Source organism: Mugil cephalus, chromosome 13 (assembly GCF_022458985.1).
Source record: "Mugil cephalus isolate CIBA_MC_2020 chromosome 13, CIBA_Mcephalus_1.1, whole genome shotgun sequence".
NCBI lineage: Eukaryota > Metazoa > Chordata > Actinopteri > Mugiliformes > Mugilidae > Mugil > Mugil cephalus.
In genome coordinates this window covers 1,211,917-1,276,309 of record NC_061782.1, presented here as the reverse complement: position 1 = coordinate 1,276,309, position 64,393 = coordinate 1,211,917, and the positions used below count along the sequence as shown (strand labels likewise).

Sequence of the window (64,393 nt, the reverse complement as noted above, 5' to 3'; positions counted from 1 at the left end):
TTCTAATTTGTAGAGCTACATGTTTCTGATATATATAGCTGCATGTTTCTAATTCATAGAGCTGCATGTTTCTAATTCATAGAGCTGCATGTTTCTTGAATTTGTAGAGCTACATGTTTCTGATCTGTAGAGCTGCATGTTTCTAATTTATAGAGCTGCATGTTTCTAATCATCAGTGCTGCATGTTTCTAATATATAGAGCTGCATGTTTCTTGAATTTGTAGAGCTACATGTTTCTGATCTGATGAACCTCAGGTTCCTAATCTGCAGAGCTACATGCTCTCTTCTCTTCTCTTCTCTTCTCTTCTCTTCTCTTCTCTTCTCTTCTCTTCTCTTCTCTTCTCTTCTCTTCTCTTCTCTTCTCTTCTCTTCTCTTCTCTTCTCTTCTCTCTTTCTGTTTCTAGTTTTTCTTGCCATCTTTGCTACTTTCTATGCTCTGGGTTCAGTGAAGCTGTTATTGATGCTACATAAATATACTTGAACACCACGGTTATATTTTTCGGGAATTCATCTTAATACCAAAGAAAAGCAAACATCTCCTCTGTTTCTTTTCAGAAAGTGTCTTTGTGTTGCGTTAACGTGCCTCTCGCTCAGGTCTCCTCATGTGTCTTTCAGTGACATCTTGTTATTTGTGATGAGCCGTCCTTCCTCATTCAGGTCCACAGTTCTAGAAGCTTTCAGCCGATTTCTGTACTTTAAAACAAACGGAGCTAATTTGGGGTTTGCGTGCCGCGGTTCCTCAGACACTTCAACTTGAATGGATCCAAATGTGTTTTGTGACAGAGGCTTTGGTCCACAGGGTATAGACAGGAAACTGGATCTGGAGGCCAAAGAGTCCCTCGAGGAACCTTCACATTCAGCCCCTGACATCACTCACAACCCCGGGATTTTACCCTGGAAGCCAACGATAACGTAGCATTTAGAAAATCGATTTTGGAAGCGGGAGGCTCAATAATTTACGTTCCTTGTGTCAGATTTGTTGCTTCCTTCTGTGCTTTTGGGTAAAAATAAGTCTCCTCTCAGTCTGTGCAACAACAGCTCGTCAGTGTGTCAGATTTCCGTGTCTGTGCTCGCAGAAATCTGTTATCTGCAGCCCACGTGGCCTCAGATGGTGGCCGGCCTGCAGGGTTGCAATCTGTAGATGCTTGCACCGATACGGCTGCGTGACTGATTCAGAAAGCTTTTTTTTTTTTTTCTCAGAAGAGAAGGTCCGACGTCAAAGCGATGATTTCATGGCCGAGCGTGTGGACCGATGGTGTTGTTGTCCACGGTGACGTCAAAGCGTCGTGTTATCGTGTTTACTCTCTCCATGAAAGATCAACAGCAGCCAGCAGTATTTATTGACACGATGTAATGCAGTCAGGAACCATAACATAACAAGCCATTAAACATTCTGCCGTGGCCTCAACTCCATCCCCAAGATGTTTTCCCTCAAACCCCAGATGGTTCTGAATCAGGTCGGGAAGAAATAGACGGAAATAAAAAATATTAAGTTTTTAACCCTCTATCGTTCCTCTGGGTGGTTTATGGGAAAGCAGCATCTTTAGAGAGAGCTCTGTGCACGAGTTGTGTTTGAGTGTGTGTTATTTTTTAACTGTGTTCCAGCTTTGATTCCTCCAGAACTAAACCACTTAGAGAGATTCTGACTGTGGTGACAGAAACTTCAGAGTCTCGTCTTTAAAAAGAGACGAGACCATGAATGAGCTCCAACATGTTCATTAACAACATTCAGTTACTTTGGTTTTGTCCTAAATAGGAGGTGTTGTGTTTTTTTTTTTACAAAAAGGCCAGAATGATAAGAGGTTTAATTTTAAAATGGAGCCGTCTGTGGACATCATGTTTTCACTGCACTCCTTTAAAGAGCTAAACTTGCAGAAAGAATAGAATTATTCTAAAAATACCCCCATTACAAGTCAGGGTCCAGTTTACATCATGCTCCCGGACGTCGTTCCACAGATGTTTTCACACATGTTTATGCAGAAATGTAGAAAATTGTGAAGTGTGCAGAAACGATTGAGCAGCACTGAACGTATCTGTATCGTCATTATCGTCACACACACACACATATATATAGACACAGTCTCGTGAACATGTAGGCGACAAAGTAAACAGAAGAACAAGCAATAAAAGTTTCATACATTTTTAAAACTTATGCGAGCAGCCTGTTTTCTTTGCATCCTTCCCATGTTTGACTATTTAATTCTTAGAAAAACAATTCCTCCTAGTCCACACTGACTGCTGATTTGAATATATTGCACTTAATGATCATTTATTCACTTTTCATCAATTCAAAACATCGCTGCCCTTGATTCTGCATAACTTTGAGTCTTGCTACAGGTGAGTTGAATTAAACAAACAACCTTCTTATAAGTTGTCAGTAATGGAGAAATTATCTAGCAAGATCAAAACTGGTTTTTCGTACGAAGCTGTAAACGTGTTTATTTTTGCTGTGAACGTTATTTATGGAGATTGGTTTGTTTCTGGAGCCTCTAGTGGACATTTAGAGGAACTGCAGTCGTGTTGCTTTTAAACCCTGGAAGATGCTGTTTGGTGCAAATATGAACCAGAATAGAAATAGAACAGATGGAAAAAATACACTTTTCAAGACATAAATATGTTTCATAAATAATTTCAGTGACACGTTTATTTTTATTATTTTTTTTTTTTTAACATTTATTTTCTAAGAGCAGTTTCTGGTGAAGGGGCCTCCGAGCATGGTTTGCTTTTAGAGAGTTTGGTCTTGAGAAACAGTCGCCAGGAAGGGAAGGAAAAATGGTAATTACTTCCTTATGTTCTCTCACACAATCCAGGCCAGATTAACCCACCAGGGGCCCCCGGGGGCAAAGAGAAACCGCTGCTAACCCCTGGTTTCTTCCACCCTGACCCTGAACACTGTTATTTGTACCCGGCCGCTTCAAGTTCCCATCATGCAAAGCTCTGCTGCAGACGTTTGTGAAGGCAAAGCTGCAACAGTCAACAATTAGGAGATTAAAGTTAACGTTTTGTTATTTGGCCGCAAGTAAAAATAGTTTGATTGTTTCAACCTAAAAACAAATGATGTGGAAGAAGCACAAATAAAGCACATTTTATTTGTTACCTTCAATACATTTAGCCTGTTTTGTGATTTATTTTTGTTAATTGATGCAATTTAATTATCTTTATAATTATATTACTGTCACATTGCTGCCAAGACAGAAGTTAGGTGACATAGAATGAGTTTTCTTGTTTATTCCGTCGACTAAAGTCAGAACATTGATATTTATTTATTTTATTTGTCTGCAGATTCTTTGCTTTAACCCAAATTGAAAATAATTATTGTTTCAACCAAAAAATAGTAAAAAAAAAAAAATAAAACACAAATAAAGCACATTCTTCATTATCTTCATTACATTCATTTATTTTTGTTAATTAATTCAACTTAAAGATATTTTTAATCATATTAAATTAAGTTGAGTGACATAAAGTGAGTTTCCAGTCAGTTTTCTGGTTTATTCAGTCGCCTAAAAGTCAGCATGTTGTTATTTTTCAGTCTGCAGATTCTTTGTACTATCACAGGTTGAAAAAAGGAAAAGCACAAATGAGCAGTTTCTTCATTACCTTAATTAAATACCACCTGTTTTGTGATTTATATCTATTAATTTAATCTCATATTGTTGGACAAAACAGAACTTTGAAGACTTTTTGTGGCCTTCCTGATTAATATTTATCAAACTGTTGCAGCAGTTCGGACCTATTTTATATTTGAACAACATTTCCTTGTGAAAATGTCTGTTATTTGATGAAATCATCTTCGCTTTTACAGAAAATGATCGACCTGTTAATAGAAAGAGATTTATAGTAGTTTAGGGAAATGTTAGAAACTCGCTACCGAGAGTCAACCCTGATTTCTTTGAAAACACCGACACCTAGTGGCGATATGTAAACACTGCAACAAGACTGAGGCTAAAAAATAGGTTTTAATCCTCAAATACTAAGAAACACACACTGTTACAACAACTGAAATATAAAAAGATTTTTTCTGGTTCTTTAGGAAAAACAAATGGTTCAAATTTTCCAGTTTTAGATGCACCAGAAATGCAATTTCTTCTTCTGCATCCAGAGAGAAATAAACCACAATCATTATTTAACTGAAACCTGCAGAAAGAAAATGATTCAGACGATCTGAAAGTAAATGTTGAAATGAAAGAAGGTTCTGCAGGTTCTCAAAGTTAAATGATCATCATAGTGTTAAAAGTATTTCCTATAATTAAATCACATTAACGTTAATTATATCATTAATGAATCTTTAAATATTTCCACAAACTGGGAGGATCAACAATCTTTACATCTTAGATATATTTAAGATATTTGTTCCTAAAGACGTTATAATTTTTATTTATTTATTTTTTTAAAGTACGGGATATGGATTCATTAAAATAAAAACACTTGAAGAAACGAATCTAAAGTTGTTGTCATGTTTGTTCTTTAATCTTGAACGTTTATCACACACAGCGACAACACAAAAAGTGTTCCAGTTCTTCACAGTATTGCATTATGCACAGTGTTTTTATTTTCATTTATTTCTTTATTTTTATTTTAATTATTATTTTTTTTTTTTTTTACAGACTATTCTTGAGTGAAGGCACAAAACTAGAGATTACTTCTGCAAACGAAATCCCTACGGACGGGACGGGGAAAACTCGTCTCTACCGCGGACGCACGGCAAGAAACAGGTAGTCAAAATCTTTTCTCTGCTTTTATTGTGTGACACTTTCAGAGCTCTCTGCACGTCTCCACACCTGTGCAATGATTGTCCGACGTCGTACAACCCTCCCGTCACGTCAACGCGCTCCACCCAAGCGCTCTCGGTCGGTTTTAGTGCAACTCTCGTCCCTTCGTCAAAAACATAAAAACAACAGAAACAAAACAGACCTCGCTCTGCTACAACGTACACATAGTAGAACAAGAACAGGATTTTATAAGTACTTTGCTACATATGAAGCATGCTTTCACAGTAACACGATAGCTACATATGTAGTAGTAGTAGTAACAGTAGTAGTTGGAGGAGGAGGAGGAGGAGGAGCAGGAGGAGGAGGAGGAGCAGGAGGAGGAGCAGGAGGAGGAGGAGGAGGAGCAGGAGGAGGAGCAGGAGGAGGAGCAGGAGGAGGAGCAGGAGGAGGAGGAGGAGGAGGAGGAGCACTGCTTCATGCATCTTCTACCACCTTCCAAACAACGAGCAGTTTCTCCAGAGATCAGCAGCAAAGCTCTGCATCGCTGCTGTCAACTTAAAAACCTCCTTTTCACATTTAAATGTTGGAAAAGGTTTGGACCTTTTCGATTATTTATTGAACCACAAGCAAAAAAAATTAAAAAAAATAAAACATATAAATATATATAAACGTAGATAAACTGATTCTTTCAAATGCGGGAAATGAGTTTTTTAATTGACAACAGCAGAATCATTAAGGCCCTTTAATTCAGACCGTACATTAATAACTCATCCGTTAATAACTCATCCATTAATAACTCATCCATTCATCCACTGGCAGAAATTAATCTGAATCAGAGACGTCTGTTCATTAGTGACGAGACTCTAAAAGATTCTGGACCTGGAGCTGAGAACCAAACTAAACCAGAACCAAACTGAACTAATCTTTCCTTCTTTTTTGGATCTTTTTTCCCTTCCTTCCTTCCTTCCTTCCTTCCTTCCTTCCTTCCTTGTGGTTCTGGTTCTGGTCCAGTGGTAGGTAGAGGTCCATCAGAGGCAGCAGCTGATACAATATTCTACTGACCACATGGTGGCGCTGCTGCTGATTCACACCCAGACTGAGATCAGATCTCCGGTTCTGACTGAGGACGAGTTAATGGAGACACATTATAATTAATTAATTAATTAATTAATTAATTAATTAATTGAGTCCATGGGTTTTAATGTAAAGTCTGAACGGGGCCTTTGTCCATCGCTGCTCTGGGACAAACTAAGGAGACAACTTGTCCAGATTTATATGGATCACGCTCTCACTCAGCGTTTGAGGCTCTGAGCACATTTTAAGACCATAAAACATTAAAGTTTAAGATATATTCCATCTAGGTTTTAACATTTTAATCTGATTTATTCAACGTTTATACAATTTTGGCTTAAAAATACTCCAATAAATCAGAATTCTGACCCGATGGCTGGTCTGGTCTTAGTGTGGGGGGCGGGGAGGAGAGGGGGTGTCTGCAAGCTCAGACTTTAGTTTTTTGTACATTAATAATTTCACTTATAAATATAATCAAGATCAACTGAAAGGAAATAGCAAATGAAAGATCTTCATGGCGACCCATCAGAAGCATGCCACGACTTCCCGCTGCAGGAATACTGCACCGTGACGCACGTTTAGGGTTTTTAAAAGTCAAACACATACTGTACATTTCTACATTTACATGTTTACTCATCATCGCAAGAGCTTATAAGAGTCCGACCTCACCAGAACCTGCAGACACCCTGTTAAACCATGAACGTAATAAGAACCAGATAAGTTGAAAGCAATGCGACGATAAACTTCCACTTAACGACATTTAATAGCTTCGTATATAAAATATCTATTAACACCGTCGACAAAACCTAAACCAACGACAGCAAAGATACGTTTTTACACCGAATACCGTCTTCTACATTTACATTCGTTTTTGATTGGATGAGTGCAAAAATGTAAAAGAGATCGCACGGAACGACGCAGGCCGAGAGGAATGATTCGGTTCGACGGGCCTTCACGAGTCCTTCAGTTTACTGCAAATGTAGTGTACGCAACCGCGGCCCTGTAAGTCACTTTGGAAGTCATTCGTTTGTGATCGGAGAATCTCCACCCGTTTATGTTTATGTGTGAACGAGAGCGAGTTTAAGCCCGACGGTCGGGTCTCCGAGCTCGACATCTCTAACGCGGAGTACATTCGTTATGTGTGCGGCGTCCTCCAGACTCGGGCCAAGATGCTGCTGCATGTAAGCGGCTGGTTTTCATCTGGGTGAATAAATCAACTCCTTCCTGCACTTGATTCGTCAGCGCAAAAGAAAGGGACTATTTTTAGTGGCGGATCAATCTCCACTTGGTGCAACAAGACGGTCATAGTAAATACTGTGCAGATTAAATGGCGGCTAACTCATGCTAGCACAAGGAACCTGGTGCTGGTCCGGTGTTCAACTGGTTCCAGCCTGGTGGCTCCAAATGTTTGCTTCTCCATAGACCAAGAGCCAAGTCAGAGGCACATCACTACGTCATCATAATGAAGTTACGTTAAAATGTTGACAGAAGACAAGGAAAAGCAAGGAGCTGCTGCAGTGTGCAAAAAAAAGGTGGGGAGTCCAATCTTTAACTCTTCATCGCTGTGACTCCATGAGCCCCATCGGTCCAACAAGTGTTTCATCCGTCCTCTGGAAGTTTTGGAGCAAAGCTGCTGTGAGGTTCTGGTCCATCCAACCCGTCCTGGACATCAGATGAAGTCCACAGACGCAGAAAGCACCAGGCTCTTTCCACTTTTATTTTTACGCTTATGTAAGTTCTGTGTTTTTGTTTTTTACAGTAGAGCAAAAGTGACCGGAGCCAAATTCCTTGTATGTGCACACGTAGTTGGCCAGTAGAGCTGATTCTGATTCTGGTTCTGGTTCTGAAATGGTTCTTTGCTCTGGCCCCTGTTTAGTCCAGCTACAGGCTGGTGCTTGTCTGGAACCAGTTTGGAACTGGTGAAAAAACAAAGAACTGGTGCCAAGTCAGGCACTGACTCTGAACCAGGCCTGAAACCTACTCGGAACCAGTTTGGAACTAGTTTGGAACCAGTTTGGAACCGATTTGGCCGTTGCTCACGCTGTGGAAAAACAAAGAACCGATGCTACGTCAGCCACTGGGTCCGAACCAGTCTTGAACCCTTGGAACCAGTTTGGAACCAATTTGGAACCAGCCTGGAAACCTATTTGGAACCGGTTTGGCTTTGGAACCAGTTTGGAATCGATTTGGAACCGATTTGGAACCGATTTGGCTTTGGAACCAGTTTTGAACCAATTTGGAACCGATTTGGAAAAGATTTGGAACCTATTTGGCTTTGAAACCAGTTTGGAACCAATTTGGAACCGATTTGGAACCGATTTGGAACCGATTTGGTAACCGGTGCTCAGGCTGTGGGAAAACAAAGACACTGGGTCCGAACCAGTCTTGAACCCTTGGAACCAGTTTGGAACTAGTTTGGAACCAGCCTTGAAACCTATTTGGAACCGGTTTGGCTTTGGAACCAATTTGGAACCAATTTGGAACCGATTTGGAATCGATTTGGAACCGATTTGGCCGGTGCTCAGGCTTTGGGAAAACAAAGGCACTGGGTCCGAACCAGTCTTGAAACCTGTTTGGAACCAGTTTAGAAACGGTTTGGTGGAAAACGAGTACAAGCTCCACTAACGAGTCCCACTTCTCATCGGTTTTCAGCAAATAAAAATGTTGTGAGTAACTGTTTGATTTTGATATGTTTTTTTTAGGAAGGCAGACACATGACAGCTGCACAGAAGTGAAGCCAAAACATCTTGGAAACGGACGCTGCCATCTTGATCCTCTGACGGCGTTTGTTTGTGACATCGTGGTATCTAGACTGACTCTCAGTAACAAACTATGAATCATGTCACACGTGGCAGCAGCAAATTATATTTCTGGAAATATTTTGACTTTAAGTGCAGGAAGTTTAAAGGAACGCCCAAAAATAACATGCGTGGTGCATTTGGCCCAGGTCTAGTGTCACTGGACTTCTGTCTGTGCTTTTAAAACCAAATGAGAAGCTCACGATGCTTCAATTACACAAAATGTTCATTAATAAATTAGATTATCTAAAATACGACAGCCCTGGCTGTTTCCTTTCACCACATCTGCATCAAATCGTATTAAGAGATCACAGCCAGAACGCTAATTAAGCTAATGTTTGTTCCAGAAGTTAGCTACATATGTGAGCTAAAGGACGGATGCTAAAGAGGTGGAACATAAACATTAAATAAAACATTATGAACTCCACAAGTGCAGTGGTAGGTAGAGATCCATCAGAGGCAGCAGCTGATACAATATTCTACTGACCACATGGTGGCGCTGCTGCTCATTTACACATTACACATTTTAAATGTCAGGTGTGGACAAATTAAATCCATCCTCAATGATTTCCTGTGACTGACTCTAATAATAGCACATCCCAGCCCCGGACCGTGAATGATCTAAATAACCACGCTAACATTTAGCTTTGAAAGCACAGACAGAGAAACGATATCTGGACTGGTCGAGAGTTTTCTGGGGGGGGGGAACCAGACGGAGAACGACGGAGGAGAGAACGTGTCATCAGGCTAAACCTTAAACCGGCCTCACCTTACCAAACATTAGCATGTTCAGAAGAGAAGTGGCGGAGTTTTATATCTGAATGTTGAAGCATTGAGTCTAATTCCATATAATAACATATGGAAAGCACCAAAATGTGCAACAGCTTCATTACAACGAGCAGTGATATTAGTTATTGCTTCGAGTTCTTTAACCTTGGAGTTTGAAAGGAAACAAATGTCAAATTATTTTCTATTCCTGTCTCTAAACACAAATAAAAGTTTTTTTTCGTGTGGTGAAGTTTGGCCCGCTGACACCGCTCCCCCTGATCCCCCTGGTCTGGTGCTGATCTACGCCGCTAGGCCTCGTACCCTGTGGACCGGCGCCGCTGGTGGTTCCAGATGTCGTCCCTGTGTTCGGGCCGGCAGAAAAGCCTGGACGACTGGGCCAGACGCTCCCGGTGCTCCCGGTCCCGGTCCACGCTCGGCTTGGCGTAAAGAGGGCGGCCGGCGAACTGGGAGGAGGAGGAGGACTGGGTTCTGATGTCCGGGTGACCGGAAGAGGACAGCTGACCTCCCGCCGACCTGGAAATATGGTTCACGCCAGAAAGAAAGAAAGAAAGAAAGAAAGAAAGAAAGGTCCTTAAAAGCTCACGAGTTGTGATGTGTTGAATTTGATGGAATTGAATTTAATTTGAAGAAGCCCTGATACAGAAACCTCTGATCTTATTGTATGTGCCATATACTATATAAGCAGCATTCAATCGTAATTTTACTAAGACGTAGAATCACAGAGGTTTGTGGGAAACATTGCATCAGATCCCAGAAAGGTCAATTACTTTGCCTCCCGAGTTATTTCATCTTTGATAAATGTTATCAGTCATTTCCGAGATCAAGTGAATTAAATCTGGACGTACTCACCTGCTTTTGGTGATTCTGTGAGGGCCGTTGTCAGTTTGCTGCTGGTGCTGCTGAGGACACAAACAAGGTTTAGGGTTTCGCTCCAGATACGAGAGGAGGAGCCATGTTTGTGTGTGTTTCCGTACCCTGTAGTGGTTGCACTGTGGCGGGCTGCCGTTCACCTGGTAATACTCCACAAGCCTCTCGGCCAGAGCGATGCGTCTCAGCAGGTTCTCGATGAACCGCTGGATTCGGACTTTGCCGCACGTCTCCTGTCGCACCGCCGCCTCCAGGAACTTCTGGATGGTTAACACCTCCCTGAGGAGTAAAACACAGGATCTGTTTGCACATGTGGAGGCACCGTTCATACACTCAAGGTTTCCTGAGAGTAAATTAAGTGTTAATGCCAAGGTGCATTTTGCTACCTATCATGTACACAATGGTGCAGGCTACAAATAAAATGGTCAAAGGCTGAATTGTGTGTATGTTGCTGATGCATGCGACCAATGAAAAGATTTCAAAATAAAAGCCTATTAATGTGATTAATAATCTGAACCCAGTGAAGCATCTGCAGCAGAACGACTGTGAACGTGTCTCAGTTTGTCCAAGTAGCGTTAGCATTAGCACCAGCTGATCCGCTAGTGACAGGCAGCAGAACCAACCCATAAAGATGAAAGACGCTAAACAGCACGTCGGTCCTCTCCATGGGACATTTGAGGACAAAAGAAAACAAACAAAAAAAAACTAGAGGGACCAGTGGAGCCACATAAAGTATCATCACACTCTGCAGGAAGGAGTTTTCTTTCCAGCTTCAAACAGCACATGAACCAAGCCAAGCATACGTTAGCCGGGGATTCTGCTAGCACTTGGGCTAACGCGGCTAACAGCTGGAGACAAACCAAGACAAACCAAGACAAAGACAAGCTGCCAATGCTGCTGCTAATATGTGTCCACTCCTGCAGCCACTGTTCACTGGGAGACACTGTTCTCAATAAGAAGCGTCAGCTCTCCTCTGGTTGGACAATGTCCACAAGCTAGTTTGTCTCCGTAGCAACAGGGACACATTCATGTGGACACATGGTGGACAAAGAAAGACACAAAAAGAAACTGTTTAAGGTGTTTAACGAACACGTTCCGAGCTGATTCCCTTCTTCCTGGAGTCTGATCATCAACAATAAAAACACATCCACAGAGTCTGAACCCTGAGGTTAATCTGATTAAAGTCTGAGTCGTCTGACAGCACCACCCACCTCTCTCGCCGCTCCAGCTCGTTCTCCGAGGCGTTGAGCTGCTCCCTCAGAGCGGCGATCACCATCACCGCCACGTCCACCTGCCGGCTCAGCGACCGCTCTCTGTCCGCCACCTCCTGCCTCTCCTGGGCCAGGTGCTGCGAGTGAGCGCGCTCACACAGGAGCTCCGTGTCGGTCTGGGCCAGCTCCGTGCTCACTTTAGCCAGTCGCCGCTGCATGGTGTTGTCGGCCGCCCGCAGGATGCTGGCCAGCCGCCGACGCACGGCAGCCGAGGCCGCCGCCATCTCCAGACCGGAGAACGAGTTCTGCTGCTCCGCTGCATTCGGTCAACACGTTATAAAGACTATGAGTCTACAGCACAGGTGTCAAACATACGGTTCAACAGAGGCTCAAATCTGACCTGCAGCATGAATCTGCAAACTTTAGTAGAACACAAAGGCTTGAGACACGGCTAGCTTTGTTGGCTACCCGGACATTGGTTGACCAACTGTCCTGTTAGCTAACCTGGATGGAGGCGACTTGTAGGCGGTTTAGAAGTTGGCACCAGGAACGATGTCACAGTTATCGGCGTTCCAGCTACAGAAATCACCAAAGCTCTTTATCTGAATATAACTCAGAGGAAACTTGGTGTGTTCACTATTTATATTTTTTGAGTGCAGAGTGAAATTTTTTATTTTTTTAAATCTTGATATTATTGATATGATGTCAAACTAAATTGTTTAATTGTAAATGGAACCGATAACTTGAACCAACTCATGGGATTTTTACTAGAATTATTTGCAGTGATGAAATCTACAAGACCACACGAGGCAGAAATTTATAAAACATATTCTAAAGTTTTAATTGTTTAGGGGAAACAAACACTTTTAATCCCAGTTTGCCAGAGTTTTGGTTTTACCAGGCTGTTGTTTTTAGCCGTTGTTATTTGCTTGCAGTTCCCATATAACACATGAAAAGCTTAAATAACACTGTGGTTTAATGCAGTTAGCAGCTAATACACGGAGTATTACAGGAGGTTTTAATCACTGTTTACACACGGGGCGGCCATCTTGGGAACTCAACTCGGGGGTAGTGAGGATCCTATGACTTTCTGAGTAGAAAATTCCGACTTCGGGGGCGTTCCAGTTGAAAATGCAAACTCTGAACTCAGAAACTCAGACTTTTGAACACACCATTTTTTCTACGTTAAGTTGACGCAAAAGGCTACGACGTAAACGCAGACGCCTACGTAGAGCCTAGCATCACAGCCTAACGCTCACCTCCCCAGAAATGTAGCTACGCTTCAAAGTGACGCAAGGAACCAGAGCTGTGATTGGTCCTCGTTAGTGTTTAAATAGAACCAGAGCTGTGATTGGTCCTCGTTAGTGTTTAAATGGAACCAGAGCTGTGATTGGTCCTCGTAACTGTTTAAATGGAACCAGAGCTGTGATTGGTCCTCGTTAGTGTTTAAATGGAACCAGAGATGTGATTGGTCCTCGTTAGTATTTAAATGGAACCAGAGCTGTGATTGGTCCTCGTTAGTATTTAAATGGAACCAGAGCTGTGATTGGTCCTCGTTAGTGTTTAAATGGAACCAGAGCTGTGATTGGTCCTCGTTAGTGTTTAATGGAACCAGAGCTGTGATTGGTCCTCGTTAGTGTTTAAATGGAACCAGAGCTGTGATTGGTCCTCGTTAGTGTTTAAATGGAACCAGAGATGTGATTGGTCCTCGTTAGTATTTAAATGGAACCAGAGCTGTGATTGGTCCTCGTTAGTGTTTAAATGGAACCAGAGCTGTGATTGGTCCTCGTTAGTGTTTAAATGGAACCAGAGCTGTGATTGGTCCTCGTTAGTATTTAAATGGAACCAGAGCTGTGATTGGTCCTCGTTAGTGTTTAAATGGAACCAGAGCTGTGATTGGTCCTCGTTAGTGTTTAAATGGAACCAGAGCTGTGATTGGTCCTCGTTAGTGTTTAAAGGAACCAGAGCTGTGATTGGTCCTCGTTAGTGTTTAATGGAACCAGAGCTGTGATTGGTCCTCGTTAGTACTTAAATGTAACCAGAGCTGTGATTGGTCCTCGTTAGTGTTTAAATGGAACCAGAACTGTGATTGGTCCTCGTTAGTGTTTAAATGGAACCAGAGCTGTGATTTGTCCTCTTTGTAGCCATGTGTTTAAGGCTGTTTCTCTATCTCTGCAATTTTCTGATTGATTGTTTTGGATCAATAAAGACTCGTTAACCGAGGAGGTTTGGAGACACAGACATGTGTACGACTTGTGTTCAGTCTCTGTCTTTGAAAGTGAAGCAGGAAGTAGAAACAAAACTAACTCGTCTGGTAAATAAAAGACACAGCGCCGCCTAGTGTTTGGTATAAATGACTCACATTGCCGTAGGTCTATAGCTTCAGCTAAAGGAACTAAAGAAAATAAACGCACCGACCAGGTCCAGGTCTGGGTCTGGGTCCAGGTCCGGGTCAGGTGGTGGACCGAGAGGCGCCGGAGGAGGAAGGAACGGGAGGTGATGGTGGTTCACATGATGCTGACCCACTTCTGACTTTTTGGTGGACGACTCCTCATTTCTAGCTCCACCTCTCTCTACACAGTCCTCCTCCTCCTCCTCTTCCTCCTCCTCCTCCTCCTCCTCCTCCTCCTCACCATCAGACCCCTCTTCCTCTTCATCATCCCCCTCCTGCGTCCCCACACCGACACTCTGTGTGCGCCTCCTCGCAGAGTTATAGGAGTGCAGGTATCCTCCGTCTCTGCTGTCGCTGAGGGAGCGGACGTGAGGCGGCCTCCACCCGGCGCTGTGCTGCCCCCTACGGGTCGGGAGGCTCATGTCGTGCCAGGGGATCGACGCCGTCAGGGGGTCGGGGAGTTTACCGGTGATGCTGAATCCGCCACTGCTCACGTCCGGTGAGTGGTACGAATGGCGGTACTCCAGGTGGGCGCGGAGCGAGGCCAAGCTCCGGAAACGCTCCTGTTCGCCACAGCGGGGGCAGCGGAAGGGGAGGTCACAGGAGGAGGAGGAGGAGGCGGCGGCGGTGGCGGCGGCGGTGGAGGGGTCGGAGACGGCGCCGCAGGCCTGGCCGTTCCTCTCCAAGAGGAAAGAACCAGAACCTCTGGAGCACAACTTCTGTTGCATCACTCTTCACCTGAAACTCAAACAGCAAGAAACAAATCAGCAAAAAACACGATCAGACAGATCCAACAAAAAGAAGGTCAAACAAATATCTCCTTTTATTCCTTCTCTAACTGCCCTTTTCTTTCCTATTTATTCCCTTCTTTATACTTTTTCATTTCATTATTACTGTTGACATATCTGCCACTTTTTATTTGCATTTTTTCATTTCTCTTCATTTTATTATTTACATCTATACTTAGATTTACTTAGTTTCTTTTTATTATAGTTACTATGGGGAATAAGTGCATGATTTCGTTCCATCTCATGCTTCTGTACGATTGTGAATGTCAAATAAAAATCCTTGAATCCTTGAATGTGCTGTATGTTTTTGACACAAAAATAAATAACTAAAAATACGTTTAAAAGACAGTTTGTTCCACCAATTACTACTCTGTATATCATTTGAATGAATTCATTTTATTTTGAATATTTCCAACATGTAAAAAATATGTAACCATTTGTTTAAAGAAATAATGACAATAAATAATAAACCACAAAATAAAACTTAAAAATATCAACAGAAACACCTGAAGAAATAAACGCCTTTTTAACTGTTCCTCAGTTTGTATCATTATTTATTCTATATAAACATCCATAAAAATATATAACATATATTCATTGCATAAATATATAAAAAATAAATTACAATATAACAGTCAACACTATTTCATTTACATCCTTCATCACCCTCCCAGTTCTTCCTCTGGCGTGTACTTGTTTAGAAACAGCTTTTTGTCCTTTTTTAAAACAGATTTATCTTTGTGCTTTGTTTTATCTCCATCTCCAAACTATCCCAAAGACTTGCACAAGCTTTTCATCTCTGTTCGAAACCTTTGTTTTTCTAAATTTAGGCCTTTAAACACATAAAACAGGAGCCTTGAGAAACTGGGACTTTAATGAACAGCTCATTTATTTATTTGCTTTCTTCTTTACTTCCACCTCAAGTATACGTTTGACGTTAACTTTTTTCCTTCTGTAACAGCCTTTTCTTTTCCATTTCGTCAATGTTGACATATCTGCTGTGTGTTTGTGTGTCTTTAACAAAATACAATAAAAATATGTTTAAACAAAACAGTTTATTCTAAACGTTTTACTAGATTTTTACATGTATTTTATTTCATTTTATCTTTTCTTTTTACTTGAGTGTTTTTATGTGCTACAACTTTTTGTTTATTTATCTTACTACTTTTCTTCATCTCATTCTTCTTCTAGTGTCTTTACTTCTTCTGCTTTTCTATTTATTGTTATATACGAATACAAACAAACATTAATCTCTAGAAAAAATGTGTCTTTACATTATTTAAATTCAATTAAATTTTAATGTGAGTTTCAAAGCTTGATAAAAAGGACAGGAGGCATCATCTTAGGCAGCTCAGTCATTCTATCACATTCTAGCTTCAACCTCACGCATAATGAAAGAAAACACTATTTATAGCGTTGATTTGCTCTGATTTAATTTCTCAGTTACAATAATAATACTAATAATAAACAGCAGGTAGATTTATTCTGACATTTATTCTCTCTTATTCCCCCTCAGGCTCCGTTTAGTTCATCATTTCAGTCCCAGCGTTAACAGGTCAAACCTCCTCACTCCCCACGTCTTTAGCATCATTAGCCTCCTAGCTCCTAGTTAGCAGCTAGGAGGCTAATGATGCTAATCTCTAAACACGGCAGCCTCAGAGAAAACGGATTTAACGTGTTGATTTTTATGTTTCTTACCGGCTGGAGGTTAACGGTGGGATTTAAACGGAGCTGATGGACGGAGCAGGTTTCACGTCGCATCCCCCATGACGTCATTCATCCACCGGAAAGGTAGTAGCTACACACATCCGGTCTGCCCCTTCAAAATTAAACATACTTCTTCTTTTCTCCATATTTATTATTTTTATTTTACGGGATTTTTAATTATATTTTATTTTATTCGTGTTTTTTTATATTCATCTATTTTTCTTTTTGCTAGTGGTCCTGAAGAGTGTTTTTTTTTATGTGCAGCTGAGCACATTTTCCTATGTTATTTTATTTCACTAGATTTTTACATATATTTTATTTTTATTTTATTATTATATATTTTTACTTATATTGTATATTATTTTATCTTTTCTTTTTACTTCACTGTAGAACTAAGTTACTGCTTTTATTTTATCATTATTGTTTTTTTTTTACTAGATTTTCTTTATTTAATTTTATTTTATATAACTAGATTTTTACTCATATTTTATTTTACTAGATTTTTTATTATATTTTAATTTTATTTTACTAGATTTTTATTTTATTTATAACTTTTTTGTCTGCTTGTTCTCAAGATCAGAGTCAAACAATTTGAAATCTCGGTGACCTGCAGAAAGACTTTTATTTTTCATCCAGGCATTTGCAACAACATTGACATTGTACATATTTATGTATGTATGTTTTTTTCACAGAAGTGCACCAGCGTGGTGTCAGGTAGCTGCCTGCATGAAGACATTTTCTCTCTATGAATAAAACCATCTGGAACCAGAAAAAGAAACAAGTAAAGTAAACCATAATCTGCTTTTCCCTTCTTTGTTTTCCATGGGACTTTTGGCCCTGAACTGAGCCTGCCAGGCTTTGCACCACCTCCATAAACAACTTCTCCAGTTTCAGACAGCATGTCCTACATATCTCCCTTTCTTTTGTCGTCTTTCCTCCTGATCCTCTACTGACAATGCTGCTGGTAGTTGAGTTTGGCTCCCAGTCTGGTTCCTCCCAGATGTTTTTTAAAGGCCTCGTCCATCTCTTTGCTCTGCTCTGCTGTGAAATGGTTCTTCCAGTCTCCGACCTCACCTGCACACGGACAGAAATGTGACAAGGCTTTACGTCTGTGTTGAGATTTTTTAGGCCGAAAAGCCAATTTGCGTGGAATACATCGAAGTGTTGCAATGTTTTAGGGGAAAAAAAACACAAAACAAATATCAAACATGAGGAGATTAAGTTGCACGCTCAATAATTTTCTCTTGAAATACTTCTTTCTCTTCCAAATTCGAATTTTCTATATCCAGTATCATGGTTTATCTTGCTGTTTGGAAGTACTAAGTTTAAGCTTATGTATGTATTTTGAAGAGTTGTGTACAATTCAATCTGAAGCAGGACATCTGGAGTCTTCAGTTCTAGGGTCTGAAGAAGTTACTTGGATAGTTATATTGTTGTGGTAACGCATTAAAACGTCCTGGCTCACCTTTCCGGAAGATGACGTTTCCCATGTTGCCGTGGGAGTTGGCCGAGCTCTCCTTCATGGCACTGAAGGTGCTCTTACCAGTGATATTCTGCACCTGATCCTCCGTCAAGTTGTAGCCGAAGAAGCTTGAGATCTGACGGACGGCATCGTCCAGGTCCTGAAAGAAAGAAGACAGAGAGAGAGAGAGAGACATTTATTGTTACTGTGAAGGCTGATTCTTCAAAGACATGGAATTATAACTGGGAAAACTAAACAGAAAAGGCAACTGAAGTAAGTTTAGGATAACAAGATAATTTCCAGGTCAAATCAGAGTCCATGTGTCCACGAGTGTTTCCATCAATGTGATGAGACTCAGTTCCTGGTTCAGGTCCTGGTTCAGTTCCTGGTTTAGTTTCTATAAATCAGGGATTTGTCTTATGTTTGTGTTGAAGTGTGTGATGACAACAGATCAAAGGAGCTTTGTGAGGAGCTCAGAAAAAGAGTTGTTGTTGCTCATCAGGCTGGAAAAGGTTCCACAAGCATCTGTAAAGAGTCTGGAAGCCACAAATAATCCACAGAGAGTCAGACAGATTGAAGACGACTGTTCCCCTCCACAGGAGTGGTCCACCAACAAACATCACTCCATCATAGTGGGAGAGGAACCAGAGGAACCCAGGGGAACTTCTAAGCAGCTAAAGGCCTCTCTCACATTGGCTGATGTTCATGTTGATGAATCCACTCAACAACCAAAGACACTGCTCTCTGTCCACAAAGAACATGTGGGACAATGTTTAGTGGACAGATGAGACCAGAGTAGAATAGTTTGGTTTAAATGTTTGGAGATGAACCAACACTGCATTCCAGCATCAGAACCTCATCCCTCCATGAAACATGGGGGGCGCTAATGTCCTGGTTTGGGCCTGTTCTGCTGCATCTGCTCATCATTGATGGACCAATGAACTGTGAATTCTACCAGTGAACTCTGAAAGAAAATGTCAGGACATGAGTCCATGAGCTGAATGTGAAGAGAAACTGGGTCATGGAGGAAGACAAGGAGCCCAAGAACACCAGTGGTTCTCCAGAAGAACCAGATGAATGTTTAGGAACAAGTCAAAGTCCTGACCTTCATCCAGTAGAAATGTTGGAGCATCAGCTGATGAGAGGAAGCCACCAACATCTCACAACTCAACTGGTTCTGATCTGAATGGGATCAGATTCCTCCAGCTGATCAGTTGTTACCACAAACATTTAGTTACAAGGAGCCATTGAACCATTTTCCTGGACCAACAAACACACAAGTCTAATATTTCTGTCTGGTTGGGTTCTATCTTTGTCTACTTTAAGGACCTGTGTGGAAATCTGTTGCTATTTTATCAATTTTTCTTATGCAGAAAAAAAAATAAAATTTTAAGCAGCACTACGTCTAATTAAATGTGTTATTTACCTGTTTTAATTCTTCGTAGGTGATGATCATGACGTTGGGGTCGTCCATCTTCTTGTCCCAGGCCAGGGCATGATCAAAATATGAGCCCCATCCAACTACACAACAACACACAGTTCATCCAGTAAGATTTAAAACACGACTGCACAACGTTTAGGCTGAATATTAATTCAAAATCTGGTCAGAAAAACTGTCGCGACTTTCTAACCAAACCTTAGTTGTTCATAATCGACTCCACTTTTAAATGACTTCCTGACTGTGGAAATATTTTGTAGATCTTCAGATATCACTTCCCAGACTAGTAGATATTTACAACCTTAAAAAGACACTTTGATATGACAGAGAGAAAAAACAGCTAAAGTTTTTCACCGGTCCCAACGTCCTTGGTTTTTGTTTTAATTATTTAAATGATATTAAAAAAATACCTATAAAATGTCAGTTTTATGTGTCATTTGCTTCCAAATTTATAATAATCTGAAATCTGGAAAGTCATGATGTCTCATAATAGAATGTTTAATTGTTTAAGAATATTTTAATTTTAATTGCAAACCCCATCAGTCCAAAGATAAACTGCCTTTTTCTTTCCACGTGATAAACGTCGAACTTCTGCTGTTGCAGCTTCTTATTGACTCTTCTGCAGCTTGTGTCAAAAACTGTCTCAAATTCTGTCAAATTTCAGGTCGTTAACACCAAATATTTCTGAGGAATTTCACCATGAAACATCTCAAACTGACATCAGATTTCATGAAGCTCCTCCTCAGACGAACTTATTAACGAATAAATAAATGAACAAATGGAGCTGATACGCCATCGGTTCGCTCACCGTCTCCCTTCATGAACTCAGAGTAGAAGGACTCCCAGGACCGGGTCGGAAGGACTGGGTTGTCCTTGCAGAAATGGTAGTAGGACACCAGAGTGTCTTTGGGGTTCCTGAAGACCACCAACATCTGAAAAAATAAATAAAACATTTAACACATTACTGATTATTTATATTCTGACTACGAGACTAAGTTTAGTTTTTAGTTGGTCCCAGATAAACCTCCTGCTCCTGGATGTGGACATTAACTTAAGGAGGGACACAGTATCTGGGAGTCCACATGAACAACAGACTGGACTGGAGGGACAACAGTGATGCTGTGGACTAGAAGGACCTGAGTAGACTCTAGTTTCTGAGGAAGCTGCAGCAAAGCTGCCAGTCTGTACTGTGCTGTGATTTATCGGGGGAAATGTACCAAGAATAAAGACGTTTGTAGGAAAGACAAATTGATCTGAAAGACACTCTGTGAGGGACAGGACAACACTGGACAAACTCCATCATGGATCTGGACTCTCAGTGATGGACAAACTGATCTCCACCACGGACGATCCATCTCATCCACTAAACCAGACTCATTCAGCTCATTCTCCAGCAGACTGGTCCAGCTCCACCACCACACTGACAGTAATTCCATGAGATTATTCATCCTTCCTCCCTCAGTGGACAAGGAAACATGATCCATGCTGCTGTTGCTATGCAACTGGCCAAACAACCAATTATCCTCTGGGTCGTATATGGGACGGCAGTAGTTTTTTTGAACAAATCAGAGCTCTGGACACCAATTGTGTTTGATTAAATGCTGCATGATGCAATGTGTCATTGGAAAGCTCATTTGCTTCTGGTTTCATTGATATAATTCATTACGGGATTCAACCAATACATTTTGTTCAAAACGTTAAAAACGAGCATAAACTCACCAGAAAAGCTTCATATCGATCCAACGATCAGTATTATCAAGGTCAAAACACTCCGTTTGTATCGCTAAGGGTCCAAACTGTTCATTTCAGTCATATTTTCAGTCCAAAAACTACTTTTAGTTCCATAAAAATCCACAAAGAGCTGTTTCAATGTCTTGGACGAAGAAGGAGATTTATCGCAATCTTCGTATTGTATCAAAAAATACACATTAATTTTATCAGTGTTTAAATTTTAAATCGCCGCTGAAATTTTGATTGACACCTCATTGAACCAATTCTGAGCTACTTTGTCCTGTCAACAACTGTCTGAAGCCAATCAGAGTCAGCGATGGAAAGAAGCCCCTCCCCCTTCTTTCGTCCACAGACTGAGCCAATTGCAGCCAGGTTAGCAGATGATTGGCGTTTGGTGTAGCCAATGAGCTGCTCTTCGGTTCACTGGCAGACAGACCAGTGCACATTAGAGCTGGACGTAGGAGTAATTTTCAAATGAGAAACAATGAAAAAAAAACCTTAGACAAAAGGGTAAAATAAACCCAGTTTAAACCCACATTTTTATATGACTTTATGCTTTGATAATCTTTTGTTATCCAGATGAGATCTGCCATCAGTTTCCTCTGAAGGCATCAGATAACAAAATAATTCAAACGAACCCAACAACTTCTTATTTTTAACCGTGTTTCAACTTTGATTCCTCTAGAACTAGATTCTGACTGTGAAAGATAGAAACTTCAATGAGCTCCAACATGTTCATGAACAGCGTTCAGTTTAGTTTAGCTACGTCGTAGACAGACTGGAATGATGAGAGGTTAATGTCACCTTGGTTTTCTTTTCGTAGAAAGACGCTGGGATGTTGTCGGGGTGGAAGTGAGTCCCCACGAGCCTTGGAGATGGAGCCTGATTCACCACCTGAGAACAGAGGGCGAGGGGGGTGGGACTCAACCCAGGATAGAATCTGCAAAACATCACGACTCTGAACCACGTTAGAGACTAAGATCAAACCAGATCAAACCAGGTCAAACCAGACCTGCATAGTGTTTGTTTTCTTATCTCACATCGTGTTATCTGACGACATCTGAGGAATGTCACCTCCCAACGTTTGGTTTCTGTTCAGTTCCCTCCATCGTACGACTTTAAGGACGACAAGCAACGTTCTATTTTACCGATTCTTCCAGATAATTCCTCTTTTCTTTGTTATTGGATAATCAGGGTGTTTGTGATCACTTCGTTTGAGCTAAAAACAAACTGTTGCTGTAAAAATAAATTAAATTAACAGCCATTCATACATTTAAATTGTGTTCTGCATCACATGTGACACGTCAGACATTTGTAGTAATTTACAAATTTGGGAAAGAAAAACATTTTCTGTCCTTGTTCATATTATGTATTATAATTATATATGATATAGGTTATACAAGTAATTTAACTGTGGTAAAACGAAAGAGAATAATTACCAAGTGATAAATTGAAAATTTCCACTAATATGGAATCAATATATGTATATTTGAATAATTTGAATAATCAGTTTAATTAAATTGTTTTAGGTTTTCCTGTATCATAAAGTATAAAGTGTAAAGTAATTATAGGTTTCACTTTAAATTTCAGTAAAAACAAGAATGAAATGAATAAAGAAGAAGAATAAAGAATAAACTCTCGAAATGACAGAAATCAAAAACTAAACTTTAATTTCATAAAATCTCCTCTTTTCACTTAGTGATGAATAAAATGTGTTTTACCTTCAGAACCTCCGGCCCAAAGAACTCGATCAGCGGCGGCATCTTGGACTCGGTTTTGTTCCCGGTGGCCTCGGCAATGATCTTCTTCAGCACACCGACCATCCAGTTAAAACCTGCACAACAACACAACAACACAACAAATCAACAACACAACAACACAACAATTCAACAATTCAACAACACAACATGTTTCAGGATTCAGTGATGAGTCGTTGAGTTTAAAGAGTTTTCAAGAAACCAAACGATTTGTTTCTTCATTAAAATCTTCCTCCCTCCCTTCCTTCCTTACATCCTTACATCCTTCCTTCCTGAATATAAATCATTTGTTGTAACTTTGAGGAGTCAAACCTCATATTAATAGATTTGCATGTTTTTCTGTAACTCTTTGATTCTTTTGATCAGTTTTTATTCTCGTCTTTAATTGAACGAATCAATGACCTCGTTGCTTCTTTCTCTCCCGTGTCACTTTTTGAACCCTGAACTCTGTTGACTCTGTTGTCGATAAGAGATCAGGAGCAGAAATGCTGCTGAACCAGCTCCTGACCTGGACTGATACCAGTAACTTCCTCCACCTCCTCCATGTGTCACGTAACTCCAGGAAGACGTTTGTTTCTGTGTAAGCTCCTCTCATTGGACTCGTCCAACCACAGATAATTAACTTCCTGAGTGGGCCTCAGCCCCTGTGTCCAGAGATGTGGGATCTATCATCGCCCTCAGAGGCGATGAACTCGTCCATCTTCGTTCTGTTTCTCCACCAAAAAGCCTCGACAAAAACGTTTCCCAGCAAAGAAAACATGTCACATTCCTGGAAGGCACCACAGCGACGGCGGGAATGTCGCACACACAAACACTCTGAGGATAAAGCTGCCGTCACCAACTGAAAACCAATAAATCTTCATCACGTCCCGGAGCGTGTTAGAGAAGGAGCCAGGACTCATGCAGGGTTCAGCACTCGGAGTTAAACTGGGAAATATGCTAATCTGTTTCCTTTGCAAAGAAGAATGTAAAGCTGCGGCCAGCAGCTATAGTTAGCGTAGCGTAACGTAGCTTAGCTCCCATGACCCAGAAAACGTCTCTCGGGTCAGATCATCATGGTGGGTTCCCTGGAGTTTAAACCCAGCGGTGGTTTGGATGTTTTCTATTTGTTGAACTCGTGATGTCAGAGGAGGAGGAGGGACCATCCCCTCGGCTCCAGATCTTCTTAGAAAGACGACTTCATGACGGACGTTCCAGGAGAAGCTGGACATTGTGAGGACAAGACGTCTAGACCTGGAGAACTCTGGACAGGTCCTCACGTTCCTCGAGTAAAATGAGTTCCGTTCACATCTTTAATGTTAAATTATTTGATGTAGGTGGCGCTGGTTTCTAGCTTTAATAAAAACATTGCTGTCGCTCTGTGTTTTACTGTGCGTCCGTATGATCAGGATCAGAATCAGAATCACTTTATTGATCCCAGGGGGAAATTACTTTTCATTACAGCAGCTCCAGCCTAAAGTGTAACAGTGTTTAGAACAAAGAGCATCAGGATAAGTAGGAGACAATAAGGATGAGTAAGTAAATATATAGGAAATATATATATAAAACATGTACAACACATAAGTGAATGAAACCAGTGTTCCTAAGAGATGAGGTGAACATGAATTATTGTGTATATATATATATATATATATATATATATATGACCCATCATTCTACCTCCTCCTCCTCCTGTTCCCAGTAGAAGTGTGGATGTAAACCTGTGTCAGTCATATCTGGGCTCAGAGACGTTTTCTGTTCTGTTTGTTTTTTTTTAATCCTCCCTTTGAGCCGTTGATGGAGGTGAAAGTGGAACATTTTTTAAACCAAACTGCTTGAACGCCTCCTTTCGTGAGAACAGTTCAGCTTCGTATTTACCCTGCAGGCGTGGACGAGCCTTGGTTTAACCCTTCGTAGGCTCTCAGAGAAATGCCTGGAAGCACTAAAGTCGGCCCCAGAGGGGGACTGGAGGACACAAGGAACTTCCAGATATTGTTTCCTGACAGTGATCTTCTCTGATTGGCTCAATGAAAATCACATGACAATAGACTGAGAGACTTTCTCCTCTCCCTCCTTGCTCTCTATATAGTTTATGTTCTTCTCTATTTCCTCTACATTTGTTCACATGTTAATTCTCCACGTTCTGTTTTTACCGGACTGTGCTCACGTTTCATAGTTGTGTGTCTTTGTGTTGTTGTTGTCTATTTCTTGTGTGTTTCCCGTGAAAAATCAACATCCAGACTGTGTGTGTGATGCTAATAAACGCACTGACCACATTTGGGATAAGCCACCAGCATGACGTCCTCCTCCCGGGCCTGGAAGTCCTCCACAGCCTTCAGGTTCTCCTCGGGACACATGAGGACAGGGTACAGCACTCCCCTGTAGACAAACAACTTGTCCTCGTCCTTCATGTCCCCCGCCCGCTTCAGCCTGGACTGGAGGGCGTCCTGGAAGACCTGACTCATCCCGAGAGACAGAGACAGAGACAGAGACAGAGACAGAGACAGAGACAGAGACAGAGAGAGGAGACGACCGGTGTCTGAGAAACTCTGAGAAAGAGGCTGAAAAGGGAGTGTGTGTTTAGAGCAAAAGGAGGAGGAGACGGAGGACGGACCAGGCTCCTCCTCCTCCTCCTCCTCCTCCTCCTCCTCCTCCTCCTCCTCCACAAACACACACATCTGGGTCTGTCTTTATGGGGACCTGCCATCAACACAGTGTTTCAATGGGAAGGAAGAGGAGGAGGAGGAAGAGGAGGAAGAATAAGAAGATGAGGAAGAAGAGGAGGAGAATACAAAAGAGGAGGGAAGGGAGGAAGAGGAAGAGGAGGGTGAGTGGGAGGAAGAGGAGGAGGTGAAAAGTGGTCGAGCGCCACCTGTGTGACCTCCTGACCTGTGGGAGGCGCTGCAGTTTTACCATCAAACCTGTTTGTTTGTGTTTCCTGTGAAGAGTAAATGTAAACGCATCAAACAGGATTAAAGTTTAATCTCTGACAGAACTAGTTTTTATACGGAAGAAAAGAAAAGAGTTGGAGCTGCCAACACACACACGTTTGTTCAGAGCACGTTATTTATTTATTATTAACTTTATTTATTATTATTATTATTATTATTATTACTATCATTATTATTATTATTATTATTATTATTATTGTTATTATTATCTGAGACTCAGTCATGATTTAAAGTTATTTATTTGAGCTTTAGGAACTTTTCTTCTATGAACTCGTTCCATCAGATTTATTAGTAGCAGCACGAACTGGACCATGTCAAGACCTTCCTTCCTTCCTTCCTTCCTTCCTCCCTTCCTTCCTTCCTTCCTCCCTTCCGTCCTTCCTTCCTTCCTTCCTTCCTTCCTTCCTTCCTTCCTAGGGTTCATCCTTCATTCCTTCCTTCCTTTCTAGGGTTCATCCTTCCTTCCTTCCTTCCTTCCGTCCTTCCCCCGACCTCCCATCCTTCCTTCCTTCCTCCCATCCTTCCTTCCTTCCTCCATCCCTCCCTCCCTTCCTTCCTAGGGTTCATCCTTCCTTCCTTCCTTCCTTCCTTCCTTCCTTCCTTCCTTCCTTCCTCCCTTCCTTCCTTCCTTCCTTCCTTCCTTCCTAGGGTTCATCCTTCATTCCTTCCTTCCTTTCTAGGGTTCATCCTTCCTTCCTTCCTTCCTTTCTAGGGTTCATCCTTCCTTCCTTCCTTCCGTCCTTCCCCCGACCTCCCATCCTTCCTTCCTTCCTTCCTTCCTCCCTCCCATCCTTCCTTCCTTCCTCCATCCCTCCCTCCCTTCCTTCCTAGGGTTCATCCTTCCTTCCTTCCTTCCTTCCTTCCTCCCTTCCTTCCTAGGGTTCATCATTCCTTCCTTCCTTCCTTCCTTCCTTCCTTCCTTCCTTCCTTCCTTCCTTCCTTCCTTCCTTCCTTCCTTCATTCCTTCCTCCCTCCCTTCCTTCCTTCCTTCCTTCCTTCCTCCCTTCCTCCCTTCCTTCCTAGGGTTCATCCTTCCTTCCTCCCTCCCTCCCTCCCTCCCTTCCTTCCTTCCTTCCTTCCTTCCTTCCTTCCTTCCTTCCTCCCTTCCTTCCTTCCTTCCTCCCTCGTCTCAGTGTTCACATGTCTGATAGTTGGATCCATCCAATCATTCAGTGTTTGGAGAATATCTCTCCTCCTCTTCTTTCCACCATGTTCTCCTCTCTAAGCCTCTTAAAGTTCTCCTCCCTGCTCTCAGCACATCTCACCTTTTATCTCTACCTCCATCTACTCTCAGCCTGGAGGGAAACTCTTTGCACTAAGAATCTTTATGAATACAGCCCCTGGATGTTATGTAGAATAAATAAGTCACTAACTTTCTGCTGGTGTCCTCAGAGCTAATAGGCTACTTAATGTGTCTATGCTGCCACCTCCTGGCAGATAGAGGGCGCTGCCTCTGTAGTTTTACACCAGTCTGGGGATAAGACAGTGGAGTCCAACACATTTTAGTTCAGGGGCCACATTCAGCCGTGGTCTGGATCAGTAACAACACAGTGACCTGTAAGGAACGACATTTGTTTCAGTGCAAAAAACAAAGAACAAGTAAATCAGTGGAATGTTTACATTTAATGAATAAATACTAATACTGATAAATATATGGAAAATAAGATTAATAATCTAATATAAGTTATAAATGTTGCCATTCCAGTGAATGACAATAAAAATGATGATAAAATCTTCTGGTTCCAGTCCATGTTTCTGTCTCTACATTCTGTCTAAGATGATTCTGACCAGTTAGTGTCTAAGAAGCTGCTTCACTGCAGGTTTGAGGAGGAAGGAAGGAAGGAAGTGATTAATCAAATAAGTCTGAAATGTACAAACATCCCTTCAGTTCTATCTTTCCGTCTCTTGCTTTGTTTCTGCAAGTTTAGGCTGAGTTTATTATTTATTTATTTTTTCATTTTTAATGGCAAATTCTCTCTTTTTTTTGTGGTGGACGATAAGTTACCGTAACAATTGTTTAAATGAAAATAACTTTTATCTCTAATTTATCAGTCTTTTATTCAGAGAAGTGAACAGAACACAGCACTGAGAACCAGGAACAAACAGAACTCAGATTAAATGGAATTTCATATTTTGAAGGAAAGGCAATAATGTGACACTCATGAGTTCACTGCAGAGGGATGTGACCAGAAACATAAAAAACAGAAATCATCATGGATTAAAATGTCACAAAAGGAGCCGTGGACAACATGGAGAAGCTGGTGAGGATCCTACGCTGAATCCAGACTAGACTGGAGCAAAGGAAGAACAGAGAAAGACCTCAGACCCAGAGAAGACAACATGTTCCAAGAACCCGAGTCTCTGCAGCAAATAATCTGATCCACTGTGTTTCTCTGGCTCCAGTTTCATGTGTTTTATTCAGTGATGTTCCTTTAAACAACTGATCACTTCTTTACTTTGGCTCCTCCTCTTCTCCGTTCTCTGGTTTGACTTTACTTTCGATTTCTGCAGCGACGTGTCGCAGATCTTTTTCTCCATCTGAAGGTAATGAAGCAGTTTCTGGTGTTTTCTTCATCAGCTCAGTTCCAGCAGAAATCTGCCGCTCCATAGTTCACGTTAAACTCAGTCACAGCTGAAAGGAAAGAGTCTGGATCATTTTGTGTCTCTGGTCCGTTTGTGTCACTCGGTGCATGAATATGATTGAAGGTGATTTTCTTTCCTTCATCTTTTCATCGAGGACACAGTCGGGCTTTTATTTGTAAACTGTCTGTAGAATGTTTTTATGACGTAAAGCGCTGGAAGTAACTCAGTAGTTTGAGCCTCACAGATAATAGTAACTATTCTTGGGCCTGGTTCATAGTCGACGGAAGCGACGCCAGACGCGAGGGACATAGTGAGATGCGACAGTAGAACCGTTTATTCAGATATTATTATCTCTGTAAAGACTCTGAGGTGAAGTCTCAAAAGTATCAAAACATATCTGCTGAGGAGGAGTATTTTATTTTACCGTGAGTCATTGTCACGATTGTCACATTGTTTTATTTAAAGCTGCATTTAGTTTTCGTCTTTATTTATAAATAAGTCAAAAGAGGTAGAGATGAGTTTTACTTTCACTTACTCATTTTCGGACACTAGACTTTTCTTTCAGCTTTTAAATATGTTTCTGTTATGTTCGAAATAAATAAATTAAACTCAAATTCAATTCAACTGTTGTTCAATCGGGAAACATGGGAATAGGGAATGTTTTTGCTTGCACAATAAGATGCAATGTGTCCTCCATGGCTCCATCTAGTGGACTGATAGTAGAAGTACAGCAGCTGATGAATAAGAGAGAATCAGTGGAGGATCAGCTGATCTTTTTACAGCAGGAATGATTTCAGTTGATGTTCACATGAATGATCAGTGTTTCCTCTGCAGGTGGAAGAAGAAAGAGTGAATTCAGCAGCATGGACCAGAGAGAGGACAGACTGGAGGGACCAGGACCTGGACCTGGTCCTGGACCTGGACCTGGTCCTGGTCCTGGACCTGGACCTGGTCCTGGTCCTGGTCCTGAACCCAGCTGTGTGTCCTTTAAGAGCAACCGGTCAAAGGGCATTGGTATTGATTTTAAAGGAGGACATGGTTCTGGTCAAAAGAGGTAAAGTGTCAGTAAATGTTGAGTGTCTTGGTTCCTCTTGTCTCCTTGCAGACTGATGAGTGTCTGATCAGTAGATGTCTGTCCTGTTGTAGAGAGACCAGCTCTACACACTAGTGTTGTTGTTTCTTTGCGTGTTCAGGTCCATGTGACTCAGAGAGGAATCACCATCAGCAGACAGTCAAAGCCAGTAGTTCCTTAGTGATGCTGCAGCTGCTGCTGCTTTCAGGAGACACAGTGTCCACTTCTTTAGTCACGTTCTGTCTTAGTTTCCCCTTGAAAACATGAATGACAGTAGATCTGGTGCATATTTAACTCCTGCAGCCTCTACACTCATCTGACAGCATTGACTTCACTCCTGTATCATGTAGGAAGACGGCCTTTGTTCACAAGTGACCAGGATGTTCATTCATACAGGACAGAAACGTGTTAAAGTGGCATCACATTAACACAGAGGAGTAAATGTCTGAGTCTAAACTGTCCATGACTCTCATCATTGTTCACAGGAATGAACCTGGACCTGAACCCAGCTGTGTGTCCTTTAAGAGCGACCGGTCCAAGGGCATTGGTATTGATTTTAAAGGAGGAGGTGGATCTGCTCCAAAGAGGTAAAGTGTCAGTAAATGTTTTGTCTGTCGGTTCATTACTAAACATTATTGCTGAGTTCTGCAGTTCTTCTCACTCAGGCTGAAAGTCATGGCAGTAACAACCAGGAGTGAGAGCACACTTGTTTGTTAATGCAGTTGTGTGTCTAATCATGTGAGAGACTAATATATAAATATTGAACAGTCTATGTAAGAAAAAAAAAAAATTAAATTAAATTAAAAAAAAAAAATATATATATATATTATTACAACATAAAATATTAAGTATGAACCAAAATACAAAAATGAATATTGCAGACAATGCTATGCTTCACATGGGCACCACTTTGTTGAGGCTTGTTTGCACAATTGCATGTTAATTCTAATAATTATACTGATGAGTATCATTATTGCTAAGAATCCCGTTTGTTCCTGCAAACCTTAGTATTTTAAAACTAATTGTTGTGATACATCTGATGCAAAGCTATGGCAAATAATCAGTGATGCTACTTGAGGTCATTGGGTGTTCTGAACCGCATTCAGACGACCCAGCTGAGGTTGATCCACATCAAGGTCGTCCACATCAAGGCTTTCTCTGACAACTTTATTAAACAAACAAACAAAAAACAATCCCACCAAACAGAAGAAAGCCAACAAGGCGAAAGTACGAACAAAAATACACGGTAAAGATAAAAAAAAAAAACACTCCAACAGAGGGAAACCAAAAATCTCTTGATTGGCGTCTATTAGTTCAGGCAGTGCTGGGGGTGGGGTGGCTGGGACCAATGGGCTTTCCTTGACAGGCTTGACCTAGCTTACATGAAATGTGGGTGCACGCAAAGGGATTGGGCAGATGGAGGCGAACTGTTGCAGGACCTATTAAATTGGTTATGGGGAATGGACCCACGAATCGAGGCGCCAGCTTCTCATAAACTCGTACAGGAGCAGGGGCCAAAGTATTATTGGCAGAATCCCATACTGATAAAACCATTGCCTGATTTTGATTGATGTCCTGTGTCCCTAAGGCTGGTGTCCAAGAACACCCCGAAGGCTCTTAATTGGTTTCTCACAAATGGTTGGGATTAGTGTCCAAGCTACTCTGCCTTTCTTCAAGACCAACAACCTTGATTTTGTTGGTTTGAATGACATCTTGGCCCATCCCATCAGTCTTTCCATATCTGCCAGAATCCAGGCACTGACTCAGTGGTCACTGTCAGGTCATCCACCATCCACATTTCACTAACATGCTCATTGCCAGAGCAAATAGGATTACTGAGACACTATGGTTTTTGATGATTCCTCGCGCTAATCCGTGCCACACTAATGTTGCTGAGGAGCTTGTTGACAAAGCCAAAGGGGTTGTTGATGAAAACTATGTCACATTTCATACAAACAATTGTATTAATCCCACCTGGGGCAATTTGTTACAGATAAAAGTAGAATGAAAAAGCTGAATGGAGCAACGCAGATAGCAAATCATTTTGGCCCAAATGTGGCTTGCCAAAAAAATAACAAAACTCCACCAGAACTCAGCCAAAGAAGTTTTGAAATTCCAAAATGTTACCAGAACTATCCCAAAGAGAGGCCAAAACACCATAACCTTGCCAAAAACTAGCCTGAACTGACCCAATAATAATTAAACCAAAGTGGTGGCACAGTGGTTTTAATTTAATTTAATATGTTTATATATTTAGCCATTTGTTCAATTATTCATGTGGTAGTTATGTCCTAGTATTCTAGGCTCATGTGTCATTCATGATTTAACCATATGTATGTATAACAAAAACATAACAGACTGCATTTTAAGCCATTTATTTAAGAATGTTTCTTAAAAATTTTATTCTGTAGGCTGTCCACGACTGGCTGCTGGCAGATGTTTTTTCCTCCCCTCTTCTCTGTCCCCGGCAGTAAACCCACCTTATGGCATCAGCAATTGTTATATCAATACAGGGAACTGCATCATACAGCATCTTAAAATGACATAACAAAACCATCAGAAGAAAAATGTAATCTGGTACATGTAGCATGACAAACAACTCATCATATTTACAAACTGCAATCATGATTACTATACAGAGGTCATGAGCATTGCTAAAAGGGCATGTGAAAGATTCAGTTCCGTTTAATTCTACTTAGAAAAGCAAAATAAAACCAGACTCCCATACCTTTCACAACTGCTCTAAGTGTCCTTGACTGTTGGCCGCCTCCTGCCAAGTCAAGTGTGACGACCTATGTACAATAAAAAAGATTCAAAATTACAATTAGAACGAGCTCAAAAAGAGCTCACCAGTTTCTGATGGAACTCAGGGCAGGGTCCAGTCTTCAATGGAAAGTTATAGAGATTGCTTCTCTTCTTAACAAGGTAAAAAAAACAATCACGTTTTTTTGTGCAGAATTTTGGACAACCAGACAGGTGCCAAAGCGCTTACATAAACTATGAAATGTGATCCCGTTCATCACCTTTTTGGCTGGTTAACCAGACATAAGCCAAATTATGTCCTAAATTACGTTGCACCATATTTTATTATGGCAAATCATAAGGAGCAAAGCTGAACCAAAACCCCCTATCCTTTTCCAAAATAAGGAAAGAAAAACTATGTCTGGGTGTAGTAAAAGTTAGCTTAGCACATGTAGCATTCCTTGGTGACTGTTTTTCCTGGGCAGTTAGATGAGTAAACATCAGCCATATGTAGGAAATAATGTCTTCAATCTTGTAATGGATGAGAGCTAATTGTTGATGATTGGTCCACAGAGTCCACCAGCAGAGCTCAGAGGTTCTCAGTGGTCAGTCTACCCAGCAGCATCAGACACAGCTGGACTCCATCTTTCTGGTCTGTACATGTACAACAACTACTTTCCATCATGTCCATGCTGCTCTTTGTAGACCAGTGGATTGTCAGTGTGTCCAACATGGATCTAATGTTTGTCTCCGTGGTTTCAGTCTGCTTGTGTCATTCATATGGACTTCTGTTCCAGCTGCTGGAGGACAACATCATGACTTTTGTGAAGAAGGAGCTGAAGAAGATCCAGAAGGTTGTGAGTCCAGATTACCCAGAATGCTCAGAGAGTCAGAGGGAGGATGAGGAGGTGTTGGAGGGTGAGGATGAAGAGCAGAGGAGGAGCAGCAGAGATTTATTCCTGAAGATGACAGTGAACTTCCTGAGGAGAATGAAGCAGGAGGAGCTGGCTGACTGTCTGCAGAGTAGTAAGAGGATTTCTCTAAACATTGAAGCTGCTGGAGAAATGAGACATTTACTAATGTCTCAAGAGATGAACCAAGATATATTCACACACTCATTCTTTACAGCAATGACATGTTGGAATATTTACTGGAGAGTTTATTCATTCGTCTTATTTCTTGTTTCTTCATTCAGGACATTTTGCTACAGTTTGTGGACGTAAAGTTAAATCTGTTCTGAAGGAGAAGTCCCAGTGTGTGTTTGAGGGGATTGCTAAAGCTGGAAACTCAACCCTTCTGAATGAGATCTACACAGAGCTCTACATCACAGAGGGAGGGACTGCAGAGGTCAGTGATGAACATGAGGTCAGACAGATTGAAACAGCATCCAGGAAACCACACAGAGCAGAAACAAGCATCAGACAAGAAGACCTCTTTAAAGCCTCACCTGGAAGACATGGACCAATCAGAAGAGTGATGACAATGGGAGTGGCTGGCATTGGGAAAACAGTCTTAACACAGAAGTTCACTCTGGACTGGGCTGAAGGCAAAGCCAACCAGGACATCCTCTTCATATTTCCATTGACTTTCAGAGAGCTGAATGTGGTGAAAGAGAGAAAGTTCAGCTTGGTGGAACTTGTTCATCACTTCTTCACTGAAACCAAAGAAGCAGGAATCTGCAGCTTTGAAGAGTTCCAGGCTTTGTTCATCTTTGACGGTCTGGATGAATGTCGACTTCCTCTGGACTTCCACAAGACTGAGATCCTGACTGATGTTACAGAGTCCACCTCAGTGGATGTGCTGCTGACAAACCTCATCAGGGGGAAACTGCTTCCCTCTGCTCACCTCTGGATAACCACACGACCTGCAGCAGCCAATCAGATCCCTCCTGAGTGTGTTGACATGGTGACAGAGGTCAGAGGGTTCACTGACCCACAGAAGGAGGAGTACTTCAGGAAGAGGTTCAGAGATGAGGAGCAGGCCAGCAGCATCATCTCCCACATCAAGACATCACGAAGCCTCCACATTATGTGTCACATCCCAGTCTTCTGCTGGATCACTGCTACAGTTCTGGAGGATGTGTTGGAAACCACAGAGGGAGGAGAGCTGCCCAAGACCCTGACTGAGATGTACATCCACTTCCTGGTGGTTCAGGCCAAAGTCAAGAAGGTCAAGTATGATGGAGGAGCTGAGACAGATCCACACTGGAGTCCAGAGAGCAGGAAGATGATTGAGTCTCTTGGAAAACTGGCTTTTGATCAGCTGCTGAAAGGAAACCTGATCTTCTATGAATCAGACCTGACAGAGTGTGGCATCGATATTAGAGCAGCCTCAGTGTACTCAGGAGTGTTCACACAGATCTTTAAAGAGGAGAGAGGCCTGTACCAGGACAAGGTGTTCTGCTTCGTCCATCTGAGCGTTCAGGAGTTTCTGGCTGCAGTCTACATGATCCACTGTTACACCAACAGGAAGACAGAGAAGCTGCAGGACTTCCTGGGAGGAAACTACAACAACTCACCTCTGGATGAGTTTCTGAACAGAGTCATGATTAAATCCCTGGAGAGTAAAAATGGTCACCTGGACCTGTTAGTTCGCTTCCTTCATGGCCTCTCTCTGGAGTCCAACCAGAGACTCTTAGGAGGTCTGCTGGGTCAGACAGGGTCCATCTGGAGACTCTTAGGAGGTCTGCTGGGTCAGACAGAGAACAGTCCAGAAATCATCCAGAGAACCATCAACAACCTGAAGAAGATGAACACTGGTGAAATGTCTCCTGACAGAAGCATCAACATCTTCCACTGTCTGATGGAGATGAACAACCTCTCAGTTCATCAGGAGATCCAAGAGTTCCTGAGGTCAAAGAACAGATCAAAAAAGAAACTCTCTGATATCCACTGCTCAGCTCTGTCCTACATGCTGCAGATGTCAGAGGAGGTTCTGGATGAGTTGAACCTGGATCAGTACAGAACATCAAAGGAGGGACGACGGAGACTGATCCCAGCTGTGAGGAACTGCAGAAAGGCTCAGTGAGTCCTGATGTGATCATCAACAGAATCAATCAGTGGAGATTAGTAGTTTAGTGGAATTAATGTGGAGAGAAAATGACCAACTGTCCATTCATCAAACGCAGCACATTCATAGAAATGTCTTCTTCCATTATAACATATTTTATTTGTTTGTCTCATGACAGACTTGTTCAGTGTAGACTATCAGAGAGTCACTGTGAAGTCGTGGCCTCAGCTCTGAAGTCCAACCCCTCCCATCTGAAACATCTGGACCTGAGTGAAAACAACCTGGAGGATTCAGGAGTGAAGCATCTGTCTGCTGGACTGGAGAGTCCAAACTGTAAACTGGATACTCTGAGGTCAGTTTTCATTTCTTTTCTTCTCAGGCTTGTCTTTTCTTATCTTCAGACATAATATGAGGAGGTTGTTCGTTACCTGCTTGACAGTTTCAACTGTGACTCAAGTCTTCCTCAGAAGCATCATCCGACATGTTGCTGACGTTTCATTTGTCAGCTGGCCGGCCCGCCAAACCTGTTAGAGTCTGTCGGGCCGGCTGCGGAGAAAACAAAAAAGAAACCGTTAACAGTTAGAGTGGTGTATTCGAATGGAATGGACGGCCCTCTCCCCAGCCAATTCCACAAGCCCCTCCAGAGGAGTCCCCAGGTGCTCCCAGGCCAGAAGGGAGATATAATCTCTCCATCACGTCCTGGGCCGCTCCGGTGGGGCATGCCTGGAACACCTCTAAGGGAGGCGTCCTGGAGGCTTCCTTACCAGATGTCCAAACCACCTCAACTGACTTTCTCAACGTGGAGGACAGCAGTTCCACTCTGAGCTCCTTACCCTGTCTCTAAGGCTGAGCCCGGCTGCCCTGCAAAGGAAACTCACTTTGGCCGCTTGTATCTGCGTTCTTGTTTTCAAGGGCTTGGGTTCCAGAGCCAAAGCTATGTGTTGAGGTGAGGCCAACTATATCTAGTTGAGAGCACTCCTTCCCTGCCAGAGAGGTGACGTTCCATGTTCCAAGAGCCATCTTCCATAACTGAAGATCAGACCGCCAAGGCCCCCTGCCCTGATCCACATAGCACCAAACCCTTCATGCTCCTCCTGTGGTTAGGGCCTGATCTGGCCCTAGCCACAGGCCGGGCTCTAGAGTGGGGCCCCAGTAGCCCTCCAGGCCGGGTACACATGCACTTGTTCTCCTTCTTCATTCAGGGTCTTCTGAACCATTCTTTATCTGACCCTTCGCCTAAGACCAATCTGCATTGAGAGACCCTACCAGGGGCAATATACCCCAGACAGCATCACCCCTAGGGTCAAACTCCTCTACCTCGTCAAGGAAGTGGTATTATTTAAATTAATATTCTGTTCAACTTGCACATCACAAAATGTCTTAAAAATAAAAAGGCACCGTTTTTGGACAAAGTTTTCATTCTTTAAAAACCGGCACCATTTCAAAAGTACCTGTTTGGCTCCGGTATGATAAAACCTGAATGATATCCAGCCTTATACTGCTTTCAGATTGAAAATCCCAGGTCGACCTGCCCTTGGTGTGCTTCGACATCGACAGAAGTCCCGGGTCGGACCTCCTGCTGTGAGAGCTGCGTGCCTGCTTTTTCCTCCCTCATACATCATCGCGTACATTGCAGATAAAGTTGAGGTTGTTGATGACCTGAAGAATGGACCCGTCAAACCCTGCTCCTTCAAAAGGATGCTGACATTAGAATAAATAACTGTGTCATGCACACAGCCCAATATCTGCTGCAAGCTCTCCTCTTTTCCTTGGGTGCAGAGCGCTGCCACGATCCTTAAAAATGTGTGTGATGTCGCTATACAAGTTGTATATAAACAAAGTCGCAGAGTTGCCGTTCACCTATGCGCTTCCATTAACGATCAACACATTTGATCTGTTTGATTGAAAAAAAAGAACAAAAATCTCTATTCTTTAGAGAACAGTCTTTATGGGACACGGCATTCCTGTTCACATCGAAGCCGTGTCGAGCCGAGTCGATAAAATCCTGAGTTGTTTGCGGAGTCATTGACCCAGGTCAACCTTTCACATCGAGGACCCAGGTTTTTCACTCGATATGCAAGGGGCTTTAGTTTCCACAGTATTTCCTGCTGAGCTGCAGTGGAGGGACAGGATTTTCTCATTTCAGACCTCAACACATCATCAACCATTTCATATTTTATTCTTGATTCAGACTGAGGAGCTGCAGTTTGTCAGAGATCAGCTGTGATTCTCTGGGACCAGCTCTGAAGTCCAACCCCTCCCATCTGAAACATCTGGACCTGAGCTTCAACAACCTGAAGGATTCAGGAGTGAAGCAGCTGTGTGGTTTTCTGGAGAGTCCAGACTGTAGACTGGAGACTCTGAGGTCAGTTCACTGTCTGTTACTGTTGTAGATCTGATATGTTTAATCACCAACTGAATCTAATTCATGTTCATCCAGAACTTTCCTCCATGAATCTGTAAATGTCCTTTAGTTCAAGATGAGTGTTTGTAGCAGAAACTGTAGAAAATGGTAAAGTCAATGAAGCTTAAAGGCTGTTAGGACACAGTAATGTTGAGCTGAACATTTAAAACATGAACACATCTGATTGAATCATTCAGGATTTAATCTACATCTTTTATTCTTTATTCAGGTTGAGGAGCTGCAGTTTGTCAGAGATCAGCTGTGATTCTCTGGGACCAGCTCTGAAGTCCAACCCCTCCCATCTGAAACTTCTGCACCTGAGTGAAAACAACCTGAAGGATTCAGGAGTGAAGCAGCTGTGTGGTTTTCTGGAGAGTCCAGACTGTAGACTGGAGACTCTGGGGTGAGTTCACTGTCTGTTACTGTTGTAGATCTGATATGTTTAATCACCAACTGAATCTAATTCATGTTCACCCAGAACTTTCCTCCATGAATCTGTAAATTTCCTTTAGTTCAAGACGAGTGTTTGTAGCAGAAACTGTAGAAAATGTTAAAGTCAATGAAGCTTAAAGGCTGTTAGGACACAGTAATGTTGAGCTGAACATTTAAAACCTGAACACATCTGATTGAATTATTCAGGATTTAATCTACATCTTTTATTCTTTATGCAGGTTGATTAACTGCAGTTTGTCAGAGATCAGCTGTGATTCTCTGGTCTCAGCTCTGAAGTCCAACCCCTCCCATCTGAAACTTCTGGACCTGAGATGCAACAACCTGAAGGATTCAGATGTGAAGCAGCTTCTTGATCTTGTGGAGAGTCCAGACTATAAACTGGAGACTGAGTGAGTAGAGGGTTCCAGTCAGTCCATGCTGCTTTCATCAGTATCGTCCTAAACACAGTTAGTATCTAAGATCCAGTGTTTCCTGTAAACCTGCAGCTTCTCAGTGAAGCTGTGAGAGTCTGTTGCTCTTTCTACTGGATTTGATGATGAAGGGAGTCTCTGGAAACAATCCTTTACCTCCTCTCTTCTTTCTCCTCCTCTCTGCAGGTGGCTGTAACAGTAGTAAACAGGAGGTTGTGTGCCGTGAGAGGATGAGCTGTGTCCTGATGATCCAGAGGTTGAAGCAGACTCTGACTGGACCATGTTACTGGGAGGTGGAGAGGAGTGGCTCCCACGCAGGAAGTTGGGGTTTAGATCTGAGTTTGTGCAAAAGCTGTGCAAAATTTGAGTTATTTCATTTTTTGTCAGTATTTATCAGTAGTTGCGTGAAAAGAAAACAAACTGAGTCTGTTAAAAATGGCTGTTAGGGAAATGTTTTGATCAAAACATTTCCCTAACAGCCAGTGTTTTAATACTGAAATTCTTTCCTTGTGGCGTGGCTTTAAGCCATGAAGTGGGAATGGTGGGTACCGAAGCTAGACCCGATTAGATCCACTAAAGTAGAGCACTAAAAAAGTTTAGTGTACTATGTATTGTATGCAATGTTTCTTTTACTGCTGTTTTTAATCTGTATAATGCATTTGTACTGATTCATAAGAAAATGTCCGGCATTGTTCCTAGACTGTAAGAAGTATTGTATAATAAAAATAACAATAATATATAAAGTGATGAAGTGATTATTATGAGATCACGGACTTCCACTTCCAGTTCTTCTTTGACCTTTGTGCACATTTTGGCGCAATTGTGGGAGGCATGGTTACTAAATACTATTACTGATTATTGATACTATTTTCTGATTGGTCGCTGGTTGAAGCGGAGCAGCCGGCCTTCGCCTCATCTATACCTGTGGACGACCAATTCTGCCACAATAAAAATGTTATGTATTTATTTATCCATTTATTTATTAATTCATGCATGCACTTCAGCGTATACAACAACATGTTATGCAGATAAGGGGGCTGTCCACACTGGCAGATTAGGGGTGGGCGATATGACGATTTTAAATCGTGAACGATTACAACGTGAAGAAGATCTGTCAAACTGTGGAGATCGTGGGGTCGTCTAGGACACATTCTATAAATTGCAGTTCTATGCTGATGCACCGACGCACCAGACGTATTACATTGTCAACCTGACCGACCAATCTTAGCGAATTAGGGCCAGTGACGCGCTTTCTTACCCGCCTCCTTGTTTATGTGTGTAGCGGTGGCCGCACGGAGAGTCATAGCTGAAAGCCAAACGGAGTTGGTCACAAAAAAATCCACTTCTATTATATGGAATTGGTTTGAATTTTCCTCAACTGATGAAGTGCAGGCAAATGTTCTGTGCAAAGTTTGCACAGAGCAGGTTCGCACGTCGGGTGGCAACATGGCGAACCTGTGCAATCGTTTGAAGAGGAATCATCCCAAACAATATGCTGAGAGCCAAACAGCGAGGGGCCCGGCGGCACCGGCACCGCAGGCAGAGGCAGCAGCTAGCGTAAGACCCAAACAGTCAACATTAACACAGGCGTTTAATAAAGGAACTCCGTATGACAAGTCAAGCAAGCGATGGAAAGAGGTAACAGAAGCAGTTACCTTTTATCTTGCAAAAGATATAGTACCGTTCAAGACGATAGAAAACAAGGGGTTCAAACACCTGCTTAAAGTAGTTGACCCGTGCTACGAGCTGCCCAGCCGAAAATACTTCTCCAACACTGCCATGCCACGTCTCTTAAACTTGATTGTTTGCGCATGCAGGCAAACTGCGACTATTTAAAATAAAATCGATTAAGAAAGGTTCTTTGGACTTAATTGTCTGTTTTTCAATTTTTCAATTTAAGATCCTGATTTTATTTTTAAAAAATTGTGAAATGATTTTTTTGCCATATTGCCCACCCCTATGGCAGATTAAAAAAAAGTTATCCCCTATTGGTTGATCAGCGAGTGCACGGATGGAATGCCATGCCATACTGTTCACAGCCAGCCAGGTAGTTTCAATTGAAATGATGCAGTGACGGCAGGCTGGAGTGAGGCGCTTTCATGTGGCAGAAAGTAACACTCAGTCAGAACTTACTTTTTGCAGTGGACCCTGTCTGATAGCCTGCTGCATTTAGCGCCAACCGTATGTATATATAGTTATACATACAAGAGGAGGAGGAGGTGAAATGTTGTCATAGGACAGAGAACATGTCCACTGCAGACAGGGACACAGTGTCGTCCTGTACCACTACGTTGTCTGACTGACACCTAACCATCAGACAGTGGAAGATGGACTGGAACTGGTGCAGATGGATTATTGTTCCATTCTCTTTGTAGGGAAAACACATACAAAACATACAGCACATAAAAAATTATGAAATCTATTTGTAGAATTGATTGTAATTAGAAAAGCATGAACCCTACCTGAGGCTCTGATTGAACTGAACAGAAGCTCCAAGTGATCCTGGCTGCACCTGTATCATATAGTCAGAGCCGGCCCAAGCCTCCATAGGGCCTGAAGCTAAATTAGATTTTGGGGCCCTCTGTTTCTGGCAAAAATATTGATTGTTGATATGCACACACCTACTATAAACTCATTGCAGCTCTGATTATCCTATTGTCAGTCTGAAATATCTTTACACATGTATGTGTTACATGCGTTATGCTGTCAGTTCAGGTGCAACAAAGTTTATTTTTGTTCAAACTCAACAGCAAGCACAGTCAAAACTATTCTGAATCAGTAATATTCTTAACTTAATGTATTGATACTCGCGGCTGAATAATTGATACTTTCTGGGAAAAGAAAATATATTTTATTGCCAAGCCCTAGTATGACGTCACTGTAAGATCTCTGATGACCAACTTTGTTGTTAATACTAATCACTGCCAGTCCACTCATCCTTCCTTTTACCATTGAAGATCTCAAGTAGTTCTTCATTCATTTGAGCGTTGAAAAGCTCCACTCTGCAGACGCAACAGTCACAGGGAGAGTTCAGGCTATCCATAGAGCTACCCATCAGTGGCCCATAAGCTCCTCACTTTCAACTTTCTGCTCTTGTGTTGGTACATTTTTTAAATGATGACTAGAAAAGTAATGTCGTTCTGGACCGCCTTTTCTGTCCTTGTTGGGAGAAGAGGATTTACAGCAGGAGTTGGATGGGATCGCGGCTGAGATAGCCAAACTTGGCTTTCTCAGGACGGTAAAACAAATGAAGGAGAAACTGAAAAATTGAAGGCCGATTATCGGGTAGCCAAGGGGCACAATAATATGAGTGGTGCTGACCGAAAGGTCCAGAAATGGTAAGAGGAAATGGTTCTTTTGGTTCTTTTTACCCCTAAGGTGAACTGACCGTAGCCTCAGCGCTGAAATCAATATCTATTCTCTGTGAACCAAATAAATATCCAAAATGTGAGAAATTGTCACATGATTTGTGCGTAGGTGAACTACAGTTTCCAAACGGTATAAAGATCCTGGGCTGAAGGAGAGGAAAATATCGTCCTTCGACAAATTGGGGGCTTGTCCGGGATGCCAAGAAAGGAATGTAGCTACACTGGAGGAGCATCTCTTACAGTCAGTGGCCGCAACTAAGTAAAAAGTGAGCAGAAAACCTCTTAACCAAACTTCTGCATGTCTTATGAGACATTTCGTGGCTGTGAGAGTATGATTCAACAGTAGTACTGTTTGTAAGAATAAAACACAGAGAAGACGTACTGATTAGTCGTATAAAATACCAGAGAAGGGTTTAGAAGTTCCCCTCATCCAGATAGTCAGGCTGGATATTGCCTGATTGTCTGGATGTAAAAGCTGCCCTCTGAGTTTATGGGAAAAGAAGAGAAAAGATAAGAAAAATGGCCGACTAGCACGGTTTAAAGGCCGGAGGGGTCTGATCAGCCCCCAAAAAGGACCGCAGTCTAGGAGTTTAGGGTTTAGAAGGTCCCCTTTGTCTAAATATTTAGGTTTGTAGATCGCCTATGCTTTCAGAGAATAGAAGCTGCCACTCCAAACGCCTGTAGATCAGACTAGGAGTTAGGGTTTAAAAGGTCTCCCTTTGTTGGAATATCTAGGCTTGTAGATCGCCTGGGTATTCAGACAATAAAAGCTACCACTCTGAGTGTCTGAGTAGATAAGACTAGGAGTTAGGATTTAAAAGGTCCCCCTTTGTCTGAATATTTAGGCTTGTAGATCGCCTGGGTATTCACAAAATAAAAGCTACCACTCTCAGTGTCTGGGTAGATGAGACTAGGAGTTAGGGTTTAAAGGTCCCCCTTTGTCTGAATATTTAGGCACGTGGATCCCCTGGGTATTCCGAGAATAAAAGCTACCACTCCGAATGTCTGAGTAGATAGATAGATAGATAGATTACTTCATTCATCCCCGAAGGGAAATGAGGTAAGGGAGTAGGAGTAGGAGAAGTACAGGAGAAGAATTTAGAGGTCTCTAAATCAGACAATTCAGGCCCGATATTGCCTGATTGTCTGAGTGTAAAAGACACCCTCTGAGGTAATAAAATAAAAATAAGACATCATTATAAAATAACAGAAATAGAGAGAGATAAAAAAAGAGGCTATGAGGTTTATGTAGGTATTGATAAGGTGTCTTGTGTTTTTACTGTTGTGAGTGAGATCTGCAGACCACGCCGAAGCACCGGGTGGATGGAAATCTAACGGTGATAACATAACTCCACTGTCTGTTGAAGTAAGCTGTTCAAGGGTCTAAATAAGTTCTGATGTCGTGACCGGGTCCTTACGTGAACGGTCACTTGGGCTGAGAACTCAGGACATAGCGTGCCATACCTCTCAGCTGGCCAGAGTGTGAATGAGAACACAGTATGTGTGATTCAGACACAGCTGAACCAGGGACATTAGGAGCCCACTTAAAGGAAAGGAGGGATAAAACGATCCTTCCCGGAGAAGAGAATAAAAGGAGGGCTTAAAGATTTTGAAAAATGGTGCAGAGACGTAACAACAGATGATCTGTTCAGTAGCTTAGAGGGGCCCCCCCACTGACAACCACTCTATACGGGAACTCTCTAAAATATAAAAAAAAAACAAAAAAACAATTGATTCAACTGATGACACAATTTGAAAAATCGGGAAGGTTATCAAAGGGAAAGAAAGAAAAAGAAAAGGTTAATATTGAAGATCATTTAAAATTTACAAACATGCATTTTAACAGTTGCTTTTCTAGCCACAATAACATTCCAGTGCAAGCAGTCCAGACCGGAGAAAAGCAGGAAGATAAGGACGGACTAACAAGGACAACCGCCGCGACAATTGGTGAGATACCACTTCTATACACACCACAGGAAGCGCAGGCTAATGCACCAACATCACAAAATAAATAAATAAATAAATAAATAATTTAAATCTGTTTGTGGACACTAGGACTATGATGGAGAGAGCAGGACAGGAGAACTCTAATGAACAGTATAACCCATACAATTTGTTTGTATAGATGCCACAAATGATTGTAACCAAAGCCATGCTTACATGTGAATTAAAAACCCACGCCGGGGGAGGCTGTTGAGCAAGCATATAAAGAAGAGTTAAGAGAGGAGCAGATAAAAGAAATGAAAAGTACGTTGAATGAATTAAAAGATAAAATGGCCAAATTAACTGTTAGAGCCAGTGAAGTGGAGTCAAGGTCAGAGTATGGAGACACAGGAGGGAGTGACGAAGGGAGTGAGGGAGATGGGGTTTAAGAGAGAGAACATGGGGTTTAAGAAAGTGGATGACAGGGACATGATAAGATACCTGGAAGAACAAACAACAAAACCACATGATACTGAACAACTAACAAAGGTCTTGAAACAGTTGGGAGAGAACATCACAAAACAGATTGAGGCGTTGGAAAGATTAGAACACGGACTGCAAAACACTTAAGAGAACACTGTGCCCCAAACATACCATTACAGAAAGAATCAGAATCAGACAGTGAAGTAGGACAGAGGCAGGCATCACCAACACACATGCCGTATCCTCGTGACTTGACCTAAGATACAGAACGGGTATATGGACAAAAAGGGACATAGGCGAAGAGACAGAGGGAGAATAAAATGCTGACCTACAGGTCATGGCTTACACTGGCCTGTTTGGCAGTGGTAAGCCTGATAGTGATCACGGCTGAATGTAGAGGGGAGATCACAGATTAAGGAAAAGGATGCTGTAAGTATCCCCCACAAAATAATTATTCCAACAGGGGGACCCAAAATTCGAACACGACTCACCAAGATCAATGTATACAGAAGTACAAGGGGTTGAGCTTTATTATGAATGGGGTACCAGATGAGTTTAAATTAGCTGATCAGATCGCACCCGGGTGGGGATCCATATTCCTCTGGATTACACCTAACAAAAATGTGGATGAATAAATTATTTACATTATAATATCTAGAGATTGGCAAACTATACAAGAGATGGGTCTCTTACAGCACACCAGAATAGACTTGCTATTGCTCTCGATGTGATCATAGCTGGAATAAGGGAGGTGTCCGTAGCATGTTTGGAGAAGTGTGCTGTACATTCATCCCCAATAATACTGCCCCTGATGGATCCCGGATCAAAACCTTGAGAGGCCTTAGAGCCCTCTCGAATGAATTAAAAGAATATTCTGGGGTCACAGACCCCTTATCTGGCCTGTTTGATAAATCTTTGGTAAATGGGGAAAGTTGGTAGCTAGCGTAGCTAGCTCACTGGCTATTGCATTTGTGGAGTTTGCTCTGTGTGGTTGTTGTTGCATCCCATGTATTAGGGCTCTCATCGTGTGGTGTATCAACAAGGCGCTGGGGAATATGGAGTCCAAGGGAGCGCCACCAGCGTACCAGATGAACCAAGCAGAGGGCGTGACTGCTCGATGCAAGTGCCGAGATACAGGAGAGGCCATTCCAATATTCAGATGGGGACTCTGACATTGAGCCTGACCTGGATGATGTAGTGTGAGCTCAGGGTCTACAATAACTGATCTTACGATGTTAGAATAGCATTTTGCTTTGTGGTTTGCTTCTGGGCTTTGGCTTTTGATATATACGTATAGATCCATTTTATACACACATAGTGAATGTTAGTTAATTTTCCAAAGATGTTGCACACACAACCTGAGCCTACCGGAGAGATGGCAACGTGTTTGGGGGAGCACATTCACGTGACCGCTGGAAGGAGACCCAGGTTACAAATATAGTTTAGATTGCATCCATACACCCATTTCATACAGGGTTTTTACATTACATGATATTTTAGGGGTGGCGTACCCTTAAGGCACGGCAACAGGGGGATTTGTTGGGTTTAAAGGGGTTAATAAGGCCTTTAGCCTGTGTATAACCTTGGGAAGAATCACGAAGAATGTTACTTACGTTATCTCACCATATAAGGAGTTGTCTCCCGCTTCGCTACAGCTGCTCACAGACCAGGACACATTACAACCTGATATCTCACATGCTGGAAACCAGATGAAGCTAATCGGCTACACATAGAAAGTCACTGACACATGAGAGGCAGGACTCCTCCCCATTGTCTTACGGGCGGGGTCTAGGTAGAATAAGATCACTGTACGTGCCTGAAGTTGGGCTTTTGGTTCTTTCTACCCCTAAGGTGAAGTGACCGAAGCCTCAGCGCTGAAATCGATATCTATTCGCTGTGAACCAAATAAATATCCAAAATGTGAGAAATTGTCGCATGATTTGTGCGTAGGTGAACTACCCTTTCCACATGGTATAAAGATCCTGGGCTGAAGGAGAGGAAAATATCGTCCTTCGACATGTAAGAGGGTTGAGACATGAGATTGCTGATGAGATAAGAGCCATACTTGTAGACCAGGTTCTCAATCATGGGCTTACAGTGGTCGAGGCTGTTTAATACAACAGACATGAACATCAGGAGGTGTAGGAAGACTGCACTGTAATTCCTGCACCACTGCATGGACAGTTTTCTCTGAGGAGATTGTCCTATGTTTTTTTTCTTCATTTATGTTATGCAGCGCTGTCTTTTCCTTTCTGTATCTGTATGTCATGATCTGTCAACAAATTACAATACAAACAGTATAAGTGTAAATGTGAATCTCTTCACAGGAAATTGAGAAGAGTTGAATTCTTGGTGTTAAACTAGACATACACTAGTAGAGTTAATTATACTCTGGGTAGAGTTAATCCACTATAATTAACTCTCAGTCGATAAATAGTTGTTGTCAAAACCGAGTGTAAACAGTGTGTCACTAAATCAAACCTCTAGGTGTAAATGTTTAAATATTAACTCTAACTCTAATAACTAGTTACTCTAAACTCTGATCTGATGAAAGTGTATTTTCCAAGTATTTTTGTAGGATTATATAAGAATTATATTGAGACCTTTTAAGTGTTATGGGGGTAACACTTGTTAAGAAATAGTCCTCTGAGAGAGTTAATTGCTAACACTACATAAAAGTGTTAAAAACTAACACTGGTTGGTGTTAGGCAGTGTGTTAAATTTAACTACAAGAAGAGTCAAATTTACATTAACTTAGTGTGAAGGTACCAACACTGGAAAAAGTGTTAAATTAACTCTGAGGTGTGGATCCATATAGACGCTTTAAACGTGTTAAGATCAACTCTCAAAGTGTTAATTTGCTTCCTTCCTAGGGTTCATCCTTCCTTCCTTCCTTCCTTCCTTCCTTCCTTCCTTCCTTCCTTCCTAGGGTTCATCCTTCCTTCCTTCCTTCCTTCCTAGGGTTCATCTTTCCTTCCTTCCTCCCTCCTCCCTCCATGTCTTCCTTCCTTCCTTCCTTCCTTCCTAGCGTTCATCCTTCCTTCCATCCTTCCTTCCTTCCTTCCTTCCTTCCTTCCTTCCTAGGGTTCATCGTTCGTTCGTTCGTTCCTTCCTTCCTTCCTTCCTTCCTTCCTAGGGTCATCCTTCCTTCCTTCCTTCCTTCCTTCCTTCCTTCCTTCCTTCCTTCCTAGGGTTCATCCTTCCTCACCCCTTCCTTCCTTCCTTCCTTCCTTCCTTCCTTCCTTCCTTCCTTCCAGTGGAGTCCAACACATTTTAGTTCAGGGGCCACATTCAGCCGTGGTCTGGATCAGTAACAACACAGTGACCTGTAAGGAACGACATTTGTTTCAGTGCAAAAAAACAAAGAACAAGTAAATCAGTGGAATGTTTACATTTAATGAATAAATACTAATAATAAATATATGGAAAATAAGATTAATAATCTAATATAAGTTATAAATGTTGCCATTCCAGTGAATGACAAAAAAATGATGATAAAATATTCTGGTTCCAGTCCATGTTTCTGTCTCTACATTCTGTCTAAGATGATTCTGACTAGTTAGAGTCTAAGAAGCTGCTTCACTGCAGGTTTGAGGAGGAAGGAAGGAAGAGATTAATCAAATAAGTCTGAAATGTTTCCATCTCTTAGTTTGTTTCTCATACACAACAAACTGACTGAATGTGTCTGCAAGTTTAGGCTGAGTTTATTATTATGTTCAATTTATTGTGAGACCAGATAATTACAGGTTCATTTATTTTGACATATTTATTCATATTTAAACTGATATATCTGTGATGTCAATAGCAGCGTGATGGGCTTGCGTAATTGTTGTAGACTAGTGCAACATTCTTTTTCTCATTCATAAAACACTAAAATCAGGGACATTCTCAGGGACATCTAAAACGGTGGATAAATTATCGACAGGATGAACTAAACACCCAGAGGTTGATGTGACACCAAACTGTTACTGATTCAAAATATGAATGGTGAATAATAGTCTGTTCCACTGTGTTTCTCTGGCTCCACTTCAATGTGTTTTATGTGTTTTACTCAGTGATGTTCCTTCAAACCACAGGTGTCAAACATACGGCTCGCAGACTAAAAATAGCCCTGCAAAATGTCTAATCTGGCCCACGGGATGAATTTTCAAAGTTTGAAATGACTGCAATTCATTAGCCCATTCTGACTAATAAAAATACCAATGCTAAATGAATACCTGCTAAAAATATCATGTTAGGTTAACGATTTTTTAAGTGAAAATATCTTCTATCCCTATTTTTGTCCACTGGACAAAATTCAGAGAAGTGAACAGAACACAACACTGAGACCAGGACTAAACAGACAAAGTAACTAAGTACTTCTCCCATTTAATAGCTATTTTTCTTCCACTTTCGTTTGACTGCTTAGACGTGGCAAAAGTTTGTCCGCCAAGCGCTACTGAGTGCAGCAACGTGCCAGTGGCACCGGCTTCTTGTCTGAATCTTTTAACATCTTGTAAAGTCTTTCTTGTTTGTGCTAAATTACGCTGTAGTATCAGTAAGAGTATCAATAAATATTGTGTCGCTAAGGAGTATCATTATTGGTATTGGTATCGATAAAATCATAACGATATACATCCCTACTCCCTGTGAGGTAGTCTGTGATCCAGGAAGTGAGGGAGGGATCAACTCCCATGACCTCCAGCTTGTTCTAGAAGAAGAGGGGCTAGATGATGTTAAATGCCCTTGAAAAATCCAAGAACATTATCCTCATGTATCCACCCGATACATCCCAATGTGCATGAACCCGGTGCAGCATGTAGAGGACAGCATCATCCACTCCTAGATGTTCCTGGTATGTGAACTGCAGGGAGTCCAGTGCATGTTGCACCTGTGGCCTTAAGAGATGGAGAAACAGCCTCTCCAGTGGCTTCAAAATATGTGACGCGAGGGCCACCGGTCTGTAGTCGTTGATAACGGCTGGTCGCCCAACCTTGGGAACTGGGACCAGACATGATGTTTTCAATACCCTGCCAGTTTGTAGGCTCACACTGAAGATCCTCTGGAGAGGCTCAGCCAACTGTGCAGCGCAGACCTTCAGCATCCTCGAGCACACACCATCGTCCTGTTGCTCTGCCTGGACGGAGTCGCTTCAGTTCACCTTCACCTCCTCTGCTGTGAGGGAGAAGGGGTGGGGAAGTGTGAAGGGGGAAGTCGCAGTGCCTTCTGCAAGAGACTCGTGTCCCGATCAGTGTGGAATTAAGCCACATGTTTGAGTATCCCACCCCTCCTTGTTCACGCCCCAGCATCACCTCTAAGTGTCACCAAAGGATCAACAGCTGTAGGTACGCAGCCAATGAAGTCTGCGTGAGGCACTGCATATTTCCACGGTCATTTCACTGGTGATGCGTCTGAATTTTGCCATGACAAATACAGCACGCAACATTTTTATGTACACGTGCCCTTCATACATGAGGGCCCTGAACATTTGAAGACACTGTTTGGTAGATCTGGTGCATATTTAACTCCTGCAGCCTCTACACTCATCTGACAGCATTCACTTCACTCCTGCATCATGTAGGAAGACGGCCTTTGTTCACAAGTGACCAGGATGTTCATTCATACAGGACAGAAACGTGTTAAAGTGGCATCACATTAACACAGAGGAGTAAATGTCTGAGTCTAAACTGTCCATGACTCTCATCATTGTTCACAGGAATGAACCTGGACCTGAACCCAGCTGAGTGTCCTTTAAGAGCGACCGGTCCAAGGAAGTTTTGGAATAATTTTAAAGGAGGACGTGGTTCTGGTCCAAAGAGGTAAAGTGTCAGAAAATTATATGTTCATTATTATTCATGGTAGTAATAACCAGGAGTAACAATGCACTTGTTTGGTAGTACACTTGTTTTCCTGAAATGTGCATTATTGTGTTGGGGGGGGGTTGTTTGCACAGATATGCTTATTCTGATAATTGATGGAGTGTAAACTTTGCCCAGAGTTCCAGTCATTATCTCTGACATCAAAGTCAAGTCTGGGAGAGGTCTCAGTGACATTCTGTGGGAACTAGAGATGGCTGCCCAAATCCACTGTGCAGTGTGAAGATGTTGCTGATGCTGCTGTAGGTCACTGGATGCTGAGATCCACTGCTCAGCTCTGGCCTACATGCTGCAGATGTCAGGGGAGGTTCTGGATGAGTTGAACCTGGAGAAGTACTGAACATCAGATGAGGGACGACGGAGACTGACCCCAGCTGTGAGGAACTGCAGACAGTATTGATGAGTCCTGATGTGATCATTAACAGAACCGTTGGAAATTAGTAGTTTAGTTTTTCAGACGTTTCACTAATGTGAAGAGTAATCGTCCAACTGTCCATTGGCAATCTTAGAAATTCTTCCATTATAACACATTTTATTTATTTGTCTCATGACAGAGTTGGTGACTGTGAACTCTCAGAGAGTCACTGTGAAGTCGTGGCCTCAGCTCTGAAGTCCAACCCCTCCCATCTGAAACATCTGGACCTGAGTAGAAACAACCTGGAGGATTCAGGAGTGAAGCATCTGTCTGCTGGACTGGAGAGTCCAAACTGTAGACTGGAGACTCTGAGGTCAGTTTTCATTTCTTTTCTTCTCAGGCTTCTGAAGAATGGAGATCCAGTTTAGATGAGTTCTCTTGTCAGGACTGTCAGATAGAAAAGAAATCAGGGTTATTCAATTACAAATTAAGTTGGGCCAGATTTTAAAACTTATTTTAAGTTAGGCTGCACATTTTCAGCAGTCAGTAACGAGGAGGTAGTGACAAATGTCAAACCAACACAAATAAATGTAATTAAATAACAAACGCAGTTTATTCAAGTCAAGTCAAGAATATATGTATATACATATGTACACAGTTTGATGAGCCATAAGTATAAATGTTCAGTGAGTAGTGTCCAGTAGAAATGTGTGTCCTTTGTTAGTGAGTTGGTTGGTGAGCGCCAGTGGGAGGGGGGTCAGAGAAGGTAGAGAGCTGCTGCAGCTGGTCAGGATGCTCTCAATGGAGCCTCTGTAGAAGGGTCACAGGATGGGGCCTGGGGCTCTGGCTTTCCTCAGTTTGTGGAGAAAGTAGAGGAGCATTTGAGCCTCCTTGGCCGGTGATGCTGTGTTGGTGTCCCAGGAGAGGTTCTCTGTGACATGCACACCCAGGAACTTGGTACTGATCACCGTCTCCACAGCAGCACCGTTGATGGACAAAGGAGCATGCTGGGTATGCCCTCACCTGAAGTCCACAACAATCTCTTTTGTCTTGTCCACCTTCAAAGAGAGATTGTAGTGTGTGCACCAAGTGGCCGGCTGGCTCACCTCACTCCTGTAGTCTTTCTCATCCGCATTGTTGATGAGACCCACCACAGTCATATCATCCGCCCGTAATACAACATTTATTGCACAGAGTATTTTAACTAAGCTCTAGACACTATTAGCAACTGTGACAATCCCCATGCAGAGAGAGACCAGCTCATGAAGGTAATCATGCAGATTTAAGAGGGGAGGGTGTAACCCACATGGTTAGAAGGCCATTCAATTCAATTGCAGTGTGTGTTGCTATGCCGCGCTGCAGGGTGGCGCATCAGCCCCTTGCTCATTGCCAAATGCACAGAGCTCACCCTTTTTTTCTGACCCAAGACACTGAGCAGAGAGCCACGGTACTACCAAGCTGATGAGCTTCGGAACAAAGGTGTTTCTGACAATTCATGAGAGGAGCCCTTATAACAAGGAAGCCCTCTGGGAAGAAAAGCTCCGATAAGCATGGTGGCTAAATGCAAGAGGCTAAGCCTTGTAACGTATATTGTGTTGAAAATACTTGTGTTAAGTCCTTATTATGAAACCAGTCGGAGTTACGGGAATGTTTCCCAATGTTTGAAACTATTTTGGTGTATTGGTCTATTTGGTATCATTGTAAACAGTAAAAAGTACATATAAAAAGATCGCTAGCTTGAATGCTAACGTTAATCGCGAGTAGCGCTGAAGTTAAGCTAAGAGATACCTGTATTACTTTGATGTCAATGTGCGTGCTACAGGTATGGTAAAGCTAATATGCTGATACTATGATTAAAAGAGAGTGATAGAGACAATATGGTGATAATTTGAGTTGATGAAATGTCAGATTTTGGCATTTAAATGTTATTTTATCTTGATTGTGATGAGTTAGTGTTTTATTACACTTTGGTTGTTTAAAATGTTGATGTTGGGTTTAATACTGTTATTTACTTTTAAAAACTGTTTAAAAAAAGTGTTATGGTTAAAAAGATAAATATTGATTGGAAACATGTTTAAAAATATAAATAGTGATTGAAGAGTATAAATAAGATACTTTAAGTGAATAATTTAAGTTCATGATTAATAACTGTCATGGTGAAAAAAATGCTTAATACACTGTAAATGTGTACTGGGTCATTTACACTGACTGTATATATCCTGTATCTGGGTATATTTAGGATGATTTTCAGAGTAAGAAGAGAAAGTAAATCGATACTGGTGATTGAATAGAGAGTAATATTAGTGTTTTCTGCACTCTATGTGTAGATTGTTTTTTTTTGTTTTTTTTTTACGGAGTGGATTAGGAACGAGATTTCAGAGCCTTGGAGGTTCAGTGGCAAGCCGGAAGGACATCGACAGAAATGGAGAGGTGCCCAGCGGGGCCAGCTGTGGGATCCGCTTTAACCTGGACATTCACTTACTTCTCACAGATAAGTAACAAAACACAAAATCTACCCGGGTAGTAAAAAACGGAACTGAAGACACTGAACACTTACACACTGGACAAAGAGGTATTTTATTTTATTTTTTTATTTTTGTTTCTATGAAAGAGCTCTATTTTTGTTATTCTAATTCACTAGAGAAACCTGACGGTTATTGTGAAACAATAAATTGTCAACTTTCATGCTCTCTCCTTTAATTGATTCAGGAGTCCAACTCTTACGAACCTAGAGATTGTAGGTGCAATTATTGGGTTGTCAATCCAGACTAAGGGCGCTACATAAAACTTGGCGAGCCAGCCAGGAGATCGACAGGGACGGAGAGGTGCACAGTGTGGCCAGCTGTGGGATCCACTTTAACCTGGACATTCACTTACTTCTCACAGATAAGGAAAAAAACATAAAATCTACCCGGGTAGTAAAAAACTGAACTGAACACACTGGACAAGGGGGTATTTTATTTTTATTTTTTTTTGTTGTTTCAATGAAAGAACTCTATTTTTGTTATTCTAATTCACTAGAGAAACCTGATGGTTATTGTGAAACAATAAATTGTCAACTTTCATGCTTTCTCCTTTGATTGATTCAGGAGTCCAACTCTTACGAACCTAGAGATCGTAGGTGCATTTAGTGGGTTGTCAATCCAGACTAAGGGCGCTAAATAAAACTTGGCGAGCCAGCCAGGAGAGACAGACCTCGCTCCTTATTCACTAGAGCTCAAGCTGATGCTAAAGGAAAGAAGGAGGTTAGAGATGAGAAACGGTCTGTTGTACAGAACACGTCAATCAGAAGATGGTGCAACGTACCAGCTAGTTGCCCCAGAGTCTCTTCGTGCTACCATTCTCAAGCCTCTTCATGAGGATATGGGGCACATGGGTCTGGAGAGAGCCCTAGATTTGGTTAGAACGAGGTTCTATTGGCCAAAATTGGCTGCAGATGTGGAGAAAAAGATTAAATCATGTGGGCGTTGTGTCAGACGGAAGACACAGCCGGAAAGATCAGCACCTCTTGTGAACATCCACACAACTCGCCCCATGGAGTTGGTGTGCATTGATTACTTGTCCCTAGAGCCCTATAGTCACAATACCAAAGACATCCTGGTCATGACAGACCATCTTACGAAATACCCGTTGCTATACCGACCAAAGACCAAAAGGCTACAACGGTTGCCAAAACCCTTTGGGAGCAGTTCTTTGTGCACTACGGCTTTCCTGAATGACTTCTTAGTGATCAGGGCAGGGATTTCGAATCCCAACTCATCAAAGAACTCTTAGCTCTAACAGGCGTCACAAAGGTGCGCACCTCGCCCTATCACCCACGAGGAAACCCCGTAGAGAGGTTTAACCGAACCCTATTAGGCATGTAAGGAACCTTGAAGGAGAAAGAGAAAAGACAATGGAGAGATTATGTAAAACCACTTACCCATGCCTATAACTGCACCAAGAATGACGTCACAGTTTTCAGCCCATATGAATTGATGTTTGTGCACCAACCCCGCTTACCTGTAGACATTGCCTTCTGCTTACCTGTAAAAGATGGATCACCCAAATCCCATTCTCAGCACGTGAAACATCTGAAAGCACGCTTAGAAGAAAGCTATCGGATTGCCACAAAGAATGCACAAAAGGTTGCTGACTGGAACAAACACCGCTTTGACAAGTCAGTACGAGAGTCAACATTAGAGAAAGGTGATCAAGTGCTGGTGAAAAATCTGAGGTTCAGAACTAAGCATAAGCTTGCCGACAAGTGGGAGTCCACTATGTACAAAGTTCCTGAAAACATGGGAGACCTACCTGTGTACAAAGTACAGCCCATCAATGGGGACGTCCCATCCGAACTCTTCACCATCCTGAAAGACATTTCACACCCAGGACACCGGGTGTTCCAGCTCCTGCCCTCTGGCAGACGTTTCAGGATGCTGAAAACAAGGACAAACAGACTGAGTGACAGTTTCTACAACAAGACCATAGCACTGCTTAACAAAAACAGCTGACACAATCATGTCATTTGAGCCACAATCTTTCACTTTTATGAAAATAATGACTGTGCAATAAGTTTTTTTTCCTTTTTCCCAAACAAGTGCAATATTATACAGTCCTATTTACATTCTAAGTGCAATATCATACAGTCCTGTTTACATTCTAATTTGTATATAGTGTCCTTTTTAGTTAGTTTGTTGTACGTGCCTTATCTAGTTTAGTTATTTATTGAATATTTATCTTTTGCACTGACGGGAGAGCTGTACCTAAATTTCGTTGTACAATGTATATTGTTATATGCTACCGTGCAATGACAATAAAGACTCCAATCTAATCTAATCTAATCTTCATAGAGACTTACTCCTCCCTTGTGGTGACCTCTCTGAAACATAGGAAACTGAACCAGCCAACCCTAAGGTCCATCGACCCAGAACTAGACAGACTCATCCACAACTCTGAGGAAACCTCAGATTCTGAGGATGACGTGTCCATCTACCCTGCTGAGTCCTTTGTTGTTCCTGAGTTAAGATTCACTCAGGTGTATGAAATACCAAGAAAGCAGCTACACAATGTAAACCCAGAAGAGGACAGTGCACAACTGGATGTGGCACATGGAAATGAACAGGATATGGAAAATGGAATACATATGACAAAATGAACCAGATATGGGAAATGAAATGCATATGACCAACGAACCAAATGTGACTAACTTACCAGATATGACAAACAAATCAGATGAGACTAACTTACCGGATGTGACAAATGAAAAGGATGAGACAAATGGAACTGATGAGGAAAATCCTACAGATGGAGAAACTGTGGAAGTTCCTCAGGATGCTGAGCCTGAGACATCCCACAAAGAGACTGAAAATGAGATTGCAACAGATGGAGACACAACTGACCCCACTCGGAGGTCACAACAACCTGACCGTTTTCACTAGATTCAGTTGGGAAAACCTTTGATGTTCTTTGCACAGAATATTTTAACTAAGCTCTAGACACTATTAGCAACTATGACAATCCCCATGCAGAGAGAGACCAGCTCATGAAGGGACTCATGCAGATTTAAGAGGGGAGGGTGTAACCCACATGGTTAGAAAGCCATTCAATTCAATTGCAGTGTGTGTTGCTATGCCGCGCCGGAGGGTGGCGCATCAGCCCCTTGCTCATTGCCAAGTGCACAAAGTTCACTTTGAGACACTGAGCAGACCAAGCTGACGAGCTTCGGAATAAACGTGGTTCTGAGAATTCATGAGAGGAGCCCTTATAATAAGCGAGCCCTCTGGGAAGAAAAGCTCCAATTGTTTTTTGTCAGGTGTGGATTAGAAACGAGATTTCCAACCCTTTGAGGTTCGGTGGCGAGCCAGAAGGACATCGACAGGGACGGAGAGGTACACAGCGTGGCCAGCTGTGGGATCCGCTTTAACTTGGATATTCACCTACTTCTCACAGATAAGGAACAAAACACAAAATCTACCCGGGTAGTTAAAAACTGAACTGAAGACACTGAACACTTACACACTGGACAAAGGGGTATTTTATTTTATTTTATTTTTTTATTTTTGTTTCTATGAAACAGATCTATTTTTGTTATTCTAATTCACTAGAAAAACCTAATGGTTATTGTGAAACAATAAATTGTCAACTTTCATGCTCTCTCCTTTGATTGATTCAGGAGTCCAACTCTTACAAACCTAGAGATCGTAGGTGCAATTATTGGGTTGTCAATCCAGACTAAGGGCGCTACATAAAACTTGGCGAGCCAGAAGGACATCGACAGAGACGGAGAGGTGCACAGTGTGGCCAGCTGTGGGATCCACTTTAACCTGGACATTCACTTCTCACAGATAAGGAACAAAACATAAAATCTACCCGGGTAGTAAAAAACTGAACTGAACACACTGAACACTTACACACTGGACAAAGGGGTATTTTATTTTATTTTTTTAATTTTTGTTTATATGAAAGAGCTCTATTTTTTATTTTTTTTTTGATGGTTATTGTTTCACAATAACCATCAGGTTGTCAACTTTCATGCTCTCTCCTTTGATTGATTCAGGAGTCCAACTCTTACGAACCTAGAGATCGTAGGTGCAATTATTGGGTTGTCAATCCAGACTAAGGGCGCTACACTCAATACACTCAATTAGCTGCATTTTAATTAAAACCAGAACTCTTCACATCAGTAACTTCAGTTTTATTAACAGGCTCAACACAGATTTCATCTACAAACACCAAGCCCCACTTATTGAATATATAACAATGTTATATTAAAACTATTAAGTTGCTTATTCAGTGAAGATCACATTTCCCTAATAGCCAAGTCACAGACTCATTTTTTTTCCTTGCAAAATACATGAAATAAAAACATGCAACTACATTAATTATAAATACAATAATTAACAACAAAATTAAAAAAAAACTCAAGTTTTTCCCCAACTTCCTGCCTGGGAACCTCCAGTACATGTACATGCATGCGACTTGATGAATCTACAGGTATCAACATTCGCAACTGTTGGCCACATTGAGCAGGCCTAGACTTCACACTCAGTCAATAAGTTGTGAGTGAATTGAGAGTAGATGATCATTGTTTCATTATTTATGCTTTTTGTTGCATTTAGTTGGTGGTGGGCTGTGGGATTTTTCAATATGTCAAATACTGTATGTGCCATGGCTGCAGAAAGGTTGGGAAACACTGACGTAAATGTTCCCCAGAATGAGTTCTCTGATCTATTCTGTTCAGTGGAAATGACTTTAAAGTTGAAATGTGACATGTAGTTGCTGATACACATAGATGCTCATACACATTTAGTTTAGACTTTCTTACATTTTCGCATTTTTGGATTTAATATTCATGTTCGTTCTTTCTGATTGTGTTTGATTCATGTTGACTGGGGATTGTAATGTACATTTTCCCCCCACAAATACATGGTTTAGAATCTGCTTTAAATGCTAAGATTTTGAGGTATATATTACATGTTCTGAAATATTCTTATGGTCTTTCAGCTGAAAGGAATAAACACTGTGACCTCCCGTAGATAAGAAGTAAAAAACACATGGACCCTGTGCAGATGTGTTGGAGCATCAGTTGATGAGAGGAAACCACCATCATCTCACAACTCAACTGGTTCTGATCTGAGAAAGTTAACCAAAATATTTAGTTGCTGTTATCACTGCACAACGACGGGGCTCCCCACTGACTGGGGGGATGATCTCCTGTAGTTGATGCAGGTCACTACTGCCTATAGCATCCATCAACACTGTCACTGACAATCTGACTAATCAATGAAGCTCTGTTGATGGTCTTAAACGGAGACCATGTGTAGAAGCTCTCCTCTCCACCTCCCAGTAACATGGTCCAGTCAGAGTCTGCCTCAACCTCTGGATCATCAGGACACAGCTCATCCTCTCACAACACACACCCTCCTGGTTAATGTTACCTCCACCTGTAGAGAGGAGGAGAAAGAAGAGAGGAGGTGAAGGAGTGTTTCCAGAGACCCCTTAAATAAATCACATCCAGTAAGAAAGAGCAGCAGGGACTTGAGTCCTGTTCAGAACGGCAGTGGAGCAGCTGTGGAGCTCAGCCAGCTTCCTTTCAGCTTCAGTTAACGTGTGTGAGTGAACACACACAGACCTGCAGAGACTTTTAGCATCAAGTCTGTTTCCTCTGCAGATTTCACTAAGAAACTGCTGAGAGTCCTGAACGCTTCATTACTGCACCAACACTTTAGTGATGGATTTACTGCTGCTCCATGGAAACAAAGATCAGCTGACTAAGAAACTCATGGTTACTAAATGTAACGCTGCTTCTGTGATGTGCAGGCTTCAGTCAGACTGATCTCAGAGCTGTGATCAGTTGTTGATCAGATGTGATGAATGACCACCACTGTCTCTAAAACATCTTGGAAGGCTGTCAGCTGGAATCCAGCTTTATTTCCTGGACACATCAACACAACAACAACAGTCGTCTTCACATCAACTCAAACACATGATCACAACAAGCTTCTGGCTCATCTGATTGGCTGACTGTTGTCTCTCTCTTTGTCTTTCTGTCCAATCCTGAAGCCTGTCTCCATTCTCCTCTCACAGCTTCACTGAGAAGCTGCAGGTTTACAGGAAACACTGGATCTTTGATACTAACTGTGTTTAGGACGATACTGATGAAATCAGCATGGACTGACTGGAACCCTCTACTCACCACAGAGTCTCCAGTTTATAGTCTGGACTCTCCACAAGATCAAGAAGCTGCTTCACTCCTGAATCCTTCAGGTTGTTGAGACTCAGGTCCAGATGTTTCAGATGGGAGGGGTTGGACTTCAAAGCTGAGACCAGAGAATCACAGCTGATCTCTGACAACTTACAGTAACTTAACCTGAATAAAGAATAAAATATGTTGATTAAATAATTCAATCAGATGTGTTCAGGTTTTAAATGTTCAGCTCAACATTACTGTGTCCTAACAGCCTTTAAGCTTCATTGACTTCATTGACAAACAACAGTGGAAAGTTCTATTCAATTCAATTCAATTCAGTTTTATTTATATAGCGCCAATAACAATACAAATCGTCTCAAGACGCTTCACAAAAACCAGCCTGCAACCTCCAGAGCAAGCCTGAGGGCGACGGTGGCAAGGAAAAACTCCCTTTTAACAGGAAGAAACCTTGAGCAGAACCCAGCAGTTCTGGATGAAGATGAATTAGATTCAGTTGGTGATTGAACATATCAGATCTACAACAGTAACAGACAGTGAACTGACCTCAGAGTCTCCAGTTTAAAGTCTGGACTCTCCAAAAAACCACACAGCTGCTCCACTCCTGAATCCTTCAGGTTGTTGTCAGTCAGTTCCAGATGTTTCAGATGAGAGGGGTTGGACTTCAGAGCTGAGACCAGTGAATCACAGCTGATCTCTGACAACCTGCATCTCCACAATCTGAATAAAGAATAAAAGATGTGAGTTTGTAAAGTTCCTCCTTTAAATCATGTGCTCAGACCTGAAGAAGGTTCAGAGTGAACAAGTTTAAAGTTGAAGATATTTTGTTCCTTCACAGTGAACTCTTTTAGATTCTGGTTCAGACAAACTAAGACATTTGAAGACATCACCTTGAACTCTGAGAGAGTGGAATCAATATATAACATTTGATGAAATAAATCTTTAAATAACTGAGTCAGTTATGATATAAAATAATAATTGCTGCCCTGTTTTTAATTTGAAAACTATAAAAGGGAAATCGAGTTGGATTTTTCTTCTTCTATGAAGCTTTGAAATGTGGAGCTCAACATGGCTCTGCCACAGTCAATGGGCTAAACCACAGAAGAAGAAATCCTCAGTGTGGATCAGTAGAATATCAGCCTGATGTCGCCACAGCTTTACCATCATATTCATCTCAGCACACAAAGAAAACATGGAGTCTGACCTCAGAGTCTCCAGTCTACAGTCTGGACTCTCCAGAAAACCACACAGCTGCTTCACTCCTGAATCCTTCAGGTTGTTGTTACTCAGGTCCAGATGTTTCAGATGGGAGGGGTTGGACTTCAGAGCTGGTCCAAGAGAATCACAGCTGATCGCTGACAAACTGCAGCTCATCAACCTGAATAAAGAATAAAAGATGTAGATTAAATCCTGAGTAATTCAATCAGATGTGTTCAGGTTTTAAATGTTCAGCTCAACATTACTGTGTCCTAACAGCCTTTAAGCTTCATTGACTTTACCATTTTCTACAGTTTCTGCTACAAACACTCGTCTTGAACTAAAGGACATTTACAGATTCATGGAGGAAAGTTCTGGATGAACATGAATTAGATTCAGTTGGTGATTGAACATATCAGATCTACAACAGTAACAGACAGTGAACTGACCCCAGAGTCTCCAGTCTACAGTCTGGACTCTCCAGAAAACCACACAGCTGCTTCACTCCTGAATCCTTCAGGTTGTTTCTACTCAAGTTCAGATGTTTCAGATGGGAGGGGTTGGACTTCAGAGCTGAGACCAGAGAATCACAGCTGATCTCTGACAAACTGCAACTCTCCAATCTGAATAAAGGATAAAAGATGAAATGATGGATGATCAGTCAGATGTGTTGAGGTGTGAAATATGTCCTGATCAATGAGTTGTTCTATAAAATGAGAAAATCTGAGTTCCTGTCCCTCCACTGCAGCTCAGCAGGAAACACTGTTGAAACTAGGTCTGTGTCTGGTTCAGGTTTTATCTGATACTGGAGTGAAATGATGTCTGTGCTTAAAGAAGGAAAACATATGAATTGATTGTCTCCAAAGATGGTGCCTTTCTATTTTTAAGTCATTTTTTGACATGCAAGTAGAAGAGAATATTAATTTGAATAATATAAATACAACAAAGACTAAGATATAAATGAACTTCCCACCAGTCTATAGAAAGATATAAAAAAACATAAAAAAAATTAGCGATCTTCCATAAAACTAATGTTGGGTGTCCTTACAGATCAATCTTTTCAGATCAATCTTACATGTGACCAAGATTATCTAAAATATTAACTTGTGGCATTGTTTGGTTTTGAGGAGCATCTGATATAAAATTTAGTACCCTCTTATAACCTTAGCAGACAAAATGTCCCATTGACTTCCATTATACTACATATTTTATCTCTCAGTGATGACACAATAAAATTAATTCATTCTGTGATATTAAGGTTTATGAGAAAAATGGTTGAATTTGTAATTTTTAGTGTTCAACACTAAAATCAGAATATAAGTTTTGTTATTTTATTGGTGTTTGTGCTTGTGTTATTGAGCTTAGGCTATTATGAGATGTGTGTGTGTCTCTGTGTGTCTATTTGTGTCTATCTAAGCTATATATGCACACAGCCTTTCTACAACTAGATGCGGTTTTGCAATGGATCGACATTTATGGGCAAATACTCAACAAAACTGGAGGAAATTAGATCATCAGTCTGTTACAACTGAAGAAGCTACTTGGATGACATCTTCAATTTCTTGAAGATGTTTTGCCCTCCAGTTGTATTTTTATTTGTCTGCACTTGTCTACATAGTTTAATGACACAGGTTGTCAACAATATATGAGATTGATGCAGCTATATTCTTGCAGGCCGGGAGAGAATGCCCAGCTAAGAGGACACCGGAGAACCTAGGTAACTACCCCGTCCAACCGCTGTAGGGCCACTGACCGCCAGCCCAAGAGGCCTCTCCCCGCGGAGGACCAGGCCCCCCATGCCGTGCCAAGGGGTAATGAAAAGTAATAGTGTCCCTACTTCTGTAGTTCCTCAGTACTGGATGCGGCAGCATAACCCTGCACCGTGACCCTGGATGGGCAGGTTAAGGGCCAGGTCCTTGGCCGTAGCGCAGCACAGCAACCGGGACACGGCCGTCTCCCAGGCAACCACCAAGAACCAGCACCAACCAGTCGAGTGTTAGCATCCCTTACCCCCCCACCCACTCCCTGGAGGAGTGGGGTCCCCCAGAGCTGGATTGAGACCCCACCCACCGCAGCCCCCCCCGAGCTCCAGCACGACAAGGCAACCGGACACGGCCAGATTGGGTCTGGGTGGCCCCCTGCACCTCTAAGCACCGACCTCAGGGTGCCAGGCACGGCCCTGAACGCTGGGGCCCACCAGGCCCCCCCAGACCCCAAGAAGGAATCAGGGAAAGGGAGGAGGCTGTGGCAGAGGAGGTTGAGAGGGGGGACCAGGGAACCCGCCAGCCCAAACCGCCACGGCCCACAGGGATTTTCTCTGTTCCCCTCAATAGAGAGGGATAAAAACTGAATAAATGTTTGACTTAAAGCCATAAAACAGAAACACTTAATCTTGATGCTACATTAGCTAATGTCACTTGACAGAGTTGTTAGTTATATGTTAAAAAGTCAAAATTCATCCTATAAAGACAAAGTTGTGAATGGTGATACTGAACTGTAACGACAGATCAGAGTTACGTTACTGTAAAGACTTTTTTTAATAAAGGATTAATGTTGGCTAAGCTTCATGCTGTATTTATGTCAGGATTAATTCATTTAATATTATGGAATGATTATGAATTAATGACATATGTCAGAGAATTTGGGAGGTTCCATGTGGTAACAGTAAACGTCCTGGTATGACACCTCTGGCCACTGCTAGCCTAGCATGGTAGCCTGAACTAACATCCAAGCTGCCTTAGCTCCACCCCAACTTGACCCACATGCCCATATTTGGAGTATTTGAGTGTGGGAGGAGTAAAGCTCATCCAACATTGTGGTGTTTTTGATGTTCCTATGTCAGATACGTTTATTTATTTGAAATGAGAATTTCATCACCGTGAACATCCACTGTTCGTTTTAATCCTACATGAGACGTTAGACAAAAATGTTTATTCTTATAGTTCAGGAGTGAAAAAGTATTGATGGTGAAGGATGACAAGCTCCTTTTCTATCTGACAGTCCTGACAAGAGAACTCATCTAAACTGGATCTCCATTCTTCAGAAGCCTGAGAAGAAAAGAAATGAAAATTGACCTCAGAGTCTCCAGTTTACAGTTTGGACTCTCCAGTCCAGCAGACAGATGCTTCACTCCTGAACCCTTCAGGAAGTAGTTTCCACTCAGGTCCAGATGTTTCAGATGGGAGGGGTTGGATTTCAGAGCTGAGGCCACGACCGCATAGTTGCTCTCTGAGAGTCCACATCTAACAAGTCTGTCATGAGACAAATAAATAAAATGTGTTATAATGGAAGAAGACATTTCTATGAAGGTGGTGTGTTGATGGTTGGACAGTTGGACACGTCCTGTTGGACATTTCATCTCCACATCAGTGGAACGTCTGAAAAACTAAGTTACTAATCTGCACTGATTGATTCTGTTGATGATCACATCAGGACTCACCGAAACTTTCTGCAGTTCCTCACAGCTGGGATCAGTCTCCGTCGTCCCTCCATTGATGTTTTGTACTGATCCAGGTCCAACTCATCCAGAACCTCCTCTGACATCTGCAGCATGTAGGCCAGAGCTGAGCAGTGGATCTCAGAGAGTCCCTTCTCTGATCTGTTCTCTGACTTCAAGAACTCTTGGATCTCCTGATGAGCTGAGAGGTCGTTCATCTCCATCAGACAGTGGAAGATGTTGATGCTTCTGTCAGGAGACATTTCATCAGTGTTCATCTCCTTCAGGTTGTTGATGGTTCTCTGGATAATTTCTGGACTGTTCCCTGTCTGACCCAGCAGACCTCCTAAGAGTCTCTGGTTGGACTCCAGAGAGAGGCCATGAAGGAAGCGAACTAACAGGTCCAGGTGACCATTTTTACTCTCCAGGGATTTAATCATGACTATGTTCAGAAACTCATCCAGAGGTGAGTTGTTGTAGTTTCTTCCCAGGAAGTCCTGCAGCTCATCTGTCTTCCTGTTGGTGTAACAGTGGATCATGTAGACTGCAGCCAGAAACTCCTGAACGCTCAGATGGACGAAGCAGAACACCTTGTCCTGGTACAGGCCTCTCTCCTCTTTAAAGATCTGTGTGAACACTCCTGAGTACACTGAGGCTGCTCTGATATCGATGCCACACTCTGTCAGGTCTGATTCATAGAAGATCAGGTTTCCTTTCAGCAGCTGATCCAAAGCCAGTTTTCCCAGAGACTCAATCATCTCCCT

General features: G+C 42.0%; 4 protein-coding genes across 7 annotated transcripts; 2 read left to right on the top strand and 2 right to left on the bottom strand.

Moving 5' to 3' along the window:
- Positions 1 to 5,709: 5,709 nt before the first annotated feature.
- On the bottom strand, positions 5,710 to 16,582 carry znf365 (zinc finger protein 365). Of its 2 annotated transcripts, none has more exons than XM_047602615.1 (6): positions 16,324 to 16,582; positions 13,860 to 14,575; positions 11,446 to 11,761; positions 10,342 to 10,513; positions 10,217 to 10,266; positions 5,710 to 9,880 (listed from the first exon to the last, which is right to left on the bottom strand). In XM_047602615.1, the coding sequence occupies exons 2-6, from the start codon at positions 14,563 to 14,565 to the stop codon at positions 9,655 to 9,657; spliced, it is 1,470 nt and encodes a 489-aa protein (XP_047458571.1). In that variant the 5' UTR covers positions 14,566 to 14,575; positions 16,324 to 16,582; the 3' UTR covers positions 5,710 to 9,654. The 2 variants fall into 2 exon arrangements, with proteins under 2 accessions (XP_047458571.1, XP_047458572.1); XM_047602616.1 differs by having other exon boundaries at positions 10,217 to 10,263.
- Positions 16,583 to 16,935: 353 nt separating this feature from the next.
- Positions 16,936 to 25,392, bottom strand: sult6b1 (sulfotransferase family, cytosolic, 6b, member 1). The gene is made up of 7 exons (XM_047602620.1): positions 24,972 to 25,392; positions 22,685 to 22,797; positions 21,768 to 21,857; positions 20,041 to 20,164; positions 19,221 to 19,315; positions 17,798 to 17,954; positions 16,936 to 17,406 (listed from the first exon to the last, which is right to left on the bottom strand). Exons 1-7 carry the CDS (start codon positions 25,375 to 25,377, stop codon positions 17,279 to 17,281), a joined length of 1,113 nt encoding a protein of 370 aa, XP_047458576.1. The 5' UTR covers positions 25,378 to 25,392; the 3' UTR covers positions 16,936 to 17,278.
- A 2,415-nt stretch (positions 25,393 to 27,807) lies between these two features.
- LOC125018619 (translation initiation factor IF-2-like) lies at positions 27,808 to 32,877 on the top strand. Of its 3 annotated transcripts, none has more exons than XR_007113967.1 (5): positions 27,808 to 28,658; positions 29,068 to 29,287; positions 29,791 to 29,892; positions 31,717 to 32,699; positions 32,845 to 32,877. XR_007113967.1 is itself a non-coding variant. In XM_047602652.1 (5 exons), exons 1-4 carry the CDS (start codon positions 28,341 to 28,343, stop codon positions 31,841 to 31,843), a joined length of 465 nt encoding a protein of 154 aa, XP_047458608.1. In that variant the 5' UTR covers positions 27,808 to 28,340; the 3' UTR covers positions 31,844 to 32,699; positions 32,845 to 32,877. The 3 variants fall into 3 exon arrangements, 2 of the variants coding, with proteins under 2 accessions (XP_047458608.1, XP_047458607.1); XM_047602652.1 differs by having other exon boundaries at positions 27,808 to 28,356; XM_047602651.1 differs by lacking the exon at positions 32,845 to 32,877 and having other exon boundaries at positions 27,808 to 29,287; positions 31,717 to 32,716.
- A 1,885-nt stretch (positions 32,878 to 34,762) lies between these two features.
- On the top strand, positions 34,763 to 39,066 carry LOC125018603 (NACHT, LRR and PYD domains-containing protein 14-like). The gene is made up of 6 exons (XM_047602625.1): positions 34,763 to 35,070; positions 35,235 to 35,408; positions 37,248 to 37,421; positions 37,690 to 37,863; positions 38,132 to 38,302; positions 38,510 to 39,066. Exons 1-6 carry the CDS (start codon positions 34,796 to 34,798, stop codon positions 38,517 to 38,519), a joined length of 978 nt encoding a protein of 325 aa, XP_047458581.1. The 5' UTR covers positions 34,763 to 34,795; the 3' UTR covers positions 38,520 to 39,066.
- The last annotated feature ends 25,327 nt before the right edge of the window (positions 39,067 to 64,393 follow it).

Coding starts and splice junctions, on each gene's coding strand:
- znf365 (XM_047602615.1), bottom strand. CDS start 14,565: ATGCAACAGAAGTTGTGCTCCAGAGGTTCTGGTTCTTTCCTCTTGGAG. Junction 11,762..13,859: donor CCCAGACCTGGACCTGGTCG/GTGCGTTTATTT, acceptor GACCGAATGCAG/CGGAGCAGCAGAACTCGTTC. Junction 10,267..10,341: donor CACAGTGCAACCACTACAGG/GTACGGAAACAC, acceptor TTGTGTCCTCAG/CAGCACCAGCAGCAAACTGA.
- sult6b1 (XM_047602620.1), bottom strand. CDS start 25,377: ATGTGTGTGTTTGTGGAGGAGGAGGAGGAGGAGGAGGAGGAGGAGGAG. Junction 20,165..21,767: donor TCTACGAAAAGAAAACCAAG/GTGACATTAACC, acceptor TTATTTTTTCAG/ATGTTGGTGGTCTTCAGGAA. Junction 17,955..19,220: donor CCTACGAAGAATTAAAACAG/GTAAATAACACA, acceptor TCTTTCTTTCAG/GACCTGGACGATGCCGTCCG.
- LOC125018619 (XM_047602651.1), top strand. CDS start 29,046: ATGATCAGTGTTTCCTCTGCAGGTGGAAGAAGAAAGAGTGAATTCAGC. Junction 29,288..29,790: donor CATGGTTCTGGTCAAAAGAG/GTAAAGTGTCAG, acceptor CATTGTTCACAG/GAATGAACCTGGACCTGAAC. Junction 29,893..31,716: donor GGTGGATCTGCTCCAAAGAG/GTAAAGTGTCAG, acceptor TTTATTCTGTAG/GCTGTCCACGACTGGCTGCT.
- LOC125018603 (XM_047602625.1), top strand. CDS start 34,796: ATGAACACTGGTGAAATGTCTCCTGACAGAAGCATCAACATCTTCCAC. Junction 35,071..35,234: donor AGGAACTGCAGAAAGGCTCA/GTGAGTCCTGAT, acceptor GTCTCATGACAG/ACTTGTTCAGTGTAGACTAT. Junction 35,409..37,247: donor TGTAAACTGGATACTCTGAG/GTCAGTTTTCAT, acceptor TTCTTGATTCAG/ACTGAGGAGCTGCAGTTTGT.